Source organism: Motacilla alba, chromosome 1 (assembly GCF_015832195.1).
Source record: "Motacilla alba alba isolate MOTALB_02 chromosome 1, Motacilla_alba_V1.0_pri, whole genome shotgun sequence".
Taxonomy (NCBI): Eukaryota; Metazoa; Chordata; class Aves; order Passeriformes; family Motacillidae; genus Motacilla; species Motacilla alba.
Genome location: NC_052016.1, coordinates 6314365 through 6386258, shown reverse-complemented (window position 1 = coordinate 6386258; position 71894 = coordinate 6314365). Strand labels below are relative to the sequence as shown.

The 71894-nt window shown below is 43.4% G+C and overlaps 1 protein-coding gene across 1 annotated transcript; it reads left to right on the top strand.

Annotated features, from left to right (window-relative positions):
• Positions 1-34052: 34052 nt before the first annotated feature.
• LOC119704854 (amine oxidase [flavin-containing] A-like) lies at positions 34053-68112 on the top strand. The gene is made up of 15 exons (XM_038146589.1): positions 34053-34174; positions 44777-44871; positions 46179-46316; positions 53808-53912; positions 55147-55238; positions 57575-57716; positions 59253-59402; positions 60286-60445; positions 61711-61807; positions 63179-63232; positions 64162-64219; positions 64646-64743; positions 65907-66018; positions 67301-67363; positions 67845-68112. The coding sequence occupies exons 1-15, from the start codon at positions 34129-34131 to the stop codon at positions 67998-68000; spliced, it is 1566 nt and encodes a 521-aa protein (XP_038002517.1). The 5' UTR covers positions 34053-34128; the 3' UTR covers positions 68001-68112.
• Positions 68113-71894: the final 3782 nt, after the last annotated feature.

The window sequence follows — 71894 nt, the reverse complement described above, 5'->3', positions numbered from 1 at the left end:
CCTTTTTCCTGTATAATTTGATTTGTGAAATAAATGTGATAAATAGATAAATGGCTGCTGAAAGTGAACCCTCATGTGGAGCAGATTGTGCCTTTTTGGCTAGGAAGGAAAAGAAAGTTGGACTGCACACAGACTGGGGAGAAAGTCTGGGCTTTACTACCCTGTAGTATCCACAGAGGAGCAGATGAACAGCTTTTGTGAATGAGGCTAATGATGAAGGGTTTTTTAATGTATATTCCCATAACTGCTATGAATAATAAACATTTATGTTGGTACAATGCCCACTCGTTTCAGCCTGATGAGAATTCCTGCAAGGCTCCACTGTGGTAACTTCTCTTACAAACCAAAGGCAGTCTGTGTTTTCCATTATCCTGGAATACTTGATGCATTTTTATTACACTGGATACTTTGGCATGACTGATGTTCTTCTGGATGCATCAACAGCCAAGGCTTCTTTTTGCTTCTTTTTGCACTGAGCTGAACATTAGGATATTTGGTAAGAGGTATGAATTTCCTTTGCCTCAGTGATGTTCAAAACAAGCTTTTTTTTCATAATTCCTGCCTTTTCTCCTCCCATGGAAATATATTTCCTAAAACTTGTGAAGCTATGGGCTTATTGATTTCAAACTCTTTTCTTCCAGAAACCTTTGTGCCTCATCAGAGTATTTTTACTACAATACCTACACTAGTGTTCTTCAGATGAGCACTCTGAGAGAGTGAAGTGTCATCATCTTCAACTTTCCAAGCAGACAGACTAATGCATGGAAGGAATTCATCTCCCTTAACTTCAGCCCTGTGAAAGTTAAGCACCTGCCCATGTTTGCTTTACATGTGGTCCTGATGCTGGGAGACCCCTCCAGAAGGTGATAAATGCTTTCTCTCTGAGGCACTTTTCTCAAGAGTGGGACAGTTCATCCTCTGGAGGTGCCTTGGCTCTGGCAGCACCAGGAACACTGTGAAAGAGCAATGAACACTACCAGGGTGCCTGATTTCTTAATTCAGTGCCTCTGCCTCCCTGCACAAATATGTATGAGAATGAGAACCTGAATTGTTCATTCCAACACTGTAGGCTTTGCACAATGAAACTTTGCAGTATTTTCTGCTGTTTATTTGATTGTATCCATGCTTATTTCTGTATGTGTGTATATAATATAATATAATATAATATAATATAATATAATATAATATAATATAATTACATTCTTACATTACATTATATTATATCATTACATTACATTATATTATTTACATACATTACATTATATTATATCATATCATATTGTATTTTATCACATTACTATATACTATATATTATTAATAATAATATTAATAATAATATTTACTGTATTAACAATTAATTATACTATCAATATTAATATTCAAATAATTATATAATGCAATATTGCATTGTTCTATTACAATATTACAGAATGTACATCATTATATATTATATTTTATTATAATAGTATTATGTATATAAAGTATGTATATACAGATATACACATATATGTATAATATAGATATAATTTTACTGTGTATCCAGTCTTACAGATTCCACTGGAAGGTTTTCAGGGAGTGACCAAAGTTGGAGCAGGTCAAAAACTGTGTGTTTTTGCTAGAAGCACTGCAGTTCGGAGGCTGCTCTGAAGCTCAGAGATCAATTCTTGTTTTGTTTTCTGTGTGTGTGTGTTGTGACTTGCACGGAAATCACCCCTTGGTAAAGGCTGATGCAGTCTCTTGCCAAGACTCTGCACATTTGCTTGCAGAGTAATGCAGACACAACTGTGGGACCTCTCGATTACCAGCAGTGTCTGCATGCTGGGAGCACTTCTTATTCCTTTTATGTTTGTAATTCTGTATCTTCAGGTGTGGAAGAACTGCCTGCCAGCATCTGTTTCACTATCTGTTGATAGTAATGAAAAGTTGAATCTTAAACAGTTGTGTGCCTAAAATTCTTTTTTCTCCTAAGGAAGAAAACTAAGGAAACTTTTTTCTCCTAAGGAAGAGAACTGTATAAAAAGGAGACATATTTTCCAATGTATTTCTTTGGTGGACTTAAAGATGTGAAAGACTTCTAAGGCTTGGAAGAAAGCTTGGAAAAGAATATGCTACCAGTACTTTTCCACTGTTTTATAGATGTTCAGATTTCTGAAGCCCATAAGTTTCTCCTTAGGGTAGTGAGTTCAAAGTAATGAAATCAGAATTTGACATAATTCATAAATATAGACTTCATTACCATCCACTGTTAACGGTACCCATTTGAACTTTCCATCCATTTCTGTTTATATATTAGGGAAGCAGTGATTTCTGGAGTGCAGAGGAGCCAATTTGCAAGAAAGAAGGAAATAAGATTCTTCATAGTTTCCAATCTGAGCAGGGTGACGTTCCAAAGATGGAACAGACTTGGAAAAAAATGTCACCGAGCAGGCAGGATCAACAAACTGGCTCCACCCAGTGAGTTCACCTCTGCCAGCTTCAGCCTTGGCTCCCTCAGAGCCCATGCTTGTGCACCTTTAGATTAGAAAAGCTAAAATCATAAAGGACAAGCTCAGCTGTGCAAGATAATGAATGGGCAACCTCTTCGTCTTCATTCACACTGAGTGACCCCTTGCTGAAAGGACTATTTGGGGAGGAAGGTAATTGCTCTAAGTGAGCAGCCGCTGTAATTTTCCTTTCTACACTGCAGAAAAAGCCCTGTCTGAACAGTTATATAAATGGATTGCTGAGGTAAAGGGAGCAAGGCTCTGGTTCTGAAGCAGAAGGTGGAGGACCTGGAGATCCAAGAGCACACAGCCCTCAACACCAGCTGCATTTAAATAAAACGAGTCCTGTGGGTCTGTCCTGTATAAAATGATCTCAATTCTGCACCCAAGGTCCCACCCTGCCCAGAGTTGGAGGGTTGTGGTGGATACACCAAGAGCAGCCTGGCAGGCCATGTTTGCTTCCAAAGCACTGCTCCCTGTGCATGTCTGGAGACTCCTCGGCAGCTGCATAAGCATGGATTGTGATCTGGCTCAACAAAATGATTTGGGGCTTACCTTTGCAAGGTAGTACCTTTTCCCAGTGCTTACTCAAGTTTAAAGGAGAACTGGGCCACTTCCAGCTGTGACCATGCCCAGCCATAAGTGATTTCTCTCAAATTAAGCAGGCTGGGTGCTGGTTAGTGAGGGTACAGCTTTCAGGACTGAAAAGGAAGCAGGTCTTTACTTTGCTTGTTACAGATAATTAGATTTTGCTAGGGTTCAATGGGGGAAGGCTGGCACTGAACCTGTAGCTGTCTTGTCCAGGAGAGAAGAGAGCCATGGCTGTGAGTGCTGCATTCAGATCCATCCAGCCATGGGCTGCAAAGCAAAGGGAACTCTGAGCAGACAATGTAACTTCACTCCTGAGCAAGTGAAAAGCAAGAAAGGGAACATCTCACCTTCATTTGTAGCTTTACAGGGAAATCTGTTAAAATCTGCTATAATGAAGGCTCCCTAGCATGAACTGAATTTGGAGGCCAAGTCAATAATTTGCAAATAATCATCAAGATGCTTAAACCACTGCAGTGTTTGGCCTAAGAATAAAAGAATCCTGTGGGATACATCTGCTTGTGTCTATATACTAATAACATGGGCTGTCTCCAATTTGCACTGAAAGATTTTTCTGCTCCTCGGTGTAACTCAGATCTGAAGCCAGTCAGACAAACTCCTTCTGACAGCTTTCCCATAAATATTTGCCTGCAGAAGTATGTCGTTTTCTAAAAAGCAGCAGAATGGATCAACATTCCTGCTGAAACAGGGACTACATGTGTGTGGGTGTCCCACAAAGGCAGGATAAAGTATCCCGTAATTGAATTCCACAAAAACACAACAACAACAAAAAACCCCCAAAAAACCCCCAAAAAACAAAAACAAACAAACAAAAAAAACCAAACAAAAAACCAAAACCAACCTACCAAAAAAAAACCAAAAAAAAAAAAAATAGAAAAAAAACCTCACCAAAAAACCTGGGTAATGTCTAGTTTCCACCTGAAGATAAGGGAGGAGTAGGTTCAGTCCAAGCTCTGGTAGAGTCAAGGGAGAACTTTTCCTATCTGGATGATCCCAAGAACTCAAAGGAATACTTAAGCAATCAAAGGAGACCAAGTAGGATCTTGCTGCAGGGAACAGACCCATGCTCTCAACAGACATCACAGAAATGCAATTCTGGAAAATTTTCTCCTGCTGGAAGTCAGAAAGGGAAAGCCAAGTTCTGCTAGCACAGGCTCAGAATGGTTGCACAGGCTGCAAAAATAGGTGGATCCACCTGCATCTAAGTGGAGCATGTAGGTTGTCCTACTAGAAATCTTCTATCACATTTCATTTAAAAAACTATGGTAAAAAAATCAATTAAATGATGTATATTTCTTTTGTATCTCATCACTTCTATAGCTCACCTTTTTTTGGAGTATGACCTGGAACAGAAAGAAAACCAAAAATTATTTCATTTTAGATCACTCTGCAATAGACACAGTTTGGGTGTACCACATGGCCAGTTCATCTTCAAGCTGGATGCTCAGTCTTTTATACCCCTGGGGGTTGCATCAGCCAGCCCTGGCCCCTCCCAGAGTCTGTCTGTCAGCTCCTCTTTGCCATTTCCCGGTGGAAGCTGCTTTCTTGTACCTGGATTGCAGGTCAGGTGTTGCCATGCCGCACCCCCTAAGCACCAAGCTTTCCCATTCCCAGCTGCCCCATGCAAGGGACACATGTGCACGCCTTCTTTCACCTGTGCCTGACAGCCCAGGCTGTCTGATGGCAGCAATACAGGGGGGAAAGGGAGCTGTGGGGAGAACAGAGGACATCTAAACTGCAATAACATAACTCTACATCACTAAAGCTTTTCTTAATAGCCACACAATAGTTATCCTTTAATTGCGAGAGCCAATCATCTCATTATTAATCTATAGCAAGCACATTATGATTGGCATTTCAGATGAAAAAAAATCCTACTGCAATTAAAAAGAATGGGATTAAGCAGTGGAATCCTTGTGAAGCACACACTGTCCCTGTGAGGAGCTGCAGTGGCAATGGCAGGTGTTGCAGTGTGGGAAGGTGGCTCGGGCAGTGCTGGTTATGCTCCTTATTAGTGTAACCCAAGCCCAAGTGACAACCTAGGACTGAATTCACCCCCATCAGCAGCAGGGGCCACTCCACTGACTGCAGGCTCTAAGCCAGCCCACATTTGTCTCACCGCATCTCTCAGAAGATGCTGCTGCTGACAGATCCTTCTATGCCCATCCCTTTCAACATGTAGATCCCTTTTTTCATACACAGGAACATCCCTCTCAAAGTCAACAGAGGCTGGCCAAGACCTCTGGTTAGTTTTTAATTTTCTCAAATCACAGCACAGGGGACACATCACCCCAGAATTAACCCTTTGCTCTGCTGAAACCCAGAGCCACGCTCTGAGCTCGGTATCAGCCTGAACCACCTCAGCAGGCACCAGTCAGGGCTTTGCTTGTTCTTCTTGCTCTCTGAGGAAGGTGTTTCCAGCTTGGTGTTTGTGACCTGTGAAGAGGTTAAAGCCAGCTAATGCAGTTTTGGTTCCAGTTCAGCAGAGCTTGTAAGCACGTGGCTTAATTTGATTGGAATCCCTGGGACTGTTAGGTTGTGTGTTATTTCCCATGTGCTTTGCCAGCACAGCAAAAGGCTTCCCAGTTTTGTAGGTCTCTAGCAGACAGTAGGACTGTCTAGACAGCACCCAGAACAACCAGGGTTTTTCAGCATTTTTTTTTGGTGGGGAAAAAACTTCCTCCATGCATTTTGCAATGCGGCTCTGCCTGAATGCACTTCAGGGAGCCCAAGAGCCCAGGCTCTGAATGCACAGGATTTACACACCTTACATCACTGGATCCTGAAGTCCCAAGCTCTGGTTTTTGCCACCTCCATTCAGAAAAGATTCAGAGGAGGCTGATTTTACAGCTATCTCAACCAGCCAGCTGTGTTGTTTCCTGCTCCATATTGCATGGAGCAACAGAAATTACCTACTCTAAGTCCATGAGGAAAGTGAAATTTCTTCCGAGAGAACAGATATTAACAATGTAAATTAAAAATTCTCAAAATCATAAATTTTTATTCAAAAATTATTGACTTAAAACCACAGAGCGGCATTGCTAGTACACTGATGGAAACTAGACAAGAAAGGAAAGATTTTGTAAGTATTATTTACAACATTTCAGAAAAGGAATGCATTTTTCTGTTCTATGCAACAGAAATTGAACAATTCTGTGTTCATTTTCTGGTTGTTTGCGCCATTCCAAAAGAGCAATTTCAATTAAAGGGACATATGACCTTCTTTTGTCCTCCAAGGAGACTCATTTAGTCCTCTGGTGTAATGCAGCTGGGTGCAGCAAACAAAACCTTGTAGCCATTTATCTAAGTGTAATGTTGTCTAAACCAGAGAAAACTTGTCTGTCTGGGTGTGTCAATCTTGGACACAGGGATCTTGTGAGATATCAGATGACCCATCAAAAAAAAAAACCATATGGTTTACAGCAAAAATGGAAAGTGCTGTAAACGTCTGTGGATATTTTTCTACTCTTTGGACATTGTTTCCAATTCTGAGTTTTCCCAACATTAATCTATCCATATCTTTGATTAACATATTGCTGATTTTCCTTTAAAACTTAGTTCTTAGGCCAGTGCACCATTTGCTTTACAAAAACTGCAAAGTAGAGCATGGAAAAATGAGCTGAGTCTGTGCATGTGTGTGCACACAGAGGGGCACTACAGATTTCCAAGGAACTCTCTGCAGCAGGATCACACTGTTCACCTGCTAAACTAGAAGGTCAAACTTTATTTATACCTGATTGGCCAGGGATGAGGCCAGAAAAAAAACAGAAAAGAAGCAATATAAGAGCTTCAGAATGTATGAATTATATAAATATAGAAAGTCAAGCAACTAAAATAAAATTGCATGCCTCTGAAATGATGCAGAAGGGCTGCACTTTCTAGAGGTGCACTGGAAATGCTCTAAGCTTATGGAAATAGGAGAGCTGGCAAAGCCACACCAAGAAAAGAAAAAGAAATTAGTCCCTGTGTCAGCAACACAGCCCATAGATTCAGGTAATCACTTTGCAAGAGTGAGGAAGGGATTCTATTGACATTAGAGACCCAAACCTTGAGGCAGTGGAGTCACAGTCTTGAGTCAGGCAGACCAAGCTATTGTTCTAATGCACTGAACAATCACAAGTGATGAAAGGTCTCTGGGATTTTGTCTTTACTTTGTCCTTCTAAATCAGGAGGGGAAAAAATGACTTGCCTTTTATTTAGTGGGCTTTTCAAAGGAATTGGCTGAGACTGGAGCTCTTTCCTTGTAAAGACAGTCATCAAGGGGCAGATGTCTCTGGAAAAGCAAATGGTTCCCATTGTTTTTCCTGAAGGAATAGTAAAATGGGGATAATTCCTTTTCTATAAAAATAAAAATCTGTCCTCTTGGATTCCTAAGTGAAAAAGCTACAGAGCTCCTTTCTTACGTTTTACAGCAAATTCGCAGGTTCGGATTTGCAATTAGCTCACGGTGCAGCTGGCTGAAACTAAACACCCAAACATAGCACAGCTGCGGGAGGAGTCCGGCTCTAAACAAACCCTGCCGTAAGCCAGAGAATCCAAGGGATGTGCAAAGCAGAGGGTGCCGGGTCCCTCCGCGGCGGAGGGGAGCAGAGGGGAGCGGAGGGGAGAGGAGCGGAACGGAGGGGAGCGGAGGGGAGGGAAACGGAGAGGAGCGGAGAGGAGCGGAGGGGAGCGGAGGGGAGCGGAGAGGAGCGGAGAGGAGCGGAGCGGAGGGGAGCGGAGCATCCTCCCGGCGGTTGCCATGGGAGCGCGGATGCTTTCCCTTTCATCAGCATCTCATCCTCTCGCAGCGCTCTGCCCTCACAGCCCGGCGGACCCGCAAATGCGGCTGACGCGGCGCTGGGAGCTCTCCACGCTTGCCGGGAGGAGGATCTACAGTTCAACCCTGCAACTCCTTTCTGACCAGAGGGATTAATTTTTATGAGGGGGGGTGAACCAAGGGAGGATGCAGCGTCCTCTTCATCATCTGAGCACGTGAATGGCTCGGCAAAGAGCCGGCTGTCGGTGCCAGGGAGGGATGCGGGAGGATGCGGGGGAGATGCCGGCCCCGCTCCCGGTGCGCCGCTGCTCCCGGCGGCTTTCCCGAGCCGATGCCGCCCTCTCGCGGGCTCCGGCGCCGGGGAGCTCCGGGCTCCCCTGCTCCTGTAGGAAACGAAAAAAACACAAAACATAAATCCGGGCTGCCCGCCGCTCTCCAGGCAAAGCCCGACCTTTCCAAAGGTAGGGTGTAGAATCGGCAGGAGCAGCGCTCCACAGTTTTTTCTTTCTTTTCTCCGTTTTACACTCGCTGATGTATTTCCAGACCTGTTTGTATGCGCTCCCCAAGGCAGGAGACGCGGGTGCCAGGCCAGCTGCTCGCACAGGCAGAAAGCTCCTGCCCGGGGCAAACCAACCCTGGGGCTGCTCTGCTGATTAATTAGGGGTCTGATGAAGCCAGAGAGCTCTTCCTTCCTGTGGAATCACATATCCTCTGAACACAGAGAGAGATGGTTCCCCCAGGAAAATCCTGGGAAGCTGTGTAGAAGGTGTGGGAAGCTTAGAGGAAAGAATTCAAACAATTATTATCTCTCTTTCTGTAACCATTGCTTATAGATATGGTTCTCCAAAGTGTGCTATTCATAGCTCACCAAGAGTGTGACAGAAGATTCCTAAAGGCCAGTCAGGTCTTAGGTCCACTATTGTTTCTGTAAGAACTGTAGATTTCTAATAATAGAGGTCTTTTCATGCCTTCTGATGATCTAGTCTCTGTATCACCTTTGGCTGTCCCCAGTACCTTGCAACCCAAGGCCCTGGGTTTCCCAGGCAGCTCTGCTGAAGAAAATCTTTTGTCTCTACTTTCAGACACCAAAAAGCCCTGCCAAAGCTGTCCTGCAGACCCAAACTGCACGTGGTGTTAAGCAGTTCTTACAAGAAAGAAATTCTCCCTGTGGTAGCAAGTCCCCAGTGGAGGGAATCTGGAGTCAGGCTGAGATTTCAGACACTGGTTTAAATCTTGTGGCCTCAGCTAGTCAAAGCTGGAAAAGCTGAGGGTGTCCCTATCCTGAGAAAGGTTTTTCCTGTTGCCCTAGGCAAGGTTCCTGTTGTTGGGACTTGACCTGAGTGCCTGGACAACTCTGGGATGCTGAACTGGGGCCAGCAGCAACAAGGATGTTTGCACCTCACCTGGCCCCAGACTGCAGGACACCAAGTAGCCTGGAGGGGCTAGAGGAGTGGACAACAATTTTTCTCCCCTAAAATAATCTTTCCATGCAAAAGGAGTTCATGAGCTCCTAAGATCTCATCTCAAGAGCAAATCCTATTTATTTGCTGTTATCCACAATCCCCTTGGATCAGGAGGGCCCAGCACTCCATCTCCCAGCACATCTGTGCAGCTGTTCCTTGGAGCTGGGCAGTATTTTGGGCATGAGGAAACAGCACTGCAGAGCTGCTGGTCTTGGAAGGATGATACCAAAAAATTAATGAGCACTGGTACAAAAGTCTGGAGGATTTAACCATGGCACTAGAGGGACCTGTCAGCATTTTACACTGACTTACTTTTCCCCAAATGTAAGGGGTAAGAAGGCACCACAGAAACAGGTCCAGTTCAAACACTCTCTTGTCAGTGTAGGAAACCCTCCCCACGTGCAGAGGCTCTTCCCAAGGATTTTATTGCATATCAGAGGCAATAACAATTTATTTCAGTGTCTTCACTGTTAGATATAATAGCCAAACAGAGGTAGGAAGGGCCCAAGCTGACACTCTGGTTAAAATCTATTGCTCTTCCTAATCATTGTACAGCTGAACAACAAATCACCAGTGTGGCTATAAATTGTGTATTTGCATAAATAAATAAATGTAGTCTTGTGCAGCCAGGTTTCCCATTGCATAATGTGGTTTCTCTAAGGCCCTTTTGGGGGCTTCTAAGTATTGCTTCTCAAGCTCCCCATTCTTCAATTCATCAGATATGTCAGTTTTCCTCCTGCCTGAAAAGCACCAACATTTTCTTTTACCTGGTCCAGAGAACATCTGTGTGCATTTGGGCTGATCCATTTTAGAGAAAGGAATTCAAACTGTACAGAAGAGGGAGGGGTTTGGAGAAAAATATAGAAGAGATATCCTGGACATTTGTGTCCATGAAATAATCAATTACTCTACCTACAAATTTAGGAGGACTCACTACACTCTTCTGGGCCCTGCCCCATCCTGCCTCCAACTAAAATCTCCCCTGCAGCTTTTCTGTGGTGCAAGGTTAAAAGTTCCTGCTTTCCAGCCCGCTGTGGAGGTAATTATTGCTATATTATTCTCATTTTAGCACAGTTTGGTATGTTTGGAAATAAAAATCAGCAAGTGCATGTGGTGATTATCCACAGAGTTCATATTTTCTGGATAAGCAGAGGGAGCAGGGAGCTACTGATCACCTCTACGTGAACCTTTACATTCTGTTTGCTCGGTCTCAGTCTCTTGGTGTTCATTATTGCTTTCCCTCTCTCCTGCTTGATACAGTGAAGCAGAGCTGGATATTTGGGGTTCCTTTAATAGGCTCAGCGCAGCAAAGTGCTTTCAGTTCACACACGCTTCTCTTGATTTCAGGGAAGGAAGAGCAAAGTTAGGGCATTTGCATTGAGGGCTGTTTGCTGACTCAGTCCTTCCCAATTTTGCTCCAAATCCTTATAAGAGTTTATTTAATAGTTTTCAATCATGTCCTCACCTTAAAAAATGTCCTTTGCCACAATGTGTATCTACAAAGGGTAAAGCTGCTTTTCCCCACACTCAGGGCCAGGATCTGCACTTTAGGTGAAAATATAGAACAAAAGAGAAAAACAGGCTTGGGAGGTCACCATGAGAAAGATAAGAGGACAAAGGGATGAAAGACTTGGCACAACCTAAATCCCTTTTTTATTATTATTCAATATTTTAAATCTGATCATCTTGACTCTGTTTAGGTATATGTGTGCATACTACACAGGTGGTTTGTTTTTTTCATATTGTTCACAACATTAAACATCAATTGCCAAGTTCCATCCATAATCATGAAATTTGCATTTAAAAGACAAATTCTCATTTATTATTCTATTTCTGTGGACACCATATGGCCCCAAAAATAGACTCAATTTGTCTTCCTAGTTTAGAAATGGGTTTTTCAGACTGTCCAGGCCCTCTGATCTGTTTGTGTTGTTCCAGCTTCTCCAATGCCAGGAGTCTACAAGTCACAAAAGCCTGAAGACCTTCAAAGCCAGTGTTGAGGAAAATAAGTGAGGGTGTTTCTTGTCCCATATTAAAGACGTGTTTGTGTGCTAAGCCTTGGATGTAGTGATGGAAATTTCAGAAGTAAAAGTGATTTTCAGTTGTTATTTTAAGATTTCCTAAATAATTTACCTTAGCAAGTTTTTCCATGGAGCTCTGGGTAGGGGCTGCCTTGCACAGGTGTGACATCCACAGCAAAATCCTGCCTCATCCTGCACAGGGGCATTGATAGCACCAGCAGGCCTCTGCAGAGTAAAATACCAAAGCAATAATTTGTCCAATCATTGGTAAAAGCCAAAAGAAGTCTCAGGTCAGCTTCTCAGCCTCATCACGTTGTGCCTTTCCTGATGATCCTCCTCCAAGGCTGTTTGCTTGACAGATTGTTCCAGGTCTGTTTGGCAGCACTGGAGAGGTTTCTGATCTCATTTTAACTGCCCAGCTTACCTTCTCCCAACACAGACACAAAGATCTCATCCTGTTTCTTCTTATTTCAGAAAAGGACTCCACTAGCAACTGTGTCAGACCATGCCTTCTCTCAGCCTGTCTCATTTTGCCTTTATTTCCACCCCTGTGTCCACTAGATGTGCTCTGATGATGGTTTAAGGAAGCCTTTCTGTCTCAGTCCAGCTTATTATTCCAGCAGAAAAAATTCAGAAGTAATGCCAAACCAGTTCTGCATGAGCTAGCCATGTCTCTAGAGCTCCTTCTGCCCTTTAACTCTGACCTGTCCTCATTTCTCCCCTCACAACTCCTTCCAACAGAGGCCAATCACCAAACAAGACCAGCTAGCCTTCAGTCCACATTCTCACAGAGGGAGATCACCTTCATGAACAGGCTGGCCAAATAAAGCAAGTCTACACTTATTGACGCTTATTGATGGTGATGCACTTTTTGCTGGGGTTTCAAGTAATTTCCTTGTTCAACTCAACAAAGCAACTCCATCATTAGTATTTTGCCTGTATCTTAAGCCCCAGCTTGGCTACAGCTGTGGAATATTTTATTGACCTCTGCATTCTTTTGCCACATAGACATCTTTGCTTTGGGCAAAGTCAAAGGCTTTGGTTTTTTTCTACATTATTCCCCTTTCTTGGTAGTCCAAATCATGCATGAGAAATAGGGGTTTCAGCATAATTGCATGCTTAATGAAGCTTGAAATTATCGGTGGTGTCCACTGATGAATGAATAGTGGACATTGACCCAAATCATGGAGTTTAAGCCTTTTTAGTTCAGCAATTTATTAGCAGCAATTAGCACAGAGCATGTGGAAGGCCAGGTGTTCTCTGCTGCAGCAATCAGATAACTCCTGTGATGCCAAACACCTGGCCCCAAGGAGCAGCTCTGCCAGCACAGGTGGGGACTGCACCTGGGTGAGCCCAGAGCAAGGAGCTGAGGAGGAGAGGGCACCTGCAGGAACCTGATCCTGCATTAATGAGAGCTGCACAAGTGCACGTACTCAGTGATGAGTCTGCATCTAACCCCAGGGCATCCTGGACTTGTCTTTCCTTGCTCTGTTCCCTATCTTGGCTCAACTGAGTGAGGAGGTAACCCCAGATGTTGTGATGCACTATATAGGTATTTAGACATGAATGATTCCCCTTCCCCTCAGATGGTTTGTCCCTAAGGTGGTCTGTCCCTTGTAGCCTCTCCCTTCGCCCCTTCTCACTGGTGTCCCCTTGGCTGCAGCTCTCCGTCCCCACCTCCCATTCCGCGGGTATAAATGTCCCTTGGGTTTGGAATCCGTCCTCTTTGTTCACCTGGATGCTCTCCAAAGCAGATGTCCCTTTCCAGCTAATGAACAGGACATCAGAACCACGTGGAGAAAGAGCGCTCCTCGTCCTTTACTTCGTCCATGTAGGGTCCGTGCGGGCTTAAATCCCAAACTAGCCAGGGGGATTTTCAGCCCGAAACCCACGGGTTCCTTCACCCAGAGGCATGCTCAGGCTTTCTGTGTGGAGTCTCAGTGCAGATGTCTGGCTGTGCTTTGATCTTCAGCAGATGTGTCCTCCCCACACCCACAGCTCAGCACAGCATCACTTCCACGCAGCGCCAAAGCTGGGAAAATGAGAGGATTCATCTTTTCTTTAGTTCAACAGGCACGAGAGCAAACATTTCCCAAAACATTTCAACAGTGCTGAAGCATTTGAGATGCACACACCACCTAAGCTCTTTCCCAGCCCTTTCCTGCCCTTTGACCAACCTCTATGGATCTTGCTGTCCTCTTGCATGAACAGCTTGCCCTGCTGGAAATGTATACCTGAATTTTGTTTCACAGAATGCTTCTTCTCGGTTAGCTAATGGCTTGGTTCAGCACAGCCTGGCAAATGCCCATTTGTAATGTTTACACCAGGTTATCCCAAACAGAGCTCTTCCCACACAGCAAACATTATCAAGAACCTCAAAACAGGAGATCAGAGCAATTTAATTGACCACACAGGAAATACAGAAATCTGGGTGTGAAAAGTAGTTCTTTGTTCCCTCTGCAGAGGAACCACTAATTTCTCTCAACAGATAACTTCTTTAAGGTTATCTCTCAAAGATAACCAAGCAGAAATGGCCAGCCAGTTTCCTGTGCCTGCCCACAACTCCTTGTCCAGATCCTTCTTCTTCCTCTTGTCTGCATTCACTTCTCACACCCTGCAGCAGCTGGAACTTGTCCATTCCAGGTGTCCCAGGCCAGATCCACACATTTTTCCCAGCCAAGGGTAGTGCTGAGGTTCAGGGACAGAGCCCAGCTCCAGCCAAACTCAGTTAATCAATTCTTGTCTGCAGCATCCATTGTTCTGGAGTATTCATTAGTGGGAGTGTGTAAATCTCACAGCATCAGCCTAAAATACCCCCAGACAATCTCTGTCAATATTAAACATTCTGCAGGAGGTTTATCTTAGAGCACATCAAAGTTGTAAAATAACCACCAACATAAGAAACAATATTTTTTTTAATCTACAGGAATTAATTAATTTAGAGTGGGGTTTAATCAATGATATTGGAGGCTGGTCAGACCCAGCCTGTGAGAGAATATTTTTGCTTCAGGGTGCTGCAGGTCGTGGATAGGTGGGACTCAGGAGTAAGAAACGCCCCCAGACCATTTCTGTCTTTATAGATTCTTGTTCAGTAGAAGCTTTGAAAGAACAAGCTCCTAGAGACTGCCTGAGAGAGAAAAATTCATCAGATCTTTCAAAAGACACAAATATTGCTGAATTTCTTGTGGCATTAGAAGCTGGGATATCTTTTAAAAGAAATGGTGCAATTTTGGGTTTCAATATTTTTTTATGTGATTTGGCTTTCAGCAAAAGCTGAGCTGGGGAGTTTGAATCTGTTAGTCTAACTGGAGAGCAGGGGAAAAAACAAGAAGCAGAGATAAACATTATGTCTGTTAATGTCTAAAATATTCATTTGAGCTTGAAGTCCAGGAGAGTCTTTAGAGATCCAGTTTTGCTTTTCTGCCACCAGCTAAGCAGCAAGGAAGGTGCTGGTGCTTTCATAAAGCCCCATTCCTTATCCTTATCCAAAGAACTGTCTGATCCTGTGCTGGAGGACATCTGTCACAGCTGAGAAGTGATCCATCAGGAAAGCAAATGCCTTGGCTTTTCCTGGCAGGGTGTCAGAGGTGGCAGCCTGGGGCTGGGGCAGAGCCTGCTCAGCAGGAGGGGAGGTCACTCCAGCCCCAGCTCAGCTGTTTTCCCTGCAGAGGCTTCCCCACGTGGTTTAGGGGCAGAGTGCCCAGGGCATCCCACAGGCTGCCCTCCTATGAGGGGCAGTGCCTTCCGTGCTCACAGCTTGCTCACCCCTCAACAAATTGCGTCCCCAAGGAGTCTGCTCAGGACGGAGGGGTGGAGATGGTCTAATCCATCCCTGATCCAGATTGTGAAGACACAAACTGCCCACAAATTAATCAGGAAACAACACCCACCAAATCAGCCTGAGGAAAGCTGTGAGAGGAGGAGGAGAGACAAAGAGGAAAAAGGAGATTCCAAAGGTGCTGGTGCCAGAGGAGTCACTGAGTCTTGGGGAGGAGCAGTTGTCAGGGTGGGAAGGGGAGGCTGCAGAGGAGCAGGGGCAGCACTTACCCCTGCTGGAGGGGTGTGAGTCCAACGCAAATCACAGACAGGCTACATAAACTAGAAAGTAGCTCTGGGAAACTAAGAGGGAGAGTCAGACAAGCTCTGAGGCTGGGGAAATCACCTAAAATATTGTCTTTCCATTTTGTACCTCAGAGAGTGAAATGCTCAACAAAAAAAAAAAAAAAAATTGATCCTTTACTTTCCAAGAGTGCATTTTTTTTCTTTTGATTTTACTGCTTTTGAAAAGAAAGCACCTGACTTGAAAAAATAGGTGGCATCATATACTTCTCCAGAGGTATTCAGTGTTAACAGAGCTGGCATCTACTTTCCATGTCTATCCCTGGGCAAGCAGGGCAATCTCAGGATGGGACTGAGTGCCCACCAAACCAATCAAACGGTCCAGCCTGATTACAGAACTGTTTGGGTTGGAAGGGATCTTTACAGGCCACCTAGTCCAACCCCCTGCAGTGAGAGGAGACATCTTTAATTAAACCAGGTTGCTCAGTTCCCTGTCCAACGTGACCTCGGCTGTCTGGGCAACTGGTTCCAGTGTTTCACCACCCTCATCATAAGAAATTTCTTTCTTATAGCTAACCTGAATCTACCCTCTTTCCGTTTTGAACCATTTCCACTTCTCCTATCACAACAGGCCCTGCTGAAAAATCTGTCTCCACATGTGGGAGTCAAGTACCAGAAGCTGGAGAGAAAGAGGAAGCGGTGTGACAGCCTGTTACTGTGTCTCTTTATTGTCACAGTTTAGGCCTAGAGATCTTCTTTACTTTTAATTGGCAGCTGGGGATTACCACCAAGTCTTTTATTTGTGTTTGGAAGCAGGAGAATGAATTCAAGCCAGCTGTGTGGGACCACAGGAATGTTATTTTTCTTAGCCTGTGAAAGATCTGTAATCCACTACTTGAGGTCTGTTGCAAGGAGCACCTGCAGTCCCTGATGTTAATTCTTTAGGTTAAGCTTAGCCAGCTTACAGTTTTATCTCTGAATATCTACATGTGAGCCACTGCTGTCTGAGCTGCAATGGTGGCTGTCACATTGGCTGGGGTACACATCCTCTTCTCTTTCTCTGTCCAGATAAAACTGAGATTGCTTTATTTATTGAGATAAAACTCCCTTGGGAAATGTCATGACCTGGGCTAAATCTTTGTAGATACAGCCCTTTCTGCCATGGTTAAGAATATGAAGTCTGTCACATTCCTGCTCATTGACATGTTTTCAACATGTCTCTGTTAAATGTCACTGAAGTGAAGGAGCAGAACATCATTATTTCAATTAACAACTCATGCAAAGGACCAGCAATGCTGTGCTGCCAGTGAGATCAGCAGCCTCAAAATTACACTTCTATGGCTCAGAGTTCAATGAATTCAAACAGAAACCGATTTGGAACTCCACCTCTGGTTCACTTTCCCCAGCAAATTTTCTCCTGTGCCTGGGCCACCACCTCTGTCCTGGACACTGACACACCTGGAGAAGACACTGGCGGCTGTGGGACTTTCCTGCTCTGGTCTCTAAAGAGCTCAGGAGGCTTGGGAAAAGGAATCCCACACCAGAGTGGGGCCAAACTCATGGCAGTAGCACTTCATGTGGTAATATTGGTGTAGGTGGACCTGTCCTCCATCCCAGTCCCATTTGTGTGCTGTCCTGGTGTCTTGGTTTGGAAAGACAGGCGCCTGCTAAGGAAGGCAGGAGCCTCACCTGAAATGGAGAATGTAAACCCCCTCCCTCCAAATTGCTATAAACTTTAAATTAAGGAGGGGCTCTCAGGCAAAAATATGAGACCAGGAAATAACAGTTCTTTAATAGGGAATAAAATAAAAGGATAGAATAAACAATGCAGTAAACTAAAACACTGACAGAGTCAGAACACAGCCTGACACCCTGTTGGTCAGGGTGTTGGCAGCAGTGCAGTTGGAAATGTGGCTGCAGCCCTCCTGGAGTGTCAGGTGTGGTTCTGTTGGAGCAGGGAACCTGTAGAAAAGGGTGTAGTCTTCCTCTGAAGATCCAGTGGAAGAAGAGGCAGCTGCTGTTCCTCTGAGAAATCCAGTGGAGAAGCTGTGTTGGTGTTCCCGAATCTCCAGATTATATCCAGGTAGGAATGTTTGGCTCCTCCCTCTGGGTGGAGCATCTCCCAATGGGAGGTGCTGTAGTTCTTATCAGTCATGCAGCGACATTCAATAGCCTCTTATCAACAGATGTTCCCTCCCCCCATCCCTCCACCCAGAGGGAGGAGTGGTTGTGGAGGAGGTAAGGAAAACTGCCCACTTGACAGAAGACAACTGCCATAGGGATGGCAAATAGAATCCATCTTGCCTTGCAATCTGGGACACCTGGTCTCCATCGTGGTGCCAGGGCAGAGGAGTGGCAGGGTGGCACAGGCAGGCTCCTGTCCCCCAGCACTGAGCGAGGAGCAGGTGAGGGACAGGACTTTAAATGATCACAGTGACAAATTCAGTGCCCAGGGGTCCTGGCAGCCTCATCTTGCTGGGACACAACCTGCTGTCTGTCAGAAAAGCAGCACCTGATTTACACCACATCTTACAGTGCCAACACTGTGCATTAACTGGATTTTGCATAACTTATTTGAAAACATTGTATAAATACTTCATATGTCACCCAGCCTGTGTTTTGGTGTGGAAAGCAAAAGAGAGAAAGCATTTTTTAGAGGAGAGTATTGGTACAAGCAGTAGGTAGGTGTGGAAGGAGATCTGTATTTCTAATTGTTATAAAACATTTTGTCTCCAGAAGCTTGTTCCTGAGGGTGCCATACGTTTTTACATCAATCATTATGCTTGGACAGAAACCATCTATACACTACTGGAAATGCTGTAGATTTGCACCAGCTGCCTCAGGCCTGATTGTAGAGAAACAAGAGTAGAGAAAACAACAACTGAAAGCCCAGGATTTCTTTTCCTAGAGTCATGCCCAAAATTTCTGTGCTTTTCTCAAAGTTACTACAACTGTTGGATTTTCCATAAAACTGAGATGCAAAACTGCCAATTCTTCTGCCTCCACCAAAAATCCCACAGTTATGACACTTTGTCTTTAAAGCTTTGGATTGCAGGTCCTTAAGATTTATAGAAATCTTGGATTGTGCTGGCTTTAAAGGAGTGAGCTTCTGCTGTCCAGAGCTGCAGAGAAGCACCTGTAACTTCTCTAACAAAGCAAAAGAAACAGCACAATATAATACCTCTTTCCTTTCTATGCTTCTCCTTTGTTCCAAACAAAGTTTTAAGCCAATTTTTCTTTTTAACAGGGCCTGTCTGATGGTGCTTGGCTACCTGCCACCCCCAATCTTGGAAGCTTTGAGAATGTGTACCCTGTGATTTGGGGGTAACTGCTGCTCACATTGTTCCCTTCTGTCACCTGCCTTCACCCCTGGCCACCAGGCATAAACATCAGCAGATGGCTTCAGCCTTGCCCTCATGGGCAGCTGGAGAGGGGCTGCTGAGCCATGGAGAGGTCACTTCTCAGGGGTTTCAAAATGTCAGATGGACTGGAGTGTTTGAGTAAGGAGAATGTCACATTCACAGCCAGCTGGGCTTCATAAATGCTCCTGACATCACTCCCAGAGCAGGATGAGGAGGAGGTAAAGAGAATGCATAGCCCCTCTGAGGCATCAGGTGTCTCTGATGGCCACCCCCCATCCTCCTCCTCCTCCTCCTCACCAAACCCAGGGCTTGGAACTGCCACAACTCTTGGGGGGAAAAGTAGATGCTGGTTCCTGTGAGAGGAGCCATCCTTGTAGTATCTCAGCTTTATATCCCATCCTAATCTGATGGACTGTGGCCAGAGAAGCATGAAAATGTAAAATAATGAGGGACAACTATGGCCTTTATTGATGTCAAAGGTTGAATCTGTAATAAAGCCTGGCTTTGTGTCAGTTTGATGGATTCACCAGCAGTGTTTCACTCCCATCAGAGCTGCACATCTGCTTCTGCAGCAGCTGCTGCCAGGGCACAGCTGTGGCCATGGACTGTCCCCAGATCATTCCTGTCATTCCTACAGGATCAAATCTATGTGTTTTAGGTTGGAAATGGGAGTGTGTATTTATCGCCATCTGTCAGAGCTGGGGCAGTTCTCTTCTGTTCTTTGGGCAGTTTTTTCTTTATCTCTTCCACACCCAATCCTCCCTCCAGGAGATCTCTTCTGTCCATGGCCACTGAGTGTCCCTGCATGGCTGAGAAAATTCCATCATCCCATGGGGAGATGCTCTGCCCAGGGCAGGAGCCAAGCATTCCGACCTGGATACAATCTGACCCTGGCAACACCACAGCAGCCTTTGCCCACTGCATTCCCAGAGGAGCAGCTTTCTTCTCCACTGCATTCCCCAAGGAAGAGCAGGCCCATCTCCAGCAGCCCTGGAGCTCCAGAGGAAAACTCCACCCTTGTCCAGGATCCCTGCTCCAGCAGAACCACAGCTGGCACTGCAGGAGGGCTGCAGCCACCACTGAATGGCACTGCTGCCACCCCCCTGACCCACAGGGTGTCAGCTCCTGTTCTGACTCTGGCAGTGTTTGGTTTTTTTTTGTGTACTATTACATTTGTATTTTTAGTTTTCCTAGTAAATAACTGTTATTTCTATTCCCATATCTTTGCCTGAGAGCCTTTTAATTTCAAAATTATAACAATTTGGAGGGAGGGAGTTTACATTTTCCATTTCAATGGAAGCTCCTGTCTTCCTTAGCAGAGACCTGTCTGTTCAAACCAAGACACTGTGCCATGAACTGTGTTTGCCAAACTGCACAGGAAACCATGCTGGCCTATGGCACTGCATTGTTTGGATTGCAGTTTTGAATAACCAACTCCATAACTAGATTTTAGCCCTAAATAAATTTTAGAATTATTTATCTAGCCCATAGATCCATCCTATGCAATCTTCAGAAACCTGAAATTTTTGAGAAGACTTTTTTTTGTCCTTGCTTGCCTGCTATTGCAGTAGGTGTTGCAGGCACCTACCTGTTACTCATGGAAAGAAAAAAACCAAAACATTTCAGCTAACTGCTACATTAACTGTACCAAAAAAAGTACATCAACTGCTAAAAATTCATGAAATTCAGCAATTACTTTAGGAAAATTAAGTTATCAGTTAATGATTAACAGGTATTACAGGATTTTGAGGTTTTCTATATTTATGCCACCATAGCTACAATCCTATACAACTGAAAACATCGTTTTATTTCCATCTCTTTCATAGGTGCCTAAAGATACCTGCTACCTTCTGGAATGAATTGCTGCTAGATAGTCAAAAACACATTTGTTAACTACCTAAATATTCTGTTTGTTAATGCATTAGTTTATTTTTAATATTTTTTTTCTTTTCTGAATTGGCATTTTCATTTTAAAGGCTTTGCCAGCTTCTGGTGTAAGGGACTGTGGAAGTAGCCTTAGCACCTGAACTCTATTTATTCTAAATTCCTGATGAGCAGAGGCTGAGGTGTGCTTGACCCTTAAGGATTCTGCGTGGTCATGCGTGTACACACAAGTATGAATTAAAAAAGTAAATTGCATGCACACAGTTCCTTTGTTAAAGGATCTGGGAATGAGAAGGAAATTCTGGCTGCAGTCATCACTGTCAAGAGCTCACTGCACTCCTGTCTGAGAGATTTTGTGCTGCAATTTTAGCAGGTTGATGGCAACCATCAAAATGCAGGTCAAACTAGGAGCATGAGAGCTGGATCATCACCTGAGCTGTCCACATGTCTCAAACTAAAATCCAGATGATCTGTTTTCATTTAGACAAGCTTAGTGATGGGCTCAGGAGGAAATTTCACAGAGGGAGCAAATACAGTCAGCACATCTGTCTTGGGGGTGATAGAATGGGAAATTTTTCTCTTGGGATCTCAGCAATTCCCTTTGCAAGTCTCAGCTACGCCAAAGAAGCACTGAAGTGCATAAAAACATAAGTAGGAGCCCTGATCCTGTCTCTTGTGCTCATGCATCTCATCACTCTACATTCTGCAGTGAACCTGGGGACAGCAGCCCTGTGTGCTGTGCAGAAACTCATCTGGTCCATGTCATTTCCTTTCCAGTTGCAGTTTTCTCCAAAGCTAAGTTGTTTGGGTTTTTTTTCTCTGTATTTTTTGTGTGCTTATATTGCCTACCACTGCCACACATTTACCTCAAAATGCAATTTAAGCAGACTGAATTCTGGCTGTGAAATGCACCCCGCTCCCTGAACTGTAATAACAACTTAAATTTCTTCTCATTAGATGAATCAGGAGAGCTGCATTGTACTCAGAGCCACTCCCTGCTCACTTGGCCTGACAATAAGGGATGCCTTTGGCTGTGGCTGTCCTAGAAATAAATTAGTCATGGATTTTCATGTACAGGATGCTAAAGCCATGAAAGCAAGCAGAGGATCAAGCTTTTTCTCCAGGCTTGGAGAGGAAGACCCTGGAAGCCAGCACATCCTGTTAGAAAGGAACAACTCTGTCACATTTGCCTGCGACCTGCTTTGCTTGCCCTTGGCTACTACACTGTGGGGGTTTTTTTCCCCAGCAGAGGGAAAACTCCATGAAAACAAACAAACAAACAAATAAACATTCAGATAATCAATATGTTTTACTCCACAAGTATCTAAATTGCATGGTGTAACACATGAACAGATATTTTTCTTCCGTGGAAAATAAGATTAAAAGATCTAACAGAGTCTTGATAGAAGAATATTTCATAAATGGGACTATTTCCCATCAGATTTGTCACTGAGAGATCTGGATGTGATCAGCACACCTCAGACATACAAGGACTTTGGGGAAATGGCAAACATACACTAGAAAAGAGGAGCTATTAAAATTACAAGCATGTGTCACAAGCCGGTGGTTTAAATAGGCATAGTAAAAACATAGAAAACATACAACAAAGTGTTCTGGGAGTGGTTAACACTAATATCTGTGTCCTAGCCCACAAATACACAGGCATTGAATACCTAATACTTTATTGTACCTTTGTTTATTCATTCTCTTTTCAGAAATCTCCTGTTGGTAGTCATTCCCTCACCACATAAATGTTTTCTCAATAAAAAAAAAAAAAAAGAAATCTTTAGAAATGTATTTGAAAACCACACAAATTGCAGAAGAGGTAAAATTCTCCTTTCAAAGAACTCCATGATTCATCACTGTGTAAACTTCACAGCCCGCAAACACAAAATGTCCTGCAGGTAAAAGGTTCAGGCAGATATGAAATCTCACACATATGAGGTTCCCACAGTTCAGAACGTGTACTTTCACACTGGAGAGCAATCACAATGAATTGTTTATTGCTGTAGGTTCCTTCTGATAGCTCTATGATGTTCAAGATAGTAAAATTCAAACCTGCCAGAAGTCAAAATCCAAAGAACAGCAAATAGCAAAGATATTTACTTAAGCACTGTACAGTTGATACACAGAAATAATCTTTACACTGAGGCATTGCATCAGGCAAGGCAAGCACCCCCAATTGTTAGAGGCTGGGGAAGCTGCAGGAACTTGTCTCAGGTGGCTCTGTCATGTAGAACAGTCCAGAAAGAGAAATCAGAGTACAGAAAAATATGAAGTGAGATCCACAGTCAGAGTTCTTGCTCACGGTGCTTTCACCTCGTGTCTTGGCTGAGCACTTCAGCCTGTGCTGCATCCCCCAGACTCTGCAGCAGGTGGAGGAGTCCCAGCTTCCCCAGGAGGGGCAGAAAGCAGCTCTTGGAAACACAGTTTTCCTCCAGCCCCTGCTGAGTGCACGGCAGACACACAAGAAAAGGTGCTGTGAATCCCTCCTCTCAGCCAGATGCCTCCACTCCCAAACCCCGGGGTAGCAATCCTGTCACCCTGGGCTGGCTGCTGTCCCCTGTCCCTGCTGCCTCCGTGGCACTGGCTGCCCAGACTGGGGGGCAGAGGGGTTTCCTGGGGAGAGCAGCCCTGGTGGACACTGCTGGTGGAGCCATGCCTGTCCAGACTGGCATCAGGTGGCTTCTGTCCTGTCAACACAAAGTAAATGTGTGGGGGTCCCAGTTGTGGGTTTGTCTGGGTCTGGATTGAAGGCACTTGAGACAGTAGTTCATGTTTGGACTCAAGTGTTTATTATTTCTTATCAGTGAAACAGTCTCACTACTGTGAGTTGGGCAGCTTTTCATTAGAAGGCACAAAATGGCTAACAATCTCTTGGTACAAGGTCTTTTAAGAATAAACTATCCAATGAAACACTGACACCTAGATTATTTTCCCTTTTAACCCAATAACTGATCCCAAACAGCCGCAATGTGGACTTTTCTGCCCAGTTACAAAATGCCACCCAAACCCATGAAGAAGAAGGAAGAAGAAGCATGAAGAAGAAACCCAGGACAACACCCTGTGCCCTCCATCTTGCTTCCATCCACAACATAGTAAAAATCCCAAAACCTAAATTCCTCACCAAGCCTACACTACTCTCTATAATCTATTTCATACTTTTGTGGATTTTGGTCTATCTTAGAGTCTAGGAAACTTTCTCCATGAATGAGGGTCAAAGTCAGAGCTCCCCTGGGGGTCAGGGCACCCCAGAGCAGACAGAGAAATATTCCCAGTGCCCTGGGCTTCCACATAAATGTACACTCCCATGAGTATTTTCTCCCTGAGTCCTCTTCTCACAAGTGTAAGGTGAGGTTTGAACTCATCATGACACCTGTGGTGTGTCTCATAATAACACTGCTCACAAGATTGAGAATCACCTTTACAGTTCCTTCAGAAATATCTCAAAAAAAAAAAAAAAAAGGGAAAACTGCACTGATCACTCCGTTTCTTAAATGACTCATCAGGAGGAGAGAAACAGGCAATGTATTTTTCTAATGACTCAGGAGCACAAGGAACCTGCAAACCTGCCTGCTGCTGCTTCCCACACTCCCAGCTCTGTGGAGGAACAAGCTGCTTCATGAGCTGGTGACAGCAAGGACTTTGCCACCCTGTTTAGGCACCTGTGCTGGCACCAGAAGTGCAGCCCTGTCCTGGAGCGTGTGCCAAAGGCAGAGCACAAACACAGCTGCCTCCCTCTGCTGCAAATCTCCCTTACATGTGTGCTGGGAGTCTTGGCTGGAGCTGACTCACTGAGGCAAGGAGCAGCACTCAGGCTGAGAGCAGCTCTCCTGCCCTCCCTCCTGCTGCCCTGGCACTACAAATTCACCTTTGACTGCTTTGCTCTGCTCACACTGGGGATAACCCTTTGGGGCCCTGCAGACTCACCCTTCCTGCTCCCTGCAGGTGAATGCTGCATCCATTTTTATTAATCAAGAAATTATATGTAGGCATGGATTTCCATTTCCCTTTTGGGACTGTGTAGATTTTTTTTTTTTTTTTGTGGAAGCTGTGGTGACTGCTGCTACACAGAGCTCTGAGAAACTGCATAAGGTGGTGTTGTTTGATTTCATCACAGTGCACTCAGTTGTTTTTCTTTTGCAGCAAGCACATTGACAGACTTGATCAGAGATTATTTTTGGTTTTAGAGTGTTTTTAAATGGAAATGCAGATTAAGACTTTTTTTCTCTGGAGCAGTCAAAAAGTTTAATATGTTACTAAGTTGCATGAAGCAGAAGTAATCAATATTATTTTAGAGAATGTTTGATATCACCAGATAAGCAATAGTCACTATCATAAATACTGCTGAGCTAGTATAGAGCTCAATGCCAGAGCTCAATGCACTTACTAACAATTCTAATGAATTTAACCATAACCAATTTATTTACAGTTCCTAATTACAAAAACTGCTAATTCATTGCTCTGGCCAATTTCTAATAATTGATTATCCAAATTTGAGGGATTGTGTGAACAAAAAGGGTGCACATCCCTCTAAGTCAGTTTTAGGAATGAGCATGATGTTGGGATCTGAGATCCTCTGTTTGGGTTTGCAAAAAGAAAAACAGGAAATTAACATTATTTACTTATTACAAGAATGTGATTCCTTGGGTCACACTAGAAAATGTCCCCTACAGGGTAACATCCAGTGAAAGACTTTAAAGAAAAGAAGGAATGGCACTTTAGAAATGACTTTTCTGTTCTTCTCAGCTCATCTACCTGGCAGAGGTAGGGAATTGTGTGACTGATTCCTACCTGGTGGAACTTAGGGCTGGGGTGGCTGCAGGGAGAGGAGGGCTGGCAGAAGGAGTTGTTCAGTTTCCAAACCCCTGCATTAAATTTGCTTCTCAGGAGGAGTGCTGAGGGTTTTAGGTGTTCAGTGAAGCAGCCAACTATCTAGGAGAGAGATGAAATTGTGCTCATGGCTTCAGTCCACTGTGTTGTGTACAGCATTTGTGGAGAGCAACCTTTGTTTCTTTTTTGATGTTTCTGTAGATTCCCAGTGCTGTTTTACCGGATAGACAGTGAGAGGGTATGACAAATTTTTCTGATCTAGTTATAGCAAAGATTTTTTGATGTTTTGGTTTGGTTTGTTTTCTTGGTTTTGTGGTTTTTTGTTTTTTGTTTTTTTTTGTTTTTTTTTTTTTGGTTTTTTTTGGGTTTTTTTTTTGTTATTGGCTGGACTTTGATGTCTGTACATGGATTATTTATTCCTGCTGGTGTTTCTACTATGCTTTTTTGCTCTCCCAGACCAAATCTTCTTTGCTATTTTGATGTCTACACTAATGATCTCCACTCATCTCCCCATATGCCCATAATGGCAGTTCTGCTTCTAAAATCCTGTCCAAGCTGCAGCCAGGCTTTGTGATGTATAACAAATCCTTGTTCTCCAAAGGTAGTATTATGTTCAGGTTGTTGTTATCTCTTATACAAGCTTTGATCTAACCTCAAATGATACCAGCAATCCATGAGCTATATACAAGCCACTCTTTTATGGAGCTGGCAATTAAGGGGACATTTAGCAAATACCACTGAAAGTTCATTTTAAAACCTGATGCATAAAATTTTTTTTATAGTGGTGGTGAAGGGCACAGAGAAAACTTGATAGCAGCAATGACACTGCAGAGTAGAAATCTGCTTCAAGTTCTTTAAACAACATGAGCAAAGTCCAGGCCTTCACATAAAGTCCCATTCACTGGCTGGGTCACACATTGTGCAAACACCAACCCTTCCCCTCCAAAGATCACAGGAGGTCCAAAACCTGAAAAGGGAGTCTGGGCAAAGCAACAGGAGCTGCTAAACTAAGAATGGAACTAAGACAATTTAACAAGCCCTCAGAAGGAGCAGAAGTAAGTCTGGTGCACAGGGACAGTCAGAGACCTGAAATGGGCAGGCTGAGTGTTAAACCCATGCCCTGCTGAGGGGCTGGGTCCAGCAGAGGTGATACAGACATTTCTCCTAATTCCCAGAGCTCAGGCAGCTCTGCCATGGCTGCTCCTTGCTGTCACCTGTACCTCTTCTTGGGGTCTTTACGTGACTTTTGGACAAAAACCTTGCAGACCTCTGCTGGCAGCTATTTGGACAGCATTGAAAGCACCACATGTCCTGGCCAGCAAAGCCTCCCCCATCAAGATGGGATGAAGAAGTTCCAGAGGTTTGAGGAGTGCCTGGAGCCCTTCTGGACCTGCCTTGCAGGGTCTCCCCCACTGACTTCATATTGGAGCTGAAAGTGTCGGTCAAACAAAAGTTCCTGAAAGATTTATTTAATTTAAGCTTGTTGAAAACATCTCAGGGCTTCTTTAACTTGAAAGCAAATACAGACATATACGTATTTTTAAATCTTTATTGCAGCAGTCAGTGACTATGTTTTATCCCATAGTTATTACAATAAACTCCTTTTGAAGGCAAATGAGTCATGAAAATAAATTAGAGAGAAAGGGAGAGACTTCATCTGTATTGACACTGGCATTTGAACTCATGCACATAATTGAAGAAAAAAATTAGAGAGTTAAAGAGATTAAAAACAAGTTATCAGCGTAATCTTTTTTGTTACACATGCTAACTTTAACTTGAATTACCTCAATTTATTTTGTTAGCAGGAGATGTATCTGTAGCTATGGTTCTTTCACATCTTCTGAAAAAAACACCCACTCCCACACAGAGGGATTGTACATTTTTAAAGGCAACTATTGTATTTTGTGATCGTTTTGCCTTCAGAAGATGTTTGTCAAGAGGTGGTCTGAAATCTGTTGTTACCACTGTAATGGAACTTGACTAGCTATGAAATTGTACAGACATCTAAAAATCATTGTTTTCTTTCAGAGAGGCTGTGGGGCGGGGGAAGGCTGTGTCTGGAGAGAAAATGGACTTCTTGCACTTCACCTGCTACTTCCTGAAGCATTGCATTTGTGTCTTCTGACACCAAGAAGAAAGCTCTCCTCATTGAACCAAACAGCTTCTCTGTGTGAGACCTGCCTGGGCACACCTGGCTTCTGGTACCTGGAAATTTCAGCCACTGATGAAGCCTGCCTAATGCTTATCAGTAGGATGCTCAACTTTTGAAGAAAATTGAAACATTTTCTTCATTTAAAAGTATTTGACAATTCTGAGACTTACAAACAGGAGTGTCTGATGCTGTTAAAAGATCAAGAATTGTTTTAGTCAGACTGCACAACCATGCAGAGAAGTTACCTTAAAAATTTGAGTGAGGTCATTCTGCCTCCTTCTCAAACTATCTTCTGATTTTTTGTATCCCACATGCCTAATTCTGTGGTATTACACAATTAAATAAAGAGTAGGAAATATTTTGCAAAATGAAATTATTGATGCAATCCTAGCAAAGAAAGAAAACATTTACCTAGTTCTTTGGTGGCTAAAAAGTAATTAAAATTTTATTCCACACTTCTGTAGAGCCGAAATATCTTTTGGCATCCCGAGGTAGCAAAAGTTCATGCAGTGAGTACATAACAAGTTTCTCTGGGGGAACAGAAAGTTTCATTGCATGTAGCTGAGGGCACTGCTCTTGAGGGAGCAAGTCTCAAGCTTGTGTTTTGTTTTTTTCTGTTCCCAGGTGTAGAGGAGCACTTTGAAATTTGAATTAATATTTTAAACATATTCTAGTTTATTTACCTAAGGGCACTGAAGCCGTAGGAGCTGATCTTTTCTTATGGCTTTAAGAAAACTCCTGACATGCAGCTGCCTGTTTTCTCCACTGCGGAATCACAGGATGGGTCAGGCTAGAAAGGACCACCATGGGTCATCTGGTCCAGCCCCCTGCTCAAGCAGGGTCGTCCCACAGCACACAGCACAGAATTGTGACCAGAGGGTTCTGGAATATCCCCAGTGAGGGAGACTCCAACCCTTCTCTGGACAATCAGTTCTAGTGCTTGGTCACTGCACAGGAAAGAAATTCTTCCTCATGTTCAGGTGAAACTTCTTTCATTTTCTTCGTTGCCTCCTGTCCTTGGCACCCACCAAGAAGAGCCTGGATCTGTCTTCATGGCACCCCCTTTTCAATATTTATATACTATTTTAAAGTTCCCAGGCTCTTAAATGCAGTGCAGTCACATAATGATGCCTTCTGCATCCAGAGCTGTGGAGGAGCTGAGAGCTTTGGAGCTGTGATGGAGAAGGGATAAGGAGATCCTGCATCAATCAGATGCTGAAGAGCAGGAGCTCTGCCAGTGCTGGGGGCTGACTCAGAGCATCCCACTCCCTCATCCCCTTCCATCCCCCACTCAGGGGGACATCCCACTTCCATGTCTTGCACTCAGGACAGGCACTGCACGAGGAGGTTTGTGGGATGCTCTGTAAATGAGCCAGAGGAAAACACAGGTCAAGGAGAGGGTGGACAGTGAATTTTTGTTGTCTGTGTTTATGTATCAGAAGATTCCTCGTTGTGATTATAAGGCAAAATGCACTAACCAAATGCTAATAGCCATGACTGATGATAATTTGCTTCAAGGTGCTTATTCATTGATTAGAGTTCAGCACAGTGCCTGAAATAGAGCTGGTCAGGAAGCAAGAGATCACTAGCACTGTTGAAAACATGCCAGTAAAAACGAGCACTGATGAATAAATATGCCACAGCCATCTTTGTGTACAAACCCATTTTTCATACCAGTGAAGACTGTTCTGCATCATCACACTGGTGATGGTTTTCAGATGGTTTTGAATACACATCTAAGGAAGAAAATTATCTTGAAAAACTAAGAATATGCACCCTAGTCTATAAAAACAAAGATTAATACTCAACCATGCCATCCACAGTTTACTAATTTGATTCTAACCCGTTTTTGCCAACATGTTGAACAATCTGTGAATCCCCAGCTGGGACCATTCCAGTGGATCTAGATAACTCTGTATTTAGGGGACCAGAGAGAGGTGAAGGGATTGTAGGAATATTCCCTAAGGGACTCACTGAGGACATGGTATCATGATGTTTTGCTTTCAAGACCTACTTGGCAGTGCCATGGTTTTAATGCTTCTTGAAATGCCTCCAACAGGAGACGTTCCAAACCCCAAAAGTACCCCAAGTACCCTGTGGTGGAACAGGGGCAGCAAGCACAGCCTGGAGCCACAAGCAATGCCAGCAGAATATAAGGAAAAAACTATTCACACTGATGGTGGCCAGACTCTGAAGCCCACAGAGGTCATGGTTTTTCCATCCTTCTGTGCATTCAAACTACATAAGCCCTGGATCTGCTTTGGGCAGAAGGCTGGGTTACCCCTTCCTTGCTGTTAGTGAATACACATTTTCTCTCCTTCCTTTTGCACAAAACCCTTGGAGACAATGATCTGCTGCTGTTTGTTTGGAATTTGTTTCAGAGGAAAATAATCTAAAGCCTGGAACATTTTATAGAGCTTTTTCCTCTACTTACGGAGTGTAACATTGTCCAAATACCACGTGCTGCTTGGTATTTTATCATCTCCATTACTAATAAAGGCCTTGGGCAGGGAGAGGAGAGGGGAAGGGGAAGAAAACCACCACCTATAAACATAATTAGCCATATAAATTACCTGTTGACTCTAAATTTAGCCTAAGATAGTCTAAGATGCTGTTCCAAAATAGAAAACAGGTCTTAGAAAATACAGTATCACCTAGAGCTGAGTTTTGGTGTTGCTCCACACCATGTGCCCTGTTGCCCCACAAAAGGGCTGCCAACAGAACTACTGAGTGATTTCTGGGAGAGTTTATTTTTCACATTTTTTCACATTTCAGCTTGATGTAACCCACAATGCTAACCCTATAATTACCAGAATTAAAATGTGTGCGAATGCAAATTTCTGTGATTTAGGCTTTGCAAAAGGCTCCAGTGCTCCCTGGAAAGCTCATCTTTGTGCTAATCAACAAAGATGACGAGTTAATGGCAAAAATTTCAGCTGACAGCAACACTGAAGATGACAGGTTCTAGGGTACTTTAGAGCAGCTCTGTGGGTATCATTAAGATACAAGAATTGCATGACTTTAGAGGTGGCTAAGTGGTGGTAATTATGACTTTGGTAATGACAATCAGTCTTCCAGGGATAATGCATTCTTCACTTACAGCATTTAGGTTCTATTTACCTTTCAAAATACACTCATAAAACAAGTAAATAACTAAAAAACCTGTATTATATACATATATGTACAACACATAATAGATTTTATTTTTACAAAAACAATTTATTTTAATGCTAGAGATTTTCCCTATGCTTGTGTTCTAATTTTTGGATGCATTGGCAAAATAAGTCACATTGAAATCAGGAAGGAATGTAAAATATCCGTGTCTTTCACAACAACTATGACTTTACTCATCATTTGGGGTATTGAGAAGATACAAAATAACTGAGGCTCCTGATGGTATGGTGTGGGAAGTTTGACTTCCTCACATCAGTAGTTGGAAAATCTGAAAGCAAAACACTGGTAGTACAATAAAGAACTTGGTCACACCACTTACTTTTGGATACTTTTCTTCATTTCTTTGATCAACAAATTGATCCATTTTTGCCCATTCGTGGGGTTACCCAACAATTTTTGTTGTTGCTGACACAGATATGATCTCAAGTGAAAGCTTTGTTCTTGATATTCCACTGTGTTTCTCAGAAGCTTTCAGTGTTTTTTTTCCTGGCAAATTTGAAAATCTGTGTCTGTGACTCTCTATACCTTCACATTTATGATCGTGCACATTCTGCAGGCTCAGCAAATTATTGCTACAAACCAATCACTGAGGCAGACATAAATCAACTAGAGAGATTGCTAGGAAATGGTTTCAGCAACAGAAGCTTCCTATATTCATCCTTCAGTGTTGTTCCCTTGTTTTTCATACTGCATAACAAAGAGGGCCCATTGGTGAGCATTTCCTTCTTAATCGACTCTCCCTTCTGAGTGACAGCTGATTTATTTCCAAATAAAATTTTATCTGCTTGGAATTTCCTTTAGTGCAAGGCTTGGCATCCCTTTATTTTCTGTTGATTTCTGACACATTTCAAATCTTTTTTTTTTTAAACATGGTCATTGCATTTAGAAGAGGAGGATTGCTCTCAATATGACACATCACCTTTCTCCTTCCCTACTTCTTGCTTTTTCAGCAAGTCTATTGGGTTTATCCTGCTGCTCTCAAGCAAGGCTTCAGGGTTTGTTTGGTTTTTTTTTCAAAATCCTAGATGCCTGCAGGTCTGAGCTGAGAGAGAATTATTCTGAGTGCTCTTATTGATGCCAAGGACTAAGCAGTCACATGGCTCTGACAGGCATCGCAACCTCTGGAATCTGTCAAAGCCTGAGGTAACCCTTGGTAACCCCTCAGGAATTTTTTCACTCTTTACTACAGTGGTTGAGCCAACAATTTGTATAATTCACACTTGGATATTATCTCTCATCATTAGAGCTGGTCTAGGTAGAACCACTTCAGTCTCCACTGCCCTTCCACAAGAATCTTATGGCTCCTTTTAGCACTGGAGATTTGTTGGCAAGCTTATCTGTCAGCAAGTTATCTAGATGCACACAAGTTTCCTGCTGTTATCACAAAGGATGTTTTTGCTGCTTTCTTCCAAACTTGGCTTCTGAATTACGAGGGAGGTGCCCCTGAGTGAAGCTTTTTATTTGTCAGATTCCCTGGACCTGCCCACTGGAGCCAGCAGAGCTGTGGGAGGGGGTGTCCTTATCTCCCTCAAGAAACAGAGACATTTTTTCTCACAAAGCACGAAGTGGGTGTTGGTACTTTAGGTTTTTTCTTTCAGAATCCATTCCACTCTCACAGCCTTGGTCCCTTCCCGTTGTGCTCCCTTTCCCCTGGCATGGAGCAGCAGCAATCGCAGTGATAATGAGTTTCTGTGTCAGCAGATGATCTCCCAGGGCAGCAGGGATCTGCTGCTCTGCCTCACAGTGTCTGGCACTCCTGTGTCTGCAGATATTGCAGCACACTTACTGAGCTCTGTACTTACACTTTGTAAAGTACCTGTTCTTATTGGTGAGGAAGATCCATTATTCTGTCTCCCACACCGTTGCTTAGTGATTTATTGATGTTTCTGCATTCAGTCACTGCTGTTGTAGCAGGGGCTGAATGGTTTGGGTTTGAAGGGTCTTTTAAAGCTCAGCCAGTCCACTCACCCTGCAAGGAGCAGGGACATTTTCAACTGGACCACGTTGTTGGGAGCAACTTGACCTTGAGTGTTCCCAGGGATATGTCATCCATTACAGCTCTGAGCAATCTGTTGCAATGTTTCACCACCCTCACTGTAAAAAATTCTTCTTTATATCAAACCTAAATTAGCTCTCTTTTAGTCTAAGCCTGTTATTCCTTGTCCTATTGTAACAGGCTCTGCAATAAAGTCTGTCCTCATCTTTCTCACAGTCCCCTTTTAATTACTGAAAGCCTCAATGAGGTCTCTCCAGAGGCTTCTCTTCTCCATGCTGAACCTGTCATGGCTCTTTCAGACGTTCCTCATAGGAGAGGTGCTCCAAACATTTTTGTAGCCTTCCTCTGGTTCACACCAACAGGTCTACGTCTCACTCATTTGGACAATTAACAAAACCCAAAAGTCCTATATTTTCCCCATAGAAAACTGACTCATTTCGAAGAACACCAGCCCAAAAGTATTACAGTATTATTGCTTTCATTGGTCATACCCAGGCTTGGAATATAATTGCAAAATTGGGCAACTCTCAGAACTTGTATCAATATTTAACATGAAAGAGTGTTAGGATTTCTTATAATTGTGTGGACTGTAAAGGTCTCCTGTGCTTATTTGGAAGGGGATGGCCAGGCTCTCTATTTTTTCCACCCCACAGAGATGACATTTACTCTTCGGCAATAAAACCTGTAAGAGCTGTAAAACGCGTGGCAAGGAATATCACAACCGTCATGTATTCCAGGGCAGTAATAGCAGCTAAGTACAAACAAAATTTTGACAACCAATTATTATTTCAGGCATTGTCCTCGGGAAGATACGTCCGTGGAAAAGTTAACCCCTTGTTTCCGGCTCACGGATCAAGTACAGCTCGATTCTAGTAGGAGGTGAAGCTTGCAGGCTGCCATAACCTCTGGCTCCATGGATCTCCTCCTCCCCCGCAGTCACTGCGGGTCACTAGCACGGGGTTCAGCGAGCGCTGGCTGGTTCATACACTGCATCCCGCACCGGGCACGCTGCCGCCCGCCTGCCTCCATCCCCCTGGCGTGGTGCGGCACGGAGCCGATACGATGCGCCGCGTCCCGGGGCGCTCCCGGTGTTCCCGGTGATCCCGGTGTTCCCGGTGTTCCCGGTGATCCCGAGCATCCCCGCCCCGTCGGGCCGCACACCGAGCTCCGCGGGGGGCGTGGCCATGCGATGCCCCTCCCCCGGGCCGCGCCCATTGGTGGAAGGGCGTGTGGCCACGCCCAGGGGCGGGGCGGGGCGGGCGGGACGGCGCTGGCGGAGCCGCGGCTGTGACGGGACCGGCACAGGGACAGCGGGGACGGCGGGGACAGCGCCATGGCCGAGAGATACGACGTGGTCGTGATCGGGGCCGGCATCTCAGGTGGGTCAGGGGGGGAACCCGCCGGGAGCGCCCCCGGAGCGGGGCCGGGCGGTGGCGGCGATGGAAGCGCAGGGCCAGAGCCCCGGGGGCTTCAGGGAGGGACAGGGAGAGGGGAAGTGACCCGCGTCGTGATGGCACAAACCGCTGCTCCTTGCGTTGGTTTGCCTTTGGCGCGGGTCGGGAGGGAGGCTGGAGGAAAAGTGACTTGGCAATGCCCACAGGTGGGGACGAGGCAGGACACGGGGATGCAGGCTGGGATTGGGGCATCCCGGCAAAGGTGGTGTTCTGACGTGGTTTATTTAGGTTGCCCGCGCAGCGGTGGCAGATGTTTTGTTTGGGAAAATGCAGCAGAATAAACATCTGGGAGTATCTCTAGGTTGGGTTCTGCTGCTGTTCTAGAGGCAGCCCGATTCCCCGAGTGCCATGGACTCCTCGCACTTCACCAGGCAACACTTCCCAAAATACTCTTCAGATCCACTTTCACACCAGCAACTGCATCGTGACCCCTCATCCTTATGCTTAAAAACCCCGTAAATTAATTATTTTTATGTTACCTACAATGACAATGTTGCTGTGTTGGAGAAAATTAGTGTTTAGGTTTAGGTCCCTCAGGTCAATTTTGTGTTGGCAGCTCTGACCAGGTCTCAGGTTTCAGGCAGTCCTTACTTCACTAATGATTCAGAAAAGATGAGTTTTGTGACTGTGTGACTTCAGTGAAATTACAGCCATTATTGGTGTGGGTAAAGTTAGGTTTTATTAGTATTGAGCAGGAGTCAGAGGCTTTCCTTTGGTGTAATCTGCAGTGAATTAATACATAAAACAGCAAATGGTTTACGTAATTATGTTATTTCATCTACTAAAATAACAGTAATTGTTTAAATAATCTGTAGCATCACTAAACAGACAGGAAGAGTACGGATGTAGATTTCCTTGCTTTTTTAGTTGTACCAGATGCCTGGTAATTTTCCTGCTAGAATGAGACATTTGGTCTTCATCCTTAGGGTTCCTGTAATGCACAGAGTGTCCTTAGGGAATTACCACCCATGCTGTGTGCAGTTGATGGTGACATCCTCTTAATATGGTTTTTAGAGCTCTGACAAGCTCTTGTTCCCTTCAGGGTGCCTCATTCCTCCAGGTCCCCAACCTGTTGCATTCAGAAAATGCTTTGGGCATTTCTATGTGATGTCTTGCCTCACTCGTACAAAAACAGAGTTACTTTGCAACACCTGTGCCTTGGACCAAAGCCTGGTGTGGGGATTGAAATGGAGCCAGGCAGAAAATTTCACGGTGCTCACAGTCCCTGAAAAATTGTTGGTGGCATGAGGAAGACAAATAAACATGTCACAGCACTCCTGGGGTACAGGAACATTTTTCATACCTATGGAAACCCCATGCCAGTGGCATAGAAATTGGTGTCTGCCTGTTATGAGTTAGAACAGGCATCCTTTTAAGAATGAACAGCCCTTGAAAATTAGACAATAAATGCCTTATTTAATAATTAATCCATTTTTACTCTACACTGCCATTCATAGCTGGCGCATTAAACTCTGATCAGCCTCTGGTCTGTTTTGCTTTTCTCACAGCTTCTCTGTTACTACCATTCCTGCACTAATATGCCTACACCTCAGTTCTGCAAGAGGTTAGACAGTGCTGCTTTCTGGTCTTAAAAAAAAAAAAAAAAAAAAAAAAAAAAAGTGTTTCTAGAGTTCTGCTTCTGGTGGAATACATTGTAAATCATGCTCCAGTATGCACAGGATTTCCCCTCAATCTCTCTGATTCCAGTGTTGACTTGCTGTTTGTATCTCTGAAATTGAATTTGCCATTGACTCATCTGGTGAGATTTCCATCTCCTCTCCTTCTATTGTATTTTAAATACTCGCTACCTGGTGCTTGCAGGAAGGGATAGGAAACTTTGGGATAATCTGATTTTTACTACAAATACATGAAATTTGTATGAGGTATAAGCAAGGTGCTTGTTCTATTAAGTGGGAACTTCCCAGCAGCGATGCTGTGGCTTTTAGAACTATTTGTCCAGTATTTGTGAAATGAAGCTCAAGTCCTGACAGGCAGCTCTGGAGTTGTCTATTCCTCAAAGCAAAGCACGGTCCTGAGAGGCAATTTCTGAACAGTGAATTTCTGAACATGTTCTGCTCATCCCTGCTCCTGGCCTCTGCATGCACACCCCAATGTGGCCATTCCAGGGACACAGAATCCCCTCTGCCTGTAGGGAGCTGCAGCCTAGGGGTAGAGGGAGCTTCTGCAAAGAGTGCTTTTGGAAGAAAAAGCTTTGGGAAGAAATCTCTGCTTGGGTGTCTTCTACCTCTGGGATTTTCCTGCTGTACCCCACGGAATCTCACTCAAACTGTCCAGGCTGCATCAGCAAGTGCCTTCGCACCCTGCAGAGAGGGAGCTGCAGAGGTTGGGATAGATGTCTCTTTCCACTTGGGCTTGCATGTTAAAAATGTGGATTGTGGCCAGTAAAAGCTCCAGGCACGTGTTTGTGTCACTCTTAATAGATAATGTCCCCCGTAATACAATTTATATTGATTACAGCATTTTATACCCGAGCATATTAAATAAACCAGTGCCTGAAGCTAAAGACTTTCCCCATACCCACAGGGAGTTTTTATTTATATGGCTCGAATATTACTCCCATTTTCTATTTATAGGGTTTTCTGCTGACCTGAAGAGTGATGTTTTGGATTGATTTTGACATGATTGATTTTCCTTGCTAGTGTGTTTGTTGAAACCCAGCAAGCTGATGGCACAAAGTGTTGTAAGGAGGGCCTGGATGCTCAGTCACTCCTCAGGCACTGCTCATGAACAACTGGACAGTATTAAGTGCTCAGAGAGTTTTGACAGAAACCTCAGATACTTCAGCATGTCAGATCTGAGACTGACTTCTGTGACCTGTAATTTCTCAAAACTTTCTAACTGACCTTATTGGGGCATATTTTCATATGGATAACAAAATGTGCCATGTTGACTCCAAGGTTACCTCCCTGCCAAATTTCAAGTTGCTGCTGCAATTTCCAAAATAGGAATTAAAAAAGGCCTGATTTTTCAAAATCAAAACGTATGTTTTCCCTAGACATTTAGAAATACAGTCAGTTTTGACCAAGATTTTCCAGCAGAAAAGAATCACAAAAACCACACCCTGAAAAACACACCCTGAAAATTCAAGCTTAAATAGTTCCAAATTTGGAAAAAAAAATTAAGCAAAATATGTTAACTTTTTTTCATGGGAATATATTCATGTGCCAGCCTCACCTCATGTGAAAGCCAAGTTTATCAGAAGATTGCATGGAGAATTAATAATGTTTGTCTACATAGCGCAAGCCAGAGAGGCAGCAGATATTGAGAAGTATGTCCAGAAGCAGGGATGTCCAAAAAATCTTGCATGCAAATATGGTTTGGAAGAAATTTCAGCACATTGTGTTACAAGTACAAAACACAAGAGAAAACCAGACATAATTGAATCTTACACTTAAGACTGTAATTCGCTGACATGGATAGTTTTTGTTTCCACAGAAAAAGATGTTTGTTTTTATCTAGAAAAGAGGAGATTGTGTGGTTCTACAAAATCAGAGCCGAGATTTCCCAGCCATGTGCTGCAAACAGCACTTATGGAGGATTCCAAGGGCCACAAATCGTAAGAAAAGCTGAGATGTAAAAATAGTAGTTATTAGCCTTTCTACAGAGATAAATCATATGATATATTATTAAGCCTTTTTTCTTTTTCTGTCTGTGGGAAAGCACTCTGTGTTGGCATCTCCAGCTTCACAGTGTGTGATCGACAGCCTTACCCCTCGAGCTACCTACGCCTTGGCTTTGGGCGCTGAGTGAAAGACTGAATAATGAGGAAATGCAGATTTCCCTTGCTTGCCATCCTGGCAGCACAACTTCTGTTGTACACTGCCCTGTTTGCTCTGACAGCACGCCAAGCTGCTGGTGGGTGGTGGTGTCAGATAAACTGTCAAACGCACAGTTGTTGGTGTGAGATAGAATCAGTCTGACCTGTGTAAATCTGGAGTAGCTTTCAATATTTTTTCCCTACTGTTATTTCTGTATTAACCTGGGATTTGACCTATAGGAATGTAATATTTGATTCATGAAATGTATTCTCTGTTTATCACTTTGTATTCGCCCTGTGCTGGATTTCATCTACCTGGTTCCTTCCTTCCTTCTTTGTGGATCCAACCAGAAAGCTGATAATGTTGTCATTTAGTAGCAGGGATTCCTAAAGACCATTTCTGGGGATGCAGAAATAAATAACAATGTTTCACAGGGCTCTGAGTTCCCAATGAAGTTCCCTGAGTTCCTAGCAGGCCGACTGCCATTATGACAGAAAATTTACAGCAGGAACAAAACCCCCAGAATCCCATACGAAATGTAATGGGTGCTTTATACAATAATTGCAAATAAGCAGAAGTACCAATTTCCATTTGCCTTCTTCTTCATAATGTGTTCTGCTGGTTTGCTTCTGAAATCTTATGAGTGTTATTTGCCTCAACAAGCAAAAGAAATAGCCAAGTAGTTAGGACAGATCCCTAAAAATACCCTAACATAAAAAAAACCAGGCATGGGACAGGCATTATGTCTTTTCTGGGAATACCAGAACTGATGTTATTGGTATTTGTGGTAATAACATTGATCATAGATTATCAGCAACATTTTTTGATGTTCTTTTTTAGTTGAAAGTCACCGTTTAGGTAACAGGAATTTAATCTGCACAACACTGACTAAAAAAATTGTCAACAGTGATAACACGTGGGTAATTACCTTGGTTGTTTCCATTAGTAGGTGGGATCAAACCGTCATCATTTTAACTGCTCATTTTAATGTGTAATGGGAGGAAAGATGCCTCATTTCCAACCCTGTGCTTATACTCATTAACTTTTTTCTGCCTTTGTTTTGGGGGAGGGCATTACTTTGAGGAAGGAAAGTTTACTGCAAGGGGCTGTGGACATGAAAAATCACACTGGGCGTATGTGGAGTGGTTTCATCCTTGGAATAGAATTCCCTCTTCCTGCCCACTGCATTTTTGCTAACACTGTCAATGAGAAACTCTTTGTGCCCTTTAGAACAAGGCTGGCATCTGTAGAAAGCATTCAGACAGTGATGCCATTGAGACCAGTAAGTGGCTTTGTCTCATTTGGACAATGTACTCTGTAATAGAAAATATTTATTCTCTTTTGGTTAAGATCTTTGCTGAATCAAGTGGATTTTTTTTTCCTAGAAGGGAAAAAATACTGATGAAAAAGAGAATAAATTGATTTACCTGAAAAGGACAAAATACATTAACTGAATCTCTCTCTAGTGCCAAGTATTCTACAAGAAGGGACATGAAAGAAAGCATGGCAAGATAAAACATGGTTTCTGACAAGCAGAAAATTAGTGATGTTATGGTATTAGGCAACACTGAAGTAGAAATAAATGTAGACTTGTGATCCACACTGTGCATTCTTGCTCTTTTGTGTGGATTTAAGATGCTGTTACTGAATTGATAGCATTGTTGGCTTGGGGTCTTTTTATATTTTCAGTGGCAATTTAAAATCTTCAAATCCTTAGTCAGTGAAAGGAAAGTTCTTTCATTCTCAGCTTTCTGTGTGCTGTTGTCCATTAGTGGCTTCTCTGGTTAATCTGATGTAACCAAGCACATCTTAATTGTATTTTAAAACTTAAATAAATGCTGTGATGTACACAAAAACTCCAATCAAAGGGTAATCAAGGTTGCAGGAGATGAATAAAGAGGTGAGGAAGGCAGATTTTACCCTATGGTAATGGCAGAAATGTTTTGCGTCTCACATTGACAGGTTCAGTTTTACTTGCCAAAGGGATTTCTAGCTGGAAAAAGGAGAGCTGATTTTAAGGTGGCCATTGCTAGGTTTAATTACTCAATTGTATTTAAAAAAAGTTAGGTTTTCCATCAATGAAACAGTAAAAATAATCACAGCATTAGAATGCCATTACATTGGAACTTCAGTAATGACATATTGCCAATTCTCTTATTTTACTGATGTGTATTAGAAAAATGAGCAAAAAAAGTCTTACAATTATTTCCCCCACTCAAGATCAGATAAATGTAGGGATTTTACTGGAAGATTCTTCCACTTTTCCTCAATTAAATCTTGCTAGAACACTACAGTAATGAGTTAATCATTTTCCTCACAATGTGGCTATCCCATGCTATGTACAGTAGGGTGGATTAATAAGGATTTTATGAAGGAATGTTCTGCATTTACAGAGCCTAGATTTTGAAAAGTATAACTCTATGCTGTTAGTATACAATCACTAGGATATTTCCAATAAAATAACTTTAAAAAAATTCTCGCCATTTGTGCTGTAGAACTCATCTCTGCTCATATGCTCTGTATCAACCCCAGTATTGAGGCAACTTGGAATTATTCTCATAAATCTACATTTGTGAACACTTCCCTACAAAACAGAGAACCATTTTCCACATTACAGGACTCTTCTGGAATCAAGTTCAAGTCTGTTAAGTCCCAGTGTTGTTCACTGCCTATGGAGTTGAACTTTCCTGTGAGGTAGAGATGGGCTTTGTTGTGTTAGAAAATCCAGTATTGTTCAGCATCCTTATGTTTCAGTAATGGGGTGTGTCTTGTGTTCTGCAGGTTGGCATCAGTTCTTTTTCTTTTTCTTTTTCTTTTTCTTTTTCTTTTTCTTTTTCTTTTTCTTTTTCTTTTTCTTTTTCTTTTTCTTTTTCTTTTTCTTTTTCTTTTTCTTTTTCTTTTTCTTTTTCTTTTTCTTTTTCTTTTTCTTTTTCTTTTTTTTTTTTTTTAACTGTATATCCAGTGTTTTGATTCACTTCAAAGGACTTTGCTTGTGGTAGCATTATGTCAATTTTCTGGCAAGAAAGCAGCCACAATATGATCTGTAGCAGCAGCAATTCTGAGTCCTTAATAGCACTTCAAAATCAATAGGAACAGAGCTTTCCTGCCCGGCATCTTCAGAGGAGGGGAGCTGCTTGTGAGATTTCCATAGAAACCCTTGTGGAGGATGTCTGGCCTTGTTTGTTCCCATTTTGCAATAAGTGAATTTCCAGAGCAGACGCTGCGAATGAGCCGTGGTTTTGGCAGGCTCCTTCCATCTTGCTGAGGCAAGTGGTGTATTTCAAATTCATGGAATTAGGGGATATCTGGAAGGAGTTTGTCCAGTGATTTGGGGTGGTTTCCAGCTTTATCTCAGGGCTGCACTCGGGGGAGGTGGAGGTGGCACAGCCACAGGCTGAGCTGTGACAGGGGTGTCTGCACAGAGTCACAGCAGCAGACACTGGAGTGTTGTCATTGCCTGGTCTGAGCGCTGAGCCCAGTGCTCCATTTGGCCTGGAATGGTTTGGATTGGAAGGCACCTTAAAGCCCATCTCATTCCACCCCCTGCCATGGGCAGGGACACCTCCCACTAGACCTGGTCGCTCAAAGCCCCATCCAGCCTGGCCTGGAGCACTTACAGGGATAGGGCATCCACAGCTTCTTCCCTGCTCCTTGGCAGTTGCTGATGTTCATGATGTCCTCTGGGATGGAGATGTTGTAGAGGAAGTGGGAGGATAGCTCCATGCAGCTTGAGGGGAGCTGAGCAGCAGGGAGGGAGAAGGTCTCATTTCTTCCTCTCTCATACTTACCCCATCAATCAAATGGTCACTCTCTGGTGTCCAGTCCTGTCCAGGATACTGGAACAGCAATAAAAGTCTTGAAAACACAAGTTATGGAGGAGATGAAGGGTAAGTATGCAGTCAGTTTGGAGGTTGTGTATAAAAAGCATAGAGGCGTCCTGACCTGTGAGGTGCTTCAGATGAACCTGTGGAAGCACCTGGACCTGGTGCACTTCAGTCTGACCAGGATGGAGCTAAAGTGGTGAGTCCAACAGACAGAGATACAGACATAGAGATGCTGTGTGTGGGTGTTGTTCCTAGTCTTCTGTTTTGAAAGAAAATAGTTTCCATGCTTTGAGTGGGTAAATGTGCAGTAGTAATCTTAAATAAACATATTTTGTATTGTTTATACTTGTGAGTCATGCCCTCTCCCAGTTCCCAGTAAGCCATTTCTGTCTTAGTTTATTTCTTGCTGTTTCCCAGTTTATGAAACTTCAAAGCCTTTTTCTTTTTTTTTGGACCAGTTTCTCAGATGACCATTGGGTTAACAGTAATGAAACTTAACCACCTGTAAGTCTGGAGAACAAGTACAGTTAAACAGGTTACAGAACCTCAGTCACATTACAACACGTTCTTCATCCTGAGCAGCTCTTCTTTATTTGAATACATCCCATAATTAAGCTGTAATCCAGTACTGAACTTAACTTCCAACTCAGTCCAGTGTGACCATTATTCTTCCTAAACAAGTGTGGCAGGAATAGAGCAGTTGTATTCAGTATGAAATTATGGGCTTAGGCACCGAAGATTGCATTTAGTTTTTTTTTTCATACCTAGGCCAGACTTCTTTTGGCTTCATGTTCAATTTTTTCAAGGCATGTATATCTACAGTAAACTTTCTCGCAAAAGAATTACCCAGTCATGGCTGAATGTCCAGTGGTATTTATAAAGAATAGAAAATTCACAGAATCACAGAATAATGAGGTTGGAAGAGACCTCTAAGATCATCGAGTCCAACCTATGCCCTGACAGCTCAACTAGACTATAGCACCAAGTGCCATGTCCAGTCTTTTTTTAAACACATCCAGAGATGATGATTCTACCACCTCCCTGGGAAGACAATTCCAGTATTTTATTATTGTTTTGGTGAAAATTTTTTTCCTAATATCCAATCCGTACCTTCCCTGACGTAGCTTGAGTCTGTGTCCTCGTGTTCTGTCACTTGCTGCCCGGTGGAAGAGACCGACCCCCACCTGTCTACACCTCCCTTCAGGAAGTTGTAGAGAGCAATAAGGTCACCTCCAAGCCTCCTCTTCTCCAGGCTAAACAACCCCAGGTCCTTCAAATGTTCCTTATAGGGCTTGTGTTCCAAGCCCCTCACCAGCCTTTTATTCAGCCTTTTATTTTATACATGTAGGATATCCACTATGGTATGATGAAACTTGCTGTATCTTTTGAAATCTAATCTAATTTTTCTGTATATAAAAGTTATGTATTTATAAGAAAATATTGCAGTTTGTGTTTTCAGCATCATAGATTTGTGTCTTCTACTTTTATGTTGGGGAGGAAGAGAAACCATCGCTCAATGGATCAAAGAATTAGCTAGAAAAAAATTGTTTCTAGAGTTTTATGGAGGAAAAAAATTATTATTATTTATGGAGGAAAAATTATTATTATTTATGGAGAAAAAATTATTATTATTTATGGAGGAAATAATAATTGTTTCTAGAGTTTTATGGAGGAAAAAAATTATTATTATTATGAAATAAATTAGATAAATTTGTAATATATCCACTCCAGTGCAAAATGGCTTGCAATTAAAAAAAATAGTATATTAAATAGATGGAAGAATTAGGTATACTTCTTCTCCAGCAGCAATCTGAAGAGTGTGGTGCAAGGGTGTAAAGTTACTTTTAGATGAGTATGAAAATTATATATATAATTGCTGCCTATGTAAGACATTTGAACTTCCTCAGTTCTGGTTTCCAGTGAATGGTGTCCCACTTTCCCATTAAAAGATTCTGTGCATAGGAGTTTATGGTCAATTCTGCATTGCCTTTAGAATAAAGGAGTACATTTAACTCTTCCCAGAATGATTCCTCTCCCCTGGTCTTTGCAGACATGCCTTCTTTGTAAGGCTCACAAAAAGTTGATTTTAATCACATTTCAAGGTAGTGTAATAAACATGAGGGTAATATTGTTACTCCTGCCTACAGGGTATCTTGGAAGTGCTGATCAATAGGGCTGCCTTTTGTGTACTTAAGGAGGGGAAACAACTCCCAAGAAACAATGCTTCAGTGCCAAATTGGCCTGCAGGGCAGTGGCATAATCTGATTTCACCAACTCATGATTGCTTTTTACAATTTCAGCTCCCATCTGTCAGGAGCAAAGAGGTTTCCTGTCCTATTGAATTTTCAGTTGTCTCTAGTGGCTCCATCACAAAGTCCCATAATTAGATGATTTTTGCTGAGACCATAATTCCACTTATAAAGTATCTGCATGCAGCCTGTTTGATTGTCATGGTCAAACCCCATTGCTGAAAATGAATCCTGACAGTGAAGCAGACTTTGCTTCTGCATGTGAATGAGGCCAAGGGACAGCAGAGGAGCAGAGAGTTGATGCAGGAGAGGAACATTTTTGATGTCACTGCAGCACTGCAAGTCCCCCAAGCTGGGTGCTGCCTTTCCATAGGCTGCACAAATCAAGAGTAGGATGTGTGTCTGTCCCCTAGTAATTGAAGTTTTTCTGCTTTTAAAAGGCCAAAATGCCAACCCAAGGAGGAAACTTCAGTCTGTGAGTGGTTACAAAATACAACTAAGCAGCAACCAGATGATTTTTGTGGTGAGATACCATGCAAAGCTCCTAGCTTCTCTCAGGGATTTTTGAGAACAGTCCATTGAAATCTCTGACCTTGAAGCTTTGATTCTGTTTTTGACCATGAATGTGGCTGATTGCTGCCACTGGCTTTAATGCACTTTCTCTTTTTCTGCTAGGTTTGTCAGCTGCCAAATTGCTGTCTGAGGCTGGGGTCAGCGTGGTGGTCCTTGAAGCCCGGGACAGAGTGGGAGGAAGGACATTCACCATCAGGGTAAGTGCTTCATGAGGTGTGGACTCCCACTTGTGCTGGTCTGCAATGTGACAGATGTCACTCCTGTTATTTTGACCCAGGGAACTACAATTATTTTGATCCAGGGAACTACAGCTTCAGCTCAATCCCTCAGAAGGTGACAGAGCAACTAATCCAAAAGTCATCAGTCAGCATGTGTTCACCAAGAATTCCTGCTTGGCCAACCTGACAGCCTTCTAAGGTGCAGTGACTGGCTTAGTAGATGAGGGAAAAATGAATATTGTCTACCTAGTCTTCAATAATGTGTTGAAAACCATCATCTGGAACCAGGAGTGTCAGAGCATTTCCCCACTTTTTCCCATCTCTCTTTGAATACTGTAACAGGCATGATAACTTAGAGCCCTATGAGAAGCAGCCTGAGCAGGACCAGACATCATTATGACTCAGACATATGTTTTAAAATGTCTTTAAATTATCTGAAATAACACTCCTGCTTCTAAAAATGAAATGCATCTCGATTTCCATTAGGAAAAAAAATGAAAGAAATGAAGAGTCACTTGTAGGGTAATGTAATACAAACATTACCTCTGCTTCCCACCCTGGAATTGAGGGAGGTGTAAATTATGCCAGGTGCCATTGCTGGGGAACCAGAGATAAACAGTGGTGTTCCAGCAGAAATCATTGTGTGTGAAACATGGAGCATAAACACCATCCTTCTGTGACACTGAGAGTGCCAGGCTTAAACTACTCACTATAAACTCACTATAAACAGTGTTTAAGAGTTACTGTCTTGGGAGATCAGCCTGCTGTGATCGTGTGCATCCCTGAAACCTTCTGCTTTCCTCCCACTTCCCAAGTGAGTGGGGTGCTGGTCTGAGGGGTGCATTGAGCGCCTTTCATGGCAGGCATGGCTGGGGGTCCCTGCCCAGACAGCAGCAGGCTGGAGCCAAGGGGTGCAGTGCTGGAAAGAAGATGAATCTCCTGGAAAACTGCAGTGCAGTGCTCAGCACCTGCAGCACTAAGTCTAGGCAGGTATCTAGAGAGAGAAAACAAGCCTTGATGCTGGAGGTGGTTTCAGCTGCAGAAATGTTTTGCAATGACAAGAAAAGGAATGTGAATTTCTTGAACATCTCCAGGGGTGGTAACTCCACCCCCTCCCTGTGCAGCCCATTTCCATGCTCCACAACCTTTCCCATGAACAGATCCCTCCTGAATATCATACACATACATTCCGTACACATTCAGTATGGAATAATTCTTTCTGCTTCTAGATGTTTGTATTGAGGAGCTTCCTGCACAGCTTCTGATTCCTGTATTTTTTTTCCCAGAATGATAAAGTGAATTATGTAGATGTTGGTGGATCTTATGTGGGACCTACCCAAAACCGGATTCTGCGACTGGCAAAAGAGCTGGGGGTGGAGAACTATAAAGTGTATGTTGAGGGCCACATGTTCCATCACAAAGGGGTAAGTATTGCATTTCCATGCTCAGGTACCCAAAGGTGGCACTGAAACTTGGAAATTACTGACAGTCATCAAAAGGGTTTCATTTAAAACTCTTAATAATCCTTAATTACCCTTCATAATCCAGACAGCACCTGCTTGAAGTGTTGTTATTCTCTTTGAACTTGTTGGGAGTGCAACAAACGGTTCTTATTTTCTTTTTGAAAGTGTTCAGAAAGTGCAGCTGACAGCAGCTGAAAAATCTTGGGTGCATTTGGCACATTGTCTTTGAACATACCCTCCAAAGAAGTTTTGCCTGAAATTCAGGAAATACTTGTCTGGAAATAAAAGCCAAATTTAAATTTTAAAGTAATAGTATTGATGGATAGTATTGAATGAGGATACTGGACAACAGTATTATGGAACTAGCCTGGGAATAGGATAATATATTTTGCCCACATGACTGGATTCACATGAGATCTCTCAGAGTCCCACAATGTGGGATTTATCTCACAACTAGGTGTTTGGAAGTTAATCATCTAATCTGAGGCTCTGAGCTTCCCTCTCTAGCTAATGGTGCCACACAAGCCCTTCCCAAGAATCACCAAAATGTCATCTCTGAGATGTGGGGCAGCAGGAGTCCAGGTGGCCACTCTTGAGCAAGTCCTGTTATGGCTGAAGTGAACAGGAATGAAACCTGTCCTCAGAGCAGATTTCCAGCCCTTGTGCCAGGTCTTCAGCCCTCTGATTTTTTTGCACAGGTCCTACCCAGGACCTGCTGCTAAAACCAGTGTTGGGTGAGAGCAGCAGATAGAAGGACAAAGAAAAACCTAAGATTCATAGGTGTGAGATGTGACTGTCTGTATCCATAACTCAAAGTATTATTTTAATTTGCAATGACCATCACTATCAATTTTTTAAAAAATATTCTTTAGTTTTGGCACTTAACAGACTCTGGCAGAACCAGACTTGAAGCCTGTATGAGTCACAGTTGACATACTTGATACAGACAAGCCATCCAATGTGATGGATCCTTAATTGGTTTCATTTCTATTACCTTCCCATTTTTTTCCTAAGAATTAGAGCAATGTGTTCACACTGCAAAGTTTTATCATCTGGTCCTGCAAGCACTCCTTACTGGGCAGATTGATGCCATGCTCATAAACCAGGCACATCTTAAATAATTGCCAGCCTCTCCATGATACTAAAAAACTTACTTGTCACCCCCTCATGCAAAATTGATGTAATTCTACAGCAAGAGGGATGGGCTGGTTTGTACCAGCAGAATGTTTGTTCCACTCTAATTTAAGCTCAGGCATGAATATCTCAGCATCCTAAAAGGCACTTATCTTCTTTATGTTAAATAAAAGGCTCTGATGGGTTACATTACTTCGAGCCCTTAATCCATTTTGACACCAAAGCTGCAGCTTTTTATTGCCCCACATTGCAGTATGCACGTCCCTGCTAATGACCATGTAATTTTGTATGTTTTCTTTGAAGTGAAAGCATATTTCTAAGCAAGAGGCAGCATTATGAGCTATTCAGCTGGATCACAGGCTGTGGATCAGTTCTGGATTTGTCATCGTGGTCCTGCTGAGCTAATCAGGGTCCCAAGAGAGCTGTAATTGTTGGACCAGGGTGACAGCAAAGGGGCTTTAAGGAATCCCAGATTTAAGCACTGGATGAATAATAATGATGCTTTTCTTCCTGTAGGTCTCATTTCTCCCACATCCTCTTCCTATGAATTGTAGCCCTTTTCTTTAATTTTCTTTTCCGAAGATTTTTCACAGCTTTTTCTCCTTTCTTTTTCCTTGAGACATTGTGCAGTCACCGTGCCCTTTGATTTAGGGACGTGTTGTTGAACCCTCGGTTATATCCCACTTCTAGAAGAAGCTTATTAAACTCCATCTGTGCAGTCCAGGCTGTTGGCTGGGCTGCTCAGTGCCCAGGGCTCTTTTATCTGTCTCTCTTTTACCTGCATGCTGCATACTGTGGCCAGGCTGGGTGGTGAGGTGCTGGTAGAGGTTTGTGCTCTCCCAGTTGCAGATGCACCCCTCACATTCATTAAAGATGCTCCAGGAACTCAAGCACCTGTGGTATTTCCTAGATGGCAGAAAATGTTAGCAAAGAGATTATTTGATATTAAAGGATCATATCAAACAGAAATTAAATATTAATCTGAAAGGTGGATGTTTTCAGCTTCTTGGGCTGATACACCATCAGCCATGGGCCACCTGCAGACCTTGAAAGGTCTGATTAAATCTTCTCCCCTTGTGTCTCAGCTCTCTGGTGCTTGTCTGGTGGTTGTCCAGGAGTGTGGAGCCAGGGTCAGACAGGCAGGTCTCCTCCCAGGAGCTTTCTCCAGAGCCTGCAATGTTGTGTGGTTTTGTCAGAGGGGAGAGGAAGTGTTTTGAGCAATGACTAAGCACAGCTTTAGCTGTGTTTGTGACATCTGGATGTAATCTCCAGCACCCCTGGATTAAGAGATTTTTGGTCTTCTCTTTACCTTAGCAATCAGTTCAGCTTGGCTTTTTCTGAAGAATTTCAGAATACTGCTTGGATTGAGCTGGGAGAAAGTGGGAAAATGGTTTATCTGAGCAGCGGAAGCAGCCAAGAGAAAGTGAAAATCCCCAGGGGGATGTAATGAGCTTCTTTTCTCTGACAGGAGTTTTTCCCATATGTGTGTGGAAAAATTCCACATACTGCAAGCTGTAATAACCAAGTTGCTTCATTGGTGCAGGTTTCCTTTGTAGTTACAGTTTCTTTGAAAATCCAAATATGTAACTATTGTTTATCTTTTTTTTAATTTATTTTTTATTTGTTCTTTCTGTCCCATCAGTTAGGATGGTAACATGGACTCCTTTAATGTCAGTCAGGAATTTTTTTTGGTATCCTGTCCTTGTAAATCTGTAACTTAAAACTTCAGTGTTTGTTATGAGCCCTCTTTCCAGCTAAATTTCTCTGTGGCTACTGTCCCATAGTTCAGCAAGAATGCTGAGAAAGAGCAGATGTGCTGGAGTTCTCCCTTCCCTGAGCTGGCAGACAGCTTTTTGTTTTAACAGAGGTCCTTGAAGCTCTGTTTTCACCTTTGTAGTTGAAGAGTCTAGAAAGAAAAAGCATACTTTGGTGTGGTATTAACCTTCTCTATAACTGCACTCCTGCAATATCTGGCAGCAGCACACACTCCAGGACATATAATATTACTTAATAAAGAATTATGATTTTCAGAGGGGGGGAACACTTGATAAAATATGAGGATTTCCATACAGTGCTTTGGATTAGCCCTCTAGTTCTTTCTTTCTTTCATCCTGCCTTTAGATTAAGAGCTCAGGGTGCAGCAGGTGGCTCTGTGACTAAGACTCTGCCCATCACCACAAACTTGCTGTTCAGACAGGGATCAAACAGCCCCAGGCCCAGCACTGCTCCCAGGGCTAGACCCGCTGGAGGTGGGATCAGGGAAGGATTCTCACCTGAGGGATCACACCCTGGGGAGCTGCTGCTCTGTGCTGGGCACAGCCCCAGGCAATCACAGCCCCTGCTCTGGGCTATGGGGGATGCTCCTCCTGTGCTTCCTGATGTTTGCCCTGCCCCTGGCACAGCAGGCAGGAGACAGACTTGCCTTTCTCTTTGTCTGGCAAAATTGTCTGCTCCTCTGGCACAATTTGAAACTTGGGTTGGTGTCACAGCTTGGGGTTAATTCCTGTACTTTTGGCTACAAGCCCCAGCATAGCCCTGTGCTGGAAAGGGACCTTGCAGAGCTCATCCCTCACTGTCTTCTTTCTAACCACTGAGGGATGGTGCTTGAGGATCTTGTTTTCTTTGGATTGCTGTGGGGTAACTAATCCAAGCGGGCAGCAGGACTCAGAACTGAGGTCTGCAGGAAACCACTTGACACACCAGGAAATGAAAAAAAAAGAGTTAGATAAACTCTGTGGGTCAGTTAGACAGCCGTGTGTTAGCATGGGAGCTAAGCCAGTAGGTTATTTGCTTTTCAGTTAAGAAAACAGTAGTTCTGAAAATAATACATCCAGAACACTATAAATTTGTTTAAAAATGGAATATTGCAAGACCTCCCCTGTTTGCAGTGAGCTCCTCTGTGAAGCTTGCAGCCAGAGCTCTTCTGCCTAGCAGGAAGACAATATTAAAACCAAATTAATAACTTACCAGCCCAGCTCACTGGGGCTGGATTTACTCCCTGCTGTGGAGACACTTGTGCCAGAGAGAAAGCTGGAGAACTGATGTGTCTATGGCTGTTGGGCTCATGCTGCCTGATGGGAAATGGGAATGTCTTTCCTGGAATTTGCTGGAGTTGGCTTTCCTCTGATCCCACCTCTGATAGGTACAGCCCCACCACACAAGGGTCACCATGTCTGGGAACTATTTCAGCCTCTCTGAATTCAGTCTTAGCCTCTTCCAGGTCTGTTAGCACTGTTGTATTTTTCCAGCTTTTCCTGCCATTGGGCTCCAGTCTTACTGAAGTTGTGGGTTTTTTGCACGCAGAAGAGAGCAACAAGTAACACAATTTTAGACTTTTTTAATTATCAGTTGGCATTTTGTAGTTCTCAGGGGATAAAACATATATTCCCACTGATCTCTCTGGGCTATGCCATTGACCAAGGATGTTTTAAGCTAAGTAAGCTAAGGATAGGAGAGCTGTTTGCAAGTTACATCACTCTGTACAAGCACAGTCACTCATCAGAAAGACTTTTGTAAAGAGATTTTCACTGAACAGTAAAAAACTGGGAACTTTTTGCTGCTACTCCTGATTGGACGGGAGCTTATCTTTTCCCTTTGCCCCTCTGCAGTATCAGCAGGACAGAAGGGCAGTAATAACTTCTCCTCACCCTGATTTGGGTGACCTGACAGGATTGCACCCCATCTCTGCTGAAGGGCAGAATTACTGGGGTTAAAGCATGTTAAGGAAGGAATGTGGATGGCACCTATGTTCCCAACCAGAATAAAAAGACTAACAATAAATGAATTTTGAGAAGCAGCATTTGATGATCCTTTAGAAAAGCAGAATGTTGCGCAATGAGAATAAAATGATTAGTAGTGTGTTACTGCTTGGTATCAGTATTTCCTAGTTTGATCCAGCTTTAGTTTTTGACAGTAAAAGCTGTAGGATGCAATATATCCCTTTGCATGCACTGTTTGGCCCTCTTTTCTGTGGCTGAACACAGTGCTGCAGCCTGGCAGTGAGAAATTGTCCTCAAGGGAAAGGACGAGCCAGTGTCACTTGGAGGATTCCCTGCTGGGAGTTCACAGGAGCATTTACTCTGCTCTTGCTGTGGCAGAAATGTTTTGCATGCACATGTGCACCTGGAGAAGGCTGGAGCAGCATCCCCCTTTCCACCTTCTTTCAGTCTAAGTCTGAAAAAGAACAAAATAGGCATAAAAGAGAGAAAAAAAGTGTGTGATATGTGACATTCACATCCTCTGAAAAAATCCCTTCGCCCAGGATTTTTCTCCTGGGAAGCTGAGAAGCTTCAGGAAAAGTAAAGCAATTCTTATCTCATTTGCTTCTCCTGTGTTGTGCTCACATGTGGAATGTGTTTGGAGATTGTTTACCCAAAGGTGACTGTCTGATTGGATTCTGGTGTGAGTTGTTTTCACTCTTTGGCCAAATGGGGCCAAGCTGTGTTGAGACTCTGGAAAGAGTCACGAGTTTTCATTATTAGCTTTTTAGATTTGAGTAAGTAGCCTTTCTGTATTTTTTAGTTTAGTATAGTATAATATTCTTTAATAATATAGTATTATAAAGCAATAAATTGGCCTTCTGAGAACATGGAGTCAGATGCATCATTCCTCCCTGCCACAGGGATCCCTACAAATACAGTAGTGGTACACAAGATTGTGATTACATACCCAGAAATCCAGAGGTAACCAACCACTTCCTGGTGACTTGAAAGCACAACATTTGTTGGAAATTTAAAAAAAACCCTAAAATATTAAAATTGTGGATCTCAGGCTGAACTGATTGCTGAGATCACCAGCTGGTGCTTTGCTTGGCCCAGTGCAGAAATTGCTGGGTCTGGATGGGACAGGGGAGTGTCTTTGCTGCTGCCCTCACTGAAGATGGTGAGGAGGATCAGCACAGAGTGACCTGAAGGGCTCCAGAGGAGACAGCAGCAGGCAGTGTCAGCCAGGGCTTGCTGTGGTCCCTTACCCACATACATTTGCCTCCCCTGCTGTGCCTGTCCTGGGGCTGACAAGAGTCCACCAAAGTCTAGGAATTTCAGAGTTTTACTGCTTTTGCCAAGTTGGAACGCTGATCTCTGAGTTTCGCCTTGCAGCCTTTATCTTTGTTATGACCTTTGCAGAGAAAGATTTTCTGCAGAATATCAGAAACCCAGATGTATTTACACGCAAATACACAAATTATCAGTGGGGAAGATCAGTAAATTCTCTCTCAGCAAGTGTGAGGAAGGTGTGTTTGGCTCCTGCTTCGTGTCCTCTGTCCCTGGGTCCCCATTTCCTGCGTTTGAAGCACTGCAGCCTCTCTCTTGGTCTGTGACTCCCACCTGCCAGGTGTGATGGACTGCCATGGGCTCCATGGCACTGAAAAGCAGGTTGCAAATTGCTTTAGCACCACAGCTCCTGCCTGTCAAGGTCACAGTCTTCCCTGCATCCTCACACAAACTTCTGACACAGCTGGAAGGGCAGAGAACAGAGAGGTCTGATGAGAAATTCACCACTGAGTTACGTGGGGGAAGGTCCAAAGCAAATTAATGAGAGAAAATGTTACCTGCTCATCCTGTCCTCTTTCAGATTAAAGTAATTACAAAGAAGCAGCTGCTGCTAGATTGTTTCTCTTATCATCATATCACAGTAGTATCTGAAACAGTTTCAGATAAGAAAGTTTCAGCCTCTGCTGCAGCTCTGTGTCACACACATTGTAAGTACTGACACCATTTTTGCAAGTGGACAATATTTTTTATTCCTGCAGCCAAAAACTTCCCGTTCAGACATTTTTTTTGGTAGGCTAGGTTTCTTCCATGGAATAATAAAGAGATATGTTTGTTTTTGAAGTGAGGTGTACCATAAAGGTGCTTAAATAGTTTGAAATGCATTCAATTTTAGACCCACACAAATTTCAGGATGCACATTTCAGCAGCAGGCAAATAGAAGATTCATTTAAATGCAATAGTGAAGGATGCTTAGGAACGAGGAATGTTACCTCTTTGGCCATGGCTTGAGTATCCTTAGCCCAGAATTTGACAACGTGCTCCGAACAAATGTACCACTCCACACCCCTTCAGAGCAGTAAATATAAAAAGGTGTTATTGTCCTTTTTAATGCCAATCCAGCTGTTTTTATCCCTGCTATTTAGCCACATGCATTCCATTGCTTGCATTCATATGCAGGGAAAAAAAGAAAAAGAAAAACCCAAAAACCCAGCCAGGTCTTTTGGGGCAAAAGGCCAAACACGTGATGACTCTGAGAATTCTGTGTTCTTGAGTAATGAAGATCTGCTCTGCTGTATTTCAGTTGCTTGTGGTTTTATGTGCATTTCAGGGAAAGTCACGAAATTTCACAGACATTTGCCCTTCAACATGGAATCCCTTGGTTTTTCTGGATTACAATAACTTCTGGAGAACGGTGGACAAGATGGGAAAAGAGGTAGGCTGTCAAAATTCTGTGTTTCCTACCATGCTCCCTGAATAAATCGAGTTTGTTTTTGTTTTGTTTCTGGCAGGGTTTTTTATTGCTCCTTTAATATATTAAAAAAACCTCAACAACAGAACAAAACAGAAAGGAAACATCCATCAGAAAGATTTCTGTATTGCCCAGGAACTGTCAGAAATAATAGGTTTTCCTCACTGAGAGGGGGGTGGACCAGATGACTTATAAAGGCCACTTCCAACCCAAACTATTCTGTGATTCTATGAGAGGAGACAAAAAGATCTGGAGGTGTCTAAGATATGTGAAAAAATGAGGTTGAACTCAGTGTAAGTATTTTCTCATTTCTCTCAGAGGAAAAAATATTCCATGAGCTGGGAGATTGGAAGGGGTTTTTTCCCTTCCCTCATGACAGCATTTTGAGTAAAGATGATTTTTTTTTTTTTTTTTTTTTTTTTTTTGTAGCTGCTTAAGCTGGGCTCCAGTTTGACTTCACAGTAACTTTATTTTTAAAGTTCAAAATATAAGCAGTACAACTGCAGCCCCTGGAGCATTAAACTCTCTTTCAAATATTCATCAGTTTCCATATAATCTAGCAACAAACCAAGGGCTTTACCTTATCAGAATCTTCAAGCATAACTCACTGTACTCCTGCAAATTCCACTGGTTTTGTGTGGTTTTGCAGAATCAAATTTATGTATTAAACTACACATTTTTTTGTCAATAGGACATTTTTTTAAGATTTAGGGATATGGTAGTATCCTCCACATCACATTACTTACATGCAAAGAGTTATTATTAAGAATTTAACTGCCTAAAATATTTCAAAAGTATCTAGACATTTTTTCTTACTCTGCAATTAGCAGAGAGACATAGGGGCCTTTGGATATTGGCTGAACTGACTGGAAAAAGAACTTTCCCCTCAATTTCTAGAGGACACCAAGACACCTAAATTGGAATTGCTTCTGGACAACTGAAAGCCAGATGAGTCCCAACACAAGGATATGGTTCACTGGTCAGCCAAAGACAGATTTGGTGGCCGTGGTACAATTCATGCCCAAAGGCGTGAATGGAAACTGTTCCACTTAGTGAATTTGTTCCAAATTTGTATCCATGTGCAGGGGACAAAAGTAACTCCTGGCCAACACATCAACTAAGTCTGTGCTACTATCTAGCACACCAGGCAATGGTGAAGTTCTGAATAATTTCTTGGATATTTCACCTCTGTCTCCAGATTCCTGTTGATGCACCATGGGATGCTCCACATGCTGAAGAATGGGACAAAATGACCATGAAAGAGCTGATAAATAAGATTTGCTGGACCAAGTATGTAAATCTTTACCTGCTTTGAAATTCCAGCTGTGGCATGATAGTGGCTTTTTGGGCAGGTTCTGTGGTACAGCTGAGGACAGATCAGGAGGTTTTTGAGATGGGCTTTGGTTGGCTGGCAGGTGGCATCAAAGGTGCTGTGGGAGCCTGGGGTTTGCTTCAGCAGGTCCCTGCACACATCAGTGGTGACATGGGCTCTTCCCACCATCCTTCCACTTCAAACCAGCGGATCATTGAACTCCAGCCAGCTCTCCTGAGGCTCTTTCCCTTACAGTGGAATTCCCCATGAGACACTGACATTCAGAGCCTCGAGGAGGATGAAATCTGTCCTTCCAAATTCCAGGGCTGCAATTCTACTGTGTGCTGTACTCCTCTCAGGATCTTAAACTCCACAATCTCATGGTCACTGCAGCCAAGGCTGCCCTTCACCTTTGCAGCCCTGCACCTTCATCCCACAGGTCCTCCTTGTTTGTGGGTACCAGATCCAACAGAACATCCTCAACAGTTGGTAGGAAGAGGGCTCAAGGTGTTGTATCATCTATAAAATGACCAGTGTGTTTTCTGTCAGGAAATGCACTGTAGAAATAATAAAAAGAACAATATTCAATACATCGGGGTGATGACAACTGGAAATTCTCTTTCTTTCCTTTCTCTTTTCAATAATTTCTCTTTATAAGGCAAAGAGAAGTGTGCTCTTATGAGCATTCATGTCCCCACTTGCTGTGCCAGCCCCTGTGCTGTTCTCTAACATCTCTTCCCTCCTATTCAGTGTCTTTTATTTGTGTGGCTGTGCTCTGTTTGCCCTTTCATTCTGACTGCAGTTTAGTGCTGTGCCTGCAGCTTCCTGACCAAAACTCTCCATTTGAAATTTATTTTTATGGCTTAGGTCTTGCTCCAGCTCCATGGGACACGCTGTACAGCCATTTGGACTTGCTCAGGCTCCCTGTGGCACTGGAGTTTTCTTTGCAATTAGTTTTATAAGCCTTTTGCCTGCAGACTTGATTACTTTGAACTACTGTTGCAAGTGCACTGACTCTTTCTCTTCTAGTTTTTACTGCTGCTTTTAGCCATGGAGCTGGTGGAGCATAAGCAGGACTGGGTTTGTAGTGATCCCTCCTTCAGCAGACTTCTCTGCTGGGCAACTTCTACTGCCAATGTTGTCAGTAAAACATCCAGTTTTAATGGATGTGCTCAGCTGAAATGCATTCAAAAACTCAGTAAAAACCCATTTTAGATCTTTAAGCCAAGTCACATTTTTCTAACCACAGTTAAAAAACAGTGCTTAAACAGAAAAGCTCTTCCACAGCATTTTCTGTATGACTCAGGGCCAAGATTACAAAAGAAGATTTGCTTGCCCTGTGTCACAGATCAGCATCTACTGATCCTGGAGACTTTTTGCACATTTCTTAGGCCCGAACCTGCTGCAACTGTTTAGTGTCTTGGTGCTCTCAGAATTGTCACAGAGGGTTCTTGTGTGCAGGCTGTTTTCATATCCTGGCTAGTGAAATAGGGGTGAATGGACTTCATGCTTTGGGAAATGAGGTTATAAAAGTTTATAAGTTACATATTTTAGCCCAGATAACTTGCAAAGTTCCTTCCTTTATCAGATGATTATAAATTCATGTTGTTTCATGAAGCTTCATTGAAGTCAAAGTCCTTTTACCTTCTTTGCAAAATTATCTCAATTTTCTTACAAACCTGTGACCAGAAATGCAAGAAATGTGAATAGCCAGATCCTCTGTTGCTGCTGCTGTTTCTCTGTTTATTTTAGAGGATGTGATAGACAGGTGACCCTTTCCTTATTTTTATGGCAATGATTGCCAATTTGTTTTCTCTGTCTGGGTTATTCACCAAGTCTGATTCTTGATTTCACAAAGGAAATCAAAGTGCAGCAGTGTTACATGACAGGTGGGGAATGTCCAGGCTGCGTGGCTGCTCAGTCCCTCAGGAGCCATCAGACCCTGGAACTGATGTGCCCAATGAGCTCCCCATGAGAAATGCAGAAAGGTTTCACTAACGGATTACAAAAAATGTTCTTCTGCTGAGAAAAATATTTATTCTGATGAAATGACTAGCAGCTGGGAAGCTATTTAGCTGAGGTGCAATCAGTGGGATTTCAAACTAAATGAGTAAATACTTCGGGAGGGAAGGAGGTGCTGGTACAAACCCATTTAAACAGACTCACTACAGACTGAAAAATTAAACAAATATTAATCAACTTGACTTTTCTGACTTTGAGAAAGCAGCCCTTGTTGAGTGACAAATAAAATCCTGAAAGCAGTCAGGAAGTCCTATTTACTGACAGTCTTTTCCTGGTCCTGTGTCTCACACAGAGCTGTCAGAGACTTCGCCACGGTCTTTGTGAATGTCAACGTCACGTCTGAGCCTCACGAAGTCTCTGCCCTCTGGTTCCTGTGGTATGTGAGGCAGTGTGGGGGCACATTCAGGATTTTCTCTATCACCAATGGGGGCCAGGTACAGAATGTCTCATTTCCTTCCTCCTCTCTTGAAACTGTAACGAGCGAGTGCAGTGTTGTACCCATCAAAACCCTGCAATTAATGAAAAGATGAGAGCATGTGGCACCAGAGAGAAATGTGTTCTCATGGGGTGATACAGCCCAGTAAACTAACCCTGTTTGATGAAGGATTTTATTAGCTAAGTTGTGGAATAAATTGGGACTATTTAAAAAACTGGGGGGCTTTCTGCATTCACTTCAGCACAGTACTGTTGTTGCAATTGTGTTGCTTTTTTGCCAATTTATTTTCTATGGGTTATTTGGCACATTTGGATGCTTACAAGAGTTCAGAACAAGTGTACTTCAGAGTGAAATTTGGATGTTTGTTTGGTGTTAAAGACTCTAATGGCAAGAGCTGGAAGTAAATAGCAGAAGGGCCTTCCATCTTGGGTCAGCTCACATGGCAACAGTTTCCATCAACATCTGTCCATTGTGGTAAGAATAGACAACCACACATCAGGAAGCATGTAAGCAGTGCTGATGCTGTCCTGTGGTAGGAGACAGACCTGGCTAAGAGCCTTCCTCCTCAGGAGCCCCTCAGTCATGTTTGCCGTCCCACATCAGCAGCTGCTAGATGTTGCAGCAAGAGCTAAAAATAAAATTAATCCCAAGATACTCATAGCTAAATGAAACATGTGGAGAAGGGAAAGCTACCTGGGAAGAGCACTTCTTTTCTTTGTAGCTGGATGGGAAAAGCTCTCTTTGTTCCTATCATGCTTCCTTCTTCACCTCACCCCAATCAATTTTAGTTGAGCAAAAGCACTAAGGATTTCTGGATTAGTGACCCTTCCAAGTCTTATAAAACCTGCTTTGGCAGCCATTTCAGTCTGTCAGCACAAAACTTCTTGGATCCTTTCCTCTCTGCCAGTACCAGCATCTTACATGTAAAAGGGAGCTGTTTGACCTCCCGCTGGTGGCTGGTAGCTGAAAGAGGTTTTAGTGCTTCCCCTGACCCTCTGCATGGACATTGCAGGGAAATGTGTGTCATAGATTGGGCTTTTTTTCCTGGCAGCACTGTCTTTTTGTCTTCCCAAAAAAGAAACAGGGAGAAAGCTCATTACCTTGAGACCAGACTCAGTTAAAGATCTGTCTTCCTTCTGGGGTGGCGCAGTATTTCACTTTAGAGTTGGTTTCTTTGTGGCACTTGAGGGTTTCAGTAGCACCGTGGTGGGTAAAATACTCAGAACTCATTTGAATGAAGTGATATGTTTATTTTTGCTAGAAAGCCTGCATTATATGTGCATGTTCTCTAGGCTTAAGAGTCTTTAGGCCAGGTCATTAGGGAAGCCATTGCAAAGGTGGTTTAGTCAGTAATCCCCACTGAGGCTCAGGTTTATGCCCTCGCTCTTCTGAAAGTCTGGGTGTCTTTATGCACCCTTAGGACTTGAAGATTTGGCCTGCAATTTCATGATGGTGAGCAGAAATCATATTCAATGTCATTGTGATTAATGCTGTTGATTTTTTGTCTGTGTTTCTTCCCTCTTTGTTGTTTTAGGAGAGGAAGTTTAAAGGGGGTTCCGGTCAGATATCAGAGAAAATAATGGAACGCCTGAAAGGCAGAGTTAAACTGGAGAGACCTGTGATCAGTATTGATCAGACAGGTGATAATGTCCTTGTGGAGACTCTAAACCATGAGATATATGAGGTAATTCAATCAGAATAAAAGTAGAGTATGCATTTAGTAGGGGAATATATCTGCTGTATCTCTTAGCCAGCTGTAATCAGGAAGTAGCCATTTGTGTGTGTCTGTTTCTTGGACTATGCTGACACTTCATGGAACCTGCTTTACAGATTTATTTATGACTGCCTCTCTTCTTGGTGTTTTGCTATTTGGTTTCTGTCATTACTCTGACTTCTCTGCCTTAACTTTCTATGTCTTTATGTATTTTTATGTTTTTAGCTCTGCATTGAGACCATTTCAAAGGAATGAAAAATAACCTCCCTGTTTGTGGTTTGCAGCACAGGATAAAAAAAAAAAGATTTCAAACACCTTTTGTAAGATTTTGCCTCTGAACTGTGGTGCCAGAGAGCACCTGAGAGCAGCAGTGTTGGGATAGAGTGTCACCCTACCAAGTCCTGCACTGCTCCAGTCAGAGACCCAGGGCCTATGAGAGGAATGGAGCACATTCAGGAAAGCTGGAATCACCATTAATATTCCTTGTCCTGAAGTAACATCCTGAGAATGTGCACAAATGTGATTTTTTTAGCATCTTATAGTTGGGACAAATGTGGGTCATATTTTCCTGGAGATGATAAAGGCAGTTTTACCCAGGCCATAGGATGTCTCTTGTCCCGTTTCCCCACCTGTCTCCAGCCAAGTTTCAACTCTTGTCTGTTTTTTCCAGCTCTGTGTTTCTGAAATGGCAGAATTACTTTTGTCACCTGGAAATCTGTTTGTGGGAAGGCCACCTAGCAGGGGCAGGAGTGGGAAAGCTGTTAGCAGCTGTTAAGAGTGTCTTTCAAACATATCCTGTGGGATGAGCTTGCAGGGAGGTAACGCCTTGTGCTGACTTTGTTCTACATTTCAGAGCAAGTACGTGATCAGCGCCATCCCTCCAACCCTGACAACAAAGATTCACTTCAAACCAGAGCTGCCACCAAACAGGAACCAGTTAATTCAGCGTTTGCCTATGGGGAGTGTCATAAAAACCATGATGTACTACAAGGAAGCCTTCTGGAGGAGGAAGGGTAGGTGGGGAAAGCAGAGGACTTGGGAATTCTGTGCAAATTTTGAACTTCTGCTGTCTAACAATCAGGGAATAAATCCAAGGGAGGGTTGAATGTTCAAAACCCCAAAATCAAACATACAGAAAAGTGAAAAATAAAGCTCCTTAGAAAGCAGCAGAGAAGTCTTTCTCTGAGCTTGAGTGCATGCCTTGTCCCAAAGATGAGTCAGACCCAAAAAGGATCCCAAATCTCATAGCAGTTGGCTGAGGTGGGATGACCAAGAGAACAAGCAATGTTTCCTGGGAAACCTTGCCAAAACCTGCAGAGCACAGAAGCATCAGCTTCCCTGCAGCATCAGCTCCCTTTTTCTCCTGACAGGGACAGTTAGGTCAGCCAAAGAGAATTTACAGCAGATGACAAGCAGAGCTTAAGGTGTAAGCAAGACCTTTCCCTGATTTTAATCTTCTGTTCTGCAGACTTGATGTCTCAGAGGACTGGGAAAAGTAGGTTAGCTTTTTGTTTAGCTCTAGATATTTTTTTCCATGCTGTAATATTTTTTTTCCTCAGCTTTAACTGATACTATTTTCAGAACTATTTGTATGAACAGATTAGTTCCACTTTCTTCCTAACAATATTGAGAGTAGTAAAAATATTTCTTAATCGAAGTAATATATTTTTCACATGTTTCAGGTCATAACCTGGCCATTGAGATTAGGCAGGAATACAGTCAGGTGTATGCATTGTCATCTAGATGAGATTTTTTTGCATGTTCATCTGAAACATGTCCTGATGTGATCCTAGATTAGACAGCCCATGCTGCTGCTGCATTACTGTTATGGAGCACCATTCCTAACAATCTTATCACCAGCAAAATCAAAATAGTGGAGACTTGAGCCTGCAGTGACCAGATGTAATTACACTGGGTTTTGTTTTGGTCAAAGTTACTCATGGAATGAATCACCATAATTCTGACTGGATCCATTTATTTTTAATGTTTATTCTCCCCAAAATAGAAAGCCAAAGGGACTTGCAGCAATCCACAGAAATTCCTTGTTAGCTAACAATGGAATTTTAAAGATTTTTACAAGTCTGTGTACACAATTTCCTAGAGTTGGTGAGATGAGAGAAACTGTTACAGAGAGACTTCAGGCACATAGGTGTTATTGGTAATAACAGAATTACTGTACAATTCCTTTTATGGATAATTTTCCCTGCTCATTCCTAGCAGAAACAGTGATCATCAACAAGTTTTTCTAACAATCATCTTGGGGTTTCTTTCCCCTTAGGTTATTGTGGTTCCTTCGTCATTGAGGATGAAGAGTCTCCAATTGGGATAACCATAGATGACACAAAACCTGATGGAACTTTCCCTGCCATTATGGGGTAAAAGCTGCTAGCCCACACTCACAGATGTGTATTTCTTCTTGTAAGAGTTAGTGGGAGCAGGAGGGAGAGGGGGAATGATGGGATTACATCAGCGTTACCCACTTCCACAGTTTGCACAGGTGGAGGAGAGCACTTCTGCCAAGCCTCTTGTGCCCCTCTGGTCCACATAAACTTTTGGTGAAGGTTCTGCTACAAACAGCCTAATGCAAGGATGTGGTTGGGAAGGAGTTGCTGAATTCAGCTGTAGTCTTTTTTAAGCATTCAGTTCACGTTTGGTGTTTTTTTTTTTTTTGTTTTTTTTTGTTTGTTTGTTTGTTTGTTTTTTGTTTTTTTGGCTGGGGAGTAGATTTAGAAATAAATCCCTGTCTTACCTGGTTGTTTGAGCCTGTATTTGGCTTATGTTGGGCTTTTATGTTTAGTGTCTGGTCCAAAATGACAATGCAATTGTCCAAGAAATCCTCATTTGTCTCCTCTCCCCACTGAACTAAGGCAGGACAAGGAACATCAGCTTCTGGAGCAGGGAGGCAGCTGTGCAGTGAAAAAAAAAAATCAAGATTCTGTAGAAACTGACAAGTAAAAATGTTACAGTTTGGACAAACAGGTGGGGAAAATACATGACAGCATTGACTGGCTTTAAAAATAGCTGAAACCAAATGAACAAACAATCTTTACAAGTGTTTCCACCATAATCTGAGGTGACACTGCCAAAAAAGGCTAATATAAATGTCAGGCAACTGCTCCTTAAGTGTCTGGCAGGGAAAGCTCACCACTTCCACTGAGCTGTATATGTTTGTGGGCATGTTCAAGGCTTGAAAGCTTCCATGACCTGAGAGCAGCAGCCCTCCTCCAAACCCCATATGGCAAACAGTTTCCAGCTTTCTTTCTCCTCATGGATTTATGTGACTTTCTAAAAGAGTGTAGGAACATACTTCATCTCCTGGATATCTCCACTAGGGTCAGATGAACTAAGTGTCAAATCTGTTTCCTTCAAGATGAATAAATATTAATCCTGGTCCTTGCAGGAGTGTGCCATGACACTGTGCAGTGCCTGTCAGAGCAGCAGGCTGCCATCACTTATTCACACCAAGTGACATAGGCTAGACTTCAAAAGCTGAATAAAGCTCAGAATTTCAGTCCTTTTGGATCAGACCTACATAGGGAATGCACACCCTCCCTTTCAATTACTTCTGCTGGTTACCCTGCATGGGCTTTTTCACCTGTAATTATTTAATGTTGAGGTATGATGACAAACATGCAGCTCATTACACATTACATACCAGGAAAGTGCTTTGCCAATCCCTTTTTAGAGTCATTTTGAGCCTGCAAATCAGCTGGGGTGATGTTCATGTTCCTTATTTTTGTTTTTAGTTTCATCCTTAGCAGAAAGGCTGTCAAGCTGGCCCATCTCAGCAAGGAAGAGAGGTAAGAGTTCAGAAGCTGTAGATAGTCAGAAAGAAATTGTTTCTCTGGGATGCTTCCCCACTGGAATGTGTGGGAATATGTGTGTGAATGTGCACATTTATACATGCTCAGTGCAACTACCAACACTAGAAATTGGGGCAAAAATTGAGATTTTAGCATAAACAGGCTGAGACACTAAAGTTAATATTCATCCAGTTATGGATATTTCTAAATTTCCAACTCCTGCCCACTCTTCTATGCTATGATTTACCAATTCTGGCTATCTGTGTGAATGGAGAAGATTTTTCCAACCATGTTGCCAGACTACATCTCCACTGAATGATGCTTTAACCCAGGGATACAGCAGTGCTGACATGTCTTTTTTTGGGACTCCTTCAGATTCAGACTGGGTGATAAAATTTTTTAACTTCTGTGTTTATAAAGCATGGTTTCCCCATTAGTCAGTGAAATGAACAAACAGTACTTTCTAAATGTGAATTTTGGTACAGTGCAAGAGAAAGAGGAGCTCTGCTTAGGAATGTGAGCAGCACTCTTCAGCTCATATTTTATTCCCAGCTATAGTAAATCTGTAGGGATTTAATTGATTTATATTGCTTTTCTTCTGGTCTTACACCAGCAAACATGAGGATGAATTGGCTCTGCATCCTAAAATAGCTGTACAAAGATTTATTTATTTAGAGCTCATTGCCAAAATCAACCTTCATTTCCCATTCCCTGGGTCCATTTTAGATGTAACTTTTAGGCATCAGCATTTGAAATATGTATGTTAAGATAAGAAGTTGAAATCTGACTTAAAAACAGGGCCTAACCCAACTTTCTTTCCAATGTGTATCAGTAAGTTTGGGTTTTTTATAAGAAAGATGAGAGTGGAGAGGTTCCCCTCCACACCCCCCCCTTTTTTTTCTGACTCTGATTTTATTTTCATATAGGAAAAAGAAGATCAGTGAGGCATATGCTAAGGCACTGGGGATGAAAGAGGCTTTACAAGTAAGGAATTAATGCCTGTTTTTGCCTCTGTTGTACAATGCTGTTGCTTCTTTGTTCTGGATGATGAGGGCAAAGTTCCTGGCACCTAAAATGTCTACCTAAAATTGCATGTTGGGCCATGCAATCTATATTCCCAAGGGGAGGGCAGGACTGAGTACAAGAAGAAAAGAGCTGCCAGTCTCACCCTGCACAAGAAAAGAGAAGGCAGTGCATGTTTTAATTTGTCCTGTCATGTGCCCATGGGAGACTGGTGTTTCTGTAAAAGCACAAAAATTTGTTTTGTGCAGATGGATAGCATTAGCCAGATGACATGGCACTCCTTTCTCAGGTATTCTTGGCCTGTTTTCCCCCTCTTCAAAAGAAATATGTTCTTTATTTCCAGTTTCTCTGTCAGTGTTTCACTGTTTTCTCTGTTGGAACTCACAGCCTGTGCATTATGAAGAGAAGGACTGGGCCATGGAGCAATATTCAGGGGGCTGCTACACAGCCTACTTCCCACCAGGCATAATGCATTCCTATGGAAGGTAAAACAGAGAAGGCTTTGCTTTCTAATTCACGTTTCTCAGCTCATGTACAATGCTATACTTTATGCAACACACTCATGGCATATTTACAGTATTAGGGGAACTTCAACCCTCTTTCCACTCCCCTACTCCCCAGATGATGAGGATCTTGTTATTTGCTTTACTAAGACCAGAGTTTCTCTTGTGACTTTTAAGGGAATGAAACACAGTCACAAGGTGACCTGCTGAAGCCAAAAAACCTTTCCCCTCTGGATTATTTACTGTAGTTTGTGCTATGCAGTATTTGCAGTGGATCCCCTCTAGAGACCCCCAAGCCCTTGAGGACACACATCTTGGACAGATGAAGTCTCCACCGACTGTATAGGTGGAGCATCCGGTTCAGGAGGAGCCCAGGAGCTCCTCAACATGTCCAGCATGGGGTTAGACCCTGCCTGAGCCGAGATCATGTGGGGAGGAGTTGTCCCATGTATAGTCATTTATCTCTTGTCATTTATCCAAACACTCGGGCAGTGATGGGTGAGGTGTCTGGCCTGGGGAAGCTGCTGCCAAGCAGACAGTGAAAACCTCACGGGGGATTAGATGAGAGCCCTTACACCAGGCACATTCCCAGTGGGAGAATTACCTGCAGCTGGGTTGGCTGGAATGCTTGTGCGGCACTGCAGGGCTGAGGGACTGCCTTTATGACCCTGTGGGGAGAATGCAGCTCCCTGAATTCCAGGCCTTCAGCAGCCAGCCAAGTCCAGCCTCCAAATAGAAGCTGATATTGGTGATCTAGCACTGCAGAAATGTCATCCACATTCCACTGTAACAGCAGGATAGCAGCAAAGCTGCCATGCAGAAGACATAAGTCTATCAGCTGCACTGCATTGCTGGAGGCTGTTAGGATTATCCCTTATCCCAGCACTAAACTAAGGCCTGTATTACATTGTATGGAACTGGGAACACTGATTTATGCCTTAGGTTTTTCTCTCTCTCTCAGATCCTGAATTTTGTGTGCAGAAGCAAGCAGGTGGTGCTGCAGGGACAGCTTATTGCACCTCAGCCCAGGTCTGCAGGGATTCTGGAGAGTGAAGCCACATGCTCCATCAAAGCCATAAATTGCTTTTAGAAGGATCATCACCTTCCTGTCACTTGTCACCTGATGTTCTGCACTTGTTTTGAAGGATCATTCGCCAGCCTGTTGACAGAATCTACTTTGCTGGCACGGAGACAGCGACCCAGTGGAGCGGATACATGGAGGGGGCCGTGCAGGCAGGAGAGAGAGCAGCCAGAGAGGTACAGACCACTGCTCTGCTTCCAACATCTCTATCAAAAGGATTAAGTACTGCTTGGAGAGTCTGATTTAGAGTAAAGGCTCCTAGAATGGACAGGGAGGGATCTCAGAAAGCAACGTGACCAAAGGTTTTGGTTTTGTTTTTTTTTTTTAAATTTAATTAGCTATTGAATGAAGCCAAGGATCTCAACCAAATCAGAATATTACTGAACTTGAGACTTAAAATAAAGCTTATGCCATGTACTGAATGTCTAGAGGAAAAAAGCCCCCAACGTGATGCTGCTTGTAGATACACTATCTCAATTTCTGACAAATTAATCACTGCATGTTTCAAAACTAGTCTAAGTCATTTCAAATGCTCACAGCTATTTCCTGTGCAGAAATCTGAAAATCTGAACATTGTTCTCATTTTTGAAATCTGTCCCTTCTGCTTCTCCTTTTACAAGACAGTCCCGTTAGCTGAGCTTTATGAAATTGTAATGTGCAGCTCTGATAATGTCTAAATCTCCTCAGGATGACACACATTGGGCTGGGTTCCCAGGCACAGTGAAATCCCTTTACAACAATCTGGAGGGAGGGGAAGAAAGCATTAAAGGGTGCACATTACAGTTACAACTGCATGGCAAAACCACGGAGTTGTTATTTAAAGGAAAATCAGTCTTTTACTTCTATATGACAGAATGTCATATTTGCCTTTTAATCCTTATCACTTGCTTCATTTCAAGTCACCTAGTTTCTCTTTTCTCCATGCCTGTGAGCAGTAGTTACAAAGACAGTGAGCTATCTTCTGGAGGCATTCATTTGCCTCCCCAAAAATCCTCCTGATTGTTACAATCAGTTTATTCTCAAGAAGAATCCTTGATGAGCTTTGTACTGCCTGAATAGATGAGGGAGGGCTCCATAATTCTATGTTGTGAGAGCCTCAGGGTTGCATCCTTCCTCTTTCTATATCCCAGAAGCATCACTCCTAACAGGTTTTGTGTCCCAAGTGCGTGGCTTTAACCTCACCTTGGTATTTCTCAAACTGCTTTGAGGAAAAGCTTTTTTACTTTTACTCAAAAAAAAAAACCCACAAAAACAACCAAAACCTAAAAACCTCCCACAAAAATATTTAGAGAAGCTCTAGTAGAAATCATTGTACATTTTCTGGTTAAAGAGACTTTCAGCTAGTCATAGTTACACCTTTTATCAATGTCACTTGCTCTGACTTCCTCTGTTTCTCCAGAACTGCAAGTATTATGGGTTATAACTTTTTCACATGGTACAAATAATTTTTTCTTCTAGGTACTGCACAGTATGGGGAAGATCTCCAAGAGTGAAATTTGGATGCCAGAGCCAGAGTCAAAGGTAAGCCAAAGCATCACTGTCACCCAGTCAGGCACACAGCCCTTAATCAGTGTGTCCCTATTGCAGTGTTTGCTATGCACCCTGCTCCCAGGCAAGCCTGTAGTCACCTCACATGCTGATAGCATTAATTTTTGTGACTTGTCCAAGGAATATTGTTACCCATGCCTGAAGTGTGGATGACTAAGAGCCAAGACAATGATCTCAGAGCCTGGGGGGAATAAAAAATGCAGCCTAATTCTGCCCAGTCCCAGGCCACAGTTTAAAGCCAAACAGAACCTCATTCCAGCCACAAGTAACTCCATCTTCACTGTCCTGTGCCTGTTCAGGATGCCAGAACACACGTCTCACTGCCATGACTCTTCTTCCCTGCACAACCTGGGAAATACCTGTGACCTCCCCAGCCCTGGGGGGGCGTTTGCCACCTCCCTGCTCACGTGGTGAGGGGGCACCCTGTGGAGTCACCATCTCCTCTCTCCCCCAGGATGTCCCAGCCCGACCATTCCCCACCAGCTTCTGGGAGAGGAACCTGCCCTCGGCGCCGGGGCTGCTGTGCCTGCTGAGCTGCAGCCTGTGTCTCACCTCCGTGGCTGCTGCAGGGCTCTTTGTCTATAAAAAGGGACTTCTTGGCCGGAACTAGCGGGGACCAGTGGAAGCTGCACACCCCCTCTCCTCCCCTTCTACCAGATGAGTGTTATTTTGGAGAAAAGTGGCATGGACAGCTGGAAAGAGCAAAAAGTTATTCTCCTTGTGATTTTTCTTTGTAGTCCCATAATTAATGCATCGAATCTACTGCAGTTGCTACCAGCTAAACAGAAATAAATCAAGTGTGGGGGCGTTTTTCAAACGTGTCCATTTGGTTTTGGTTGGACATGATAATATCAATTATATATTCCTAATACAGGAAGGCAAAATGCAGATCACACCTTTTCTGAGTTGCAAAGGTCTCGGAGAACGCTTTTGTTTCCACTCAGTGATTTATTTTTCACCACACAAGATAGTAAATGCCCTCAAGCATTCACCTCAGTCAGCAGCTCAGAACATCTGAGGTTGTTCCCATACCATCCCCACTGCAGAGGAGAGATTAGCATGCCAATCAGTCATAGCATTGCCAAATTAATTTTCAAATGCATTTGATTAATTATTAATCATCGCAACATGAAACTTAACCCTGAGCTGGATGAAAGGAGGTAATTAGCACAAGGCACAGCACTGAACAGGGAGAGAGGAGGCATGGCTGGACTTCATCCTGCCCACTGCCAAGGAAACATCTGTGCACATCTGCTCTGCAGGGTGCCTGCCCTGAGAGCATCCAGCCAGCCCAGCCTTGTGCTGCCACAGCACAGTGAAATGAATTAGCAAAGTTGAATTGCCCCGACTTGCAGCAGGTGCTGGCTGTTATTTTCCAAATGGCAGCAGCTTCCTGGTTACCTGTCCATTTACTGCCCCTCATTTTGCTGCTAATCCATAGCCCCTTCTTCTAATAAGGAGAACTGTATTTGAGGCTCGAATTACTGCCTTGTAAATTACAGTAATTGGATGCATCTGCCTGTTCTGCTCCTATTATGTACATGATACACTTAAAATAATCACTCTAGTGTTTGACTGAAGTCTGGAATGTATGTTTCACCATGTGGCATCATGATGTGGTCTTTTTTGCCATGAATTTTGAGCCTTGTACGTGTCCATGAACTCAGCTGTCGTTCAACATGGGTGAAATGTGCCTTTCAATAGTCCTGAAACCTTGATCTTCTTATAAACTTTTCTTCAGATTCTGTCTTGCTTGGTTTTTTGTGAGTTACACGAACTGCTGATTGACTCGAGGGCTCCCTGCTGAGTGTGCTCTCCGCAGCTCCAGCCATTGCTGAGCAGGGATTCCTGTGCACAAGACGTACCCTGAGCATGCAGCCTGGCACAGCCACAGTGCCTCCTCAGGGAGGGAGCACAGGCTGCTGATGAGCCTTTTGTGGTGTGAAATAGTTCTACACTGCCACACACTTCCCCCAGAGGGACATTTCCACCACCTGAAAAACACTGCCTGTACCTGTTCAAAAATAATTTATCCATAGGTGTATTTGTAGCAATTAGAGCCATTCATTTTCAGGCTTCCTTTAGACTTGACATCAGAACTGTGTGCATGTACAAAAGGGACTCGAAATCATCTGCAATAAACCTGTGAGCCAGCACTGTCCAGCTTTACTTTTCACCTTATCCATGCACATTTCTATTGAAATTAGTTTGGGGTTTGAAATATCAGTGCAATTCAGCTGAATTCATCTCAGACTGTTAAACAGGACCAGGTACAACGTTGCCCCCTTCCCAGGGAAAGGCACGTCTCACTGCTGTGGGATTGGCAGGCAGCAAGTGAAATGAGTGAGATTGATTAAAATTGGCATTTCTGAAACTCCTGCAGCTCCCAGGCACCGGGTTGCTGCAGAGAAAGGGCAGCATTTGTCAGAGATTATAGACCAGTTCCCATCCTGCTTTAATGCCCTTTCTGACAATCAGACCAATTTCCCTGTTTAAACATTAAACATTTAGCTTAAATATTAAACAGCCAGGCATCTTTCTTAAACCAATTTTGAAACAGAATGGGACTGAGTTTATCACCACTGACAACTCCCCAGGTGAGCTGCTGCTGGTATTAAAGCTGGGAGGATGAAGCACCAGGGAAACACCTCTTTCTTTTTGGGGCCAAGCAGAGCCCTCACCCAGGCTGGGGAATGGGAAAACCTTCGGACACCTTCCCAAATCAAGGGTGCTCAGTGCCCCAGTTTTTGGAGGAAGAGCTTTGCACTTCTTTGGCAGAAGTGGGAAATGTTCTGTCCTCTTTGAATACAGGGTGAGATGGGAGAGGCTGAGGTCCACACCAAGCCCTTCAGCACCAGTGTGGGAACTAAATTGCATTGACACCCCTGGGAAATGGGAAAACCTTAGGTGAAAGGGCTGCTGGAAGTAAAACAAAGACCAGAGCAAGCAGTGGCAGAAGGAGTAGCAGAGGGAGATAAAAACCCCCTAATTCTCCATAGTTGCAGTGAAATAAGAAGCACCACTGAGCACATAGGTCAGGCAGTCCAAAATAAGCAAGTGGGAGTGATATATGTGAGAAGAGCTGCCTCTTTTTAATCAAGTTGCTGGGTTTTACAGATAGCATAGCAGCTTTGCCTAAGCCCTGGGGATGGAAAAACACTCCTGTGAGTCTCCCTCCTCCTTTCTGGCCCACTCCCCTTGGTTGCAGCTCCTGCCTGCAAAGGGTGACATGGTTGTTCCCCCCTGGCTGCCATCAACCAGCCCATGGGGAACAGGGACCCTGAAACAGGATGGGCTGCTGGGTCAGCAGGGGCTGGATGGGCAGGAGGTACAGGAGAAGAGCCACTGGCTTACTTTTTCACCATCAGCCTAGCAAGGCTTTCCTTCCCTCATTACCTGCCCATCCCACAACCTCCTGGCATGGGAACTGACAACCCAAACCCCTCTGGTTGGAAACCACTGGGTGACAGGTCTGGGAAGAGGCCACCACCCCAAGGAAGCAGTGCCAGGAAGCAGGGGCTCCATGTTTTGGAGCAGAGAATGTGAATGTCCCCCAGGGACAGAGTGGCCTTCCAGTCATGTTCCTTATGTGGGACAAGGGGAAGATCTGACTGGACACACCCAGGTTGCTAAAAAGGTACATCCAATCTCAAAATGGTGAGGGACAGGATGCCCAGAGAACTGGGGCATGCCCCATTCCTGGAAGAGTTCAAGATTTCCCTGGATGGAGCCCCAAGCAGGTTGTTTATTTCAAGGGGAATTGGAATGCGATGATCTTTAAGATCCCTTCCAACTCAAAACATTCTATTACTATGTGAAAATCCACTCTGGGAAAGCAAGAGATTTCTGCCTTCACTTGGCCTTTTTGCTAGTCCTTTACCACCTTTTCAATTCACATTTGATTCAGCCCCCAGGTTTGTACTTGATCTCTTTTCCCAGGATCAAACCTACCCCCCAACTACTGGCAAAATTAGCATTATATTTTTGAACAAAAATACCAGCCAGGGTGATGTGCCAACACAGTCTGACACGTCTCAACATCCAGGTTTCCCACCAGTTGGTTCCCATGTCCCACAGACCAGGTTCTAATGCCTGACAGCAAGGGCTTTCCTCAGCCAGGAACCATGCTGGGGTCAAGCTGGGCTCTGGTTTTATGCTCTCTGCACAGAGTTCAGCTCCCAGCTCCACACACAGAAAAACAAACAAAGAGAGTCCTCTACTGTGAAACATAGCTGTAGTCAGTTCCCTTCCTTGTGGGCTGTTTCTCCCCTGCAACAGTTGATTTTCTCACACACACACAGAGAAAGGAAATTTCATCTTGGTGAAAATCCAGGAGGGGAAATCAAATGTGCTCTTCGTGAGTGAACTGTAACTTTTTCTTTTCCCACTCAGCTCCTGCACTTGGCAACAAATGCTTCAGGCTGCAGCTGCAGTCCTTATTCTGCTCTTTGTTTGTAGTGCTTGGCTTTCCAGGTTCTGTTCCCCGTTCCTGGTGCTCTTTGTT

Bases quoted from the DNA above. Each gene is read 5' to 3' on its own strand.
- LOC119704854 (XM_038146589.1), top strand. From the start codon at position 34,129: ATGGCCGAGAGATACGACGTGGTCGTGATCGGGGCCGGCATCTCAG. The intron at 61,808-63,178 runs GTAAAAGCTGCT...TTTTGTTTTTAG, and splicing joins ACTTTCCCTGCCATTATGGG to TTTCATCCTTAGCAGAAAGG. The intron at 67,364-67,844 runs GTAAGCCAAAGC...TCTCTCCCCCAG, and splicing joins TGCCAGAGCCAGAGTCAAAG to GATGTCCCAGCCCGACCATT.